Here is a 72,089-nt window from a genome sequence, read left to right on the forward strand (position 1 = left end):
GAAAATCAATACTGTCACTGACAAGCCGATGCTGTCATTGGCCGTTGCCCGGCCACTGACGTCAATAGCTGCTGATTTTGGGTGATGTTGTTTTCTTAACATAAATGTAAAGTACTTCGGACATTAACCGGCCATTATCAACAATTCCCAGGGAATCTTTGGTAATGTGTGTAACCATGCCGATCTGTAGCAAATACCTGGTAACGTGGGCCAATAATCGTTCCACCTACTGTCTGTTATTTTTAGCAGCAGTAAGTCTGGCCAGGCAACACTTTTTTTTTTTTTTTTAAGAAAAAGGTACACCGCCACCGTTGTTGAATGACTCTGTCGGTGGCTTCCGAGTTACACCTTTCAGCCACACTGCTCCAGATCTCTTGCCTTCAAGGGAAAGCCATAGGCTGCAGCCTGGCAAGCCCGGTGAAGGCTCGCAGACAGCTATGACAGTCAAAGGTGAGGGTCCCAGACGCAGATAAAATGGCGTTGTTGGATGCGCCGATATCCCCAGGATATACCATTGGGCCAGCAGTGGAGGATATCCAGCAGCCTGAAAAATGAAAAAGAATTGGTGCTACATTCAAATATTAAACTAAACATTTTGTAATAGTAGTTTTATGTGTTTATCCATTTGTCATCTTCCCTATCAGGAATAAAGCCTTAGGTAGCAATTTATAAATATATATTTACAAAAAAGCTTCTATACATGAATACCTGCTCCTGAAGAGTTTTCTGCCCCAGTATACTGTATTTACCTATATTACTGGGCACATACCCATGCTCTACATATAAACACACACATTTATAAATATATCCCGTGTGTGTGTGTACTTACCTTCCTTTCTGCCAGTTTTTTTTTTTTCTGTTATAAGCCAAGTTTAACGTAAAGTACTTGCATACCGGTAATCGGAAATGCAGTATTTTACAATTCAAATAATCTAACTCCAAACGTCTCCTGCAAATCACAGGGGTTGTAACATGTTACAAATTCATGATCAAAAATGCGTAGATAGAATAAATAAATGTTCTCCCAAACAAGAACATACAACCTACATGCAGATACTGTATAGTATGTAAAGATACCAGCTCATAATATGATATATTTTTTATCATATGTTTATTTTAAGTCTTATTTTAATACATTTTGATGTTCCTTGCTCTTTATTGTAGTAGAACATAAATAACTTGCGTGGACACCCTGAATCCATATATTAACAAACTAGACGTGAAATGAAGAGCAGGGATCTAAAAATAAAACACGTTGTTTAATATGATATGAACTAGTAATACAGCAAGCTGAATGCATGCATAATCTCTGTGATAATCTCTGTAAATCCACTTCAATTCAATAGACAAAACTGACCTAGGGAGGCTGAATTTCTTCCTCTTTGAAGGATCCTGCGTGTTAATGTTGTCTTTCAAAGGAAGTACAGACGGTATGTGGTCATCTAATTAGTACGCATTTTTATATCAACAATAGAATTGTTGATATCAAAAACAGAATTGCTGATTTCAGAAATACAATTGTTAATATGAGAAATAGAATTTTGATATAAAAAATACACTTGTGGATATCAACAGTTCTATTTTTGATATAAAGAATGCATAGGCCTACTAATGAACATCCTGTCTGAATTGTTGATATCAAAAATGCATAGGTCTACTAATGAACATCCGGTCTGAATTGTTGATATAAAAAATGCATACTTATGAACGTCCGGTCAGATTTTGTAATATAAACAAAATGCATACTAATTTGATGACCACTGGTGTGCACTTGTTTTGGTCAGGAAAAAATGTTTCTAAGATATTACATTTGAAGCATGGCCTATATTGGTATTTGAAAATATACACCATTCCCTGTAGCTGCAAGTGAAAATGTGCACCACCATCGTCTGCATTATATTAATTAGAAATGATAAACGACGCTCCCTAAAGGCGTATGTGGCTGGGATGGGCCTCGGTAGACCCGTCTTAAGATGAATGATTGTTGATGTAATTGAACAAATACTGATATACATTATTTTTAGTTTAGTTTTTGTGAGTTCTTTGTAATTTCTGGATTTATTTTAAAACATCATTTTCGTTTTTTATTTTGTATTATTATTTTACAAAATTGTAATTTAAATTGTTCCCACCTGGGGTCAGTGTTGTACACTTTTTAAATGTAGAAAGCATCACTACATCATACTGTACATTGACAGTACAGGCTGCTTTGCTTTGAATATTGATTTCAATTTAAGCTTTATACCAGCAAAATAATAATTGGAGTGTTGGTTGATTCAATGCCCTATTTTGTGTATATTAAGTCACACAAATTGTGATAATTCTAATAAGAAAATAGATTTAAATATATATATATATATATTGGTACCAGTGGCATCAATAGTCTGCGTCATTATCCTCAAAGTTCATATTAATGTGAACACAGCAATTCTGAACGGATTTTTTTTTAGGGCATACGGGTGCCTCTGCAGCGCCGCCTTCAGTTTGTCACAGATGACACTTCATTGCGCACCGGTGCAGGTGTCAGTGTGAGAGGCTGGAGACGCTTTTTAATTGGCTGTGTGGTCCCACAGCTTTCATCCTGGTCTTGCACCGTTTTATAATTCTGCACAGTGCGCGACGGACCTGGCATGCACAGCTTTCGCGTTTGTTTTATTTATATGGATTATTGTTATTATTTAAAATAGACTGTTTCTTTTTTTTAAAAAAACAAGGATATCAAAACACAAAAGGACAGCAAACATGACAATCAAACACTGTGACTATAGCCAGCAGTATCGGCCTCGAATGGCTTTTACTAAAAAGGTAAAAACAAAGACCACGATTCTTAATCCTTTTAGTAGCGTAGCTGTGCACATTTGAACTAGAAGGCATCAGCATTTCCATGTGATAGATGCACAGTATCCGTTTTGTGTTATTACAGTAAATATGCCAAACTAAATGTGACACAGAGTTCATTTTAAAGTACAGTAATTAAGTTTACATAACAAAGATACTTCGTGTGCTGCAAAACACTTTTCCAGTGAATACATTTTTACACATAATGCTGTGTATTTTGCAGCCGCATACGCCGAAACGCATTCTACTTTAAATACACAATTATCGTTATGCAATATATAATAATATGAGTGTACAATATGTAAAATGTTTTCAGAAACTACAATATATAGCATTGTTTTAAATTTACAAGTACTTTATCGGAATCATGAATTAGGATTTGACGTTTCACTTTAAGTGCATAGTTTAAGAACTATTTACTATTTAAACGTGCCTGTTTTAAAAGTACGCAATGGAATACAGCTTACAGTGTTATCTGTTGCTTGGGTAGTGATTAAAGGCTGTTGAAGGAATGTTTCAGAGGCTGTTTATTCAATTTATCAATTTTTAAAACACTTATCAATTATTTCCGAAAAAAAAACCCAAACATTCCCCAAGCATCCCTTAAAACCGTCATTAAAGCTGTAAAAAACTGTTTTAAAAAACATTTTTACATAAAAAAAAGAAAAGTTACCTAATCATGTATTAAAAATACTATCCCAGTTTGCATTTTAACGCGATGGACTGGCGTCAAGTCCAAGGTGCAGCCCGTCCTCGCGTCCTGAGTATGCTGGGTTAGCCTCCGGCTCACCGCTACCCTGTAAAGGATTAAGCGGTTAATGATAATGGATGGATGAATGAGTTCACATTTTCTCTAAAATATTTGTCTAGTACACATACACATATACAACAAAGCTTAAAAATACACAATTGTCATTTATACTCTATCACTGCTGCAGGGAAGGGAGTCGCTTATTTAATGCCCGCTCTTCCAGTGGGTACATTTTAAAGGAGATCATAGATGGTTTCACAGCAGTAAATCAATTTGAAAATAAACAAACCGGACTGCTTTCTGACACTGTAAACACTTAATTGTTTACAGTTTTTAATTATTTATTTAATAGATATTGTAACAAAAGTGAGTTTTTCCCTGTTGTTAATTTTTCTGTAAAACTGTTACCGCAGCGTTAAATGTAAAAGTTGACCGTTTAACAGAACCTATTTAAAGGAATCAGTTTTTCTTTATATATATAAATATAATGGAAAGATAAGAAAACAAAAGCATTGAAAATTAGACACATGCTGTGTTAAACTCCCTCTGCTATGAGCTTGGGGTTGTAGGAGAATCTGATAAATGTGCGTCAGGCGCTCACTTTGTATTGATGAGGACAACACAGGGACACCCAGAGTCTCGCTTCAATCCAAGCAAGACGATTTATAGAGCTGAACCCAACTAGAATATTTATAAGGCAGATCAGTTCATAGTTCATAGTTCAGTTTTCAAAGTTTTTTTTTTTTTTTTTTTTTTTTTTTTTTAAATTACAGAATTAAAATTGCAGAATAGCACTTTTTCCAGAACTAGCTGCAAATGAAAGCAAATCATTTTGTGATATATATTTATACGCATGTATTTAAGAACATATTTTAAATATTGTGTACTGTATGGTGTAAAAAGTACCAGAATATACAAAATGTATAATAATGGAGATAGATAAATAGATGCATGCATATTTCTACATTTCATTGACAATCAAGTAGTGATAATCAGAGTCAAACCAGTCTTGTAAGTCAGTGTATGGGCAGGTTGATGAAATCAATCAGTCGATTCAGGACTGGATACATTTAAATTGCATGCATTAACACAAACACAGTCACATGCATGGAGATAGATAGTTCATGGTAAATGCTTTTTTAGGTAATGGGCATTTCATTGGTTATCTTAGTCTTATACCAAAGCAGAAAGTAATCTTAGGGAAATTCAAAGCGTACCCAGGTATACCCTTAAACATCTCCACAGTGTAATTTGAACACAGAATGATACTTGAATGGGTTTTTACATTTTTAAGAAAGTTGGAAGATGAAAACCCCAGCAGTAGACAAGCACATTCTAATAAGGCAGCAAGCAAACCAAAATAAATCTTCTAGATGGCAGAGTGGAAGACATCATTACAAAGATAACAAGCTCTTTTATTATAAGGTGATTGCTTTAATTTCCATAACAAAGGGGCACCGCTGAACAGAGGGTACTGTTTGTATTTCATATGCAGTCAAAGAGAAGGGGTGGGGATTGTGTTTTAGTTATCTGTCAGGAATGTCTATTACATTACATAGGGTGGGGTTGCCTAGACTAGTTAGATGACTGAAATCTCTAATTTGAAGTATTTGCTAACTGGAAATTAAAAAGAAAAGCTAATTAAAGAAAAAAGAGAGACGCATGGTTTTTGTTTTGGGTGTGTGAGCGAAGAACGCTGAAGTGGTTGTTCAGAACAGAGTCCACTAATGATGAAACACAATTTGTCAAGAGAACCATCTGACATATTGATATACAAACTACAAATTGAACCCACTCGATGTGGAGGTTTGCTGTATTAGAAATCAAATCACTGTTAGAAAAATACAGCAAAACCTCAAATTAATTCCACTTCATTATAAAGATTCACAATTAAGGCTTTTTTTTTTTGCCCTATGGTCTCAATTTTCTTCTTGCTGCATTAAGGTCACCCCTCTATTCAGTATTAAGGACACCTTTTGCACTCTGAAACATATCAAACCTCTGTTAAATTACCTCTTAATTAAGACCAACATGCTGTAAAACCCTTTGAAAATGTAGGTACATCATGCTGTTAATCACAAAAACGAAACCTGTTAGAATCCAAAACTGATAACCAACAGTAAATTACATAAGAAAACTAACAATAAAGTGTTAATCAATGTAAGTAAATTGGCTAAACGAATAACTTTTTTTTATAGTCAGTGTAACAGGGCAGAGGCTGGGTGTGAACAGGTGACCCTGTGCACCGCCAGTCAGCATGTTAACCACAATACAGGAGTCTGGCTTGTTTGAATTTGTTGTTTTAGAGCGTTTAACCTCATCTCATCTCACCAACTGGACAGGATAAAATTCTGTAACAGCGCAGCATCACATGACACTGCCCTTTGCATGTATGCTTGCTATGTATCTTGCAAAGTCATTTTGACAGTGTGATGTTCTTCGCTTGCCTTTGCAGTGATATATCAGTAAATATATCAATGTCTTTTGATGGTTTCTATGATTTTGTACTTAACATTAACAGTGTCACGGCAATGGCAGATGTTTCTGATTTTCTGACTTTGGAATTTCCTAATTAGATGTCCTGTATATTAAATGCCCTGAATTTTTAGGTTAATAAAATAACCTGGCTATTGCTAAACATTTTAAAAATGACTTATTTGATGTGCTTTGTTTTTTTTAAATCTGAAGTGTATTTCTGGCATGACTCTAAGCCACAAGGAGGGTTGTTTCTCTTTTAAGTTGAAATGTATTCACCAGGAACACAGCAAACACTGCATCAGAGTGCAGTTAACCTGATTACAGTTTAACGACTTCTTCCTTTCTGTTTTAAAAGCCTGAGGAGACCAGAGCTCTTGAAAAGGAGGATACAACGTCAGGGACATGTTCTGTAATTGAATTCTATCTGCGTGCTTCTTTCAAGCGCTTGTGCCAGTGCCCCATATTTAATGACAAGCAAAACATCTGCATTCTTTTCTGTTCTTCTCATCTGTGAGTCTGAGAATTGTGATATGTAAAGCTAGATAGCATAGATTTAAAGTTTTATACTAAAGGTTTATAATAGCTCCTTGAAACTGGTGGAGCTAGATTTATGAGTCTGTGCTTTGGTGTGCAATTTGTGTTATAAAATTAACCTTGTTGTTTTAACAAATATCACACTGTATAGTTTAAGATTAACAAGAGGTTGAAATGTCAGGGATGGATTATCACTCTGATGGAAGCAAGGGGATGTACAGTCCAACAGCAATATGACACCTCAATCTGGGGTTATTTGTAGTTTTGGACAAGGTCCTATTTCTTTTCTGGGCTGATAGCAGTGGCCAAGGATATTGAATCACTATCAGTGTCATCACTCCCAGAGCCAGAGATACAGTAAATATCCCCTACAATCACTGCATGTGTAATTGTATCCTGTTAAGTATCTTGTATATATACTATAGTGTTTTTTTAAAGTCTTGTCAGGGCGACTTCTCATGCCCCATAGACTTTACATTAAATGGAAAGAATTTGGCAGAAGGGAACATAAATTGGGGTACAAAATGAGAGGTCAGTTGCCTAGATATTTGAAATATGTTTTTGCTTCCTGATTCACCCAGTCAGCCAGAGACATTGCCAAAGAAGTGTCAGCCAAATGAAGACTCCCTGAAGCAGTATTTTCAAATATATTTAGCTGTGGATTAAAACAAGTAATCAAGCTTATTATGGGTAATGATGTTTTGTTTTACTATTATGCACCATAATTCTATGTGATTTACCATGATTTACTACACTTCAGGTTGAAGCACTGGTTTTGGAAATGCAGGATCCTGACACAGGAGTGAAGACACAGACTCAGAGGCTGGTTATCACCACAATTCCTCATGCCATGACTGGTAAGAGTTCTGCAGCCCAGCTGGGGCTTCATTTCAGGGAGTGGATATCTGTGTCTTTTCAGGGGGATGTCAAAAGTCAGGACAATGCCAGGGATGTTCTCATATGGGGACAGATAAAAAAAAAAATATATATACTCTCTTCTAGTCTTGATATGGGGACATATGAAAGACGCAAATCCATCATGGAAAAATATTTCAATATTTCATGCATGAAAAGGTTAATAAGAGTCTAAACAACTGATTTTAGTCCTTTCTTGATTATATGGTACTATAATACTGATAAGGCAATATTATCTTGTGTTCACATAACCTACCATTGATCAATATGGTAATGTAATAAATACTGATTCCCCTTTGTTTATCGCAGTAAACTCTTCATTTACCCAGATGCTTTCCCCCAGCCATGTAATTTAATGAGACCCGTAAGCCTATTCATTTATACTGCTCCCTTCAGGGTCGTTTGTGTTATTGCAGACAGAGAGAGTAATATTCATATTGACAGCCTAACAATAGTTGAGTTTCATTGAAACGTCTGTGTTCTGAATGGAGTCACTGACAGAAGCTATTGAGTCGGGAAGCTAGTCCATTACTGCAAATCACAGGTTTCGCTCATCTGAAATAAATCTAACATGCAGGCCTTGGATGTGTCTGGCGAAACTGCTATTATGGCAACTACTGAGTTGTGACTAGGTCTAGTTACTTTGTATGGTTGAGTGGACACTTCCTGGGACAATATTAGATAAAGTGTGACTGTGCTGTGTGTAAGGCTTGGAGCAGTTAGTGAGGGAAAGTGAGGATTAAAGGTGAATTATTTATTTCCACTGCAGGTCCATAGGGATTTTTTTTTTTTTTTTCCCTGCACGGCTTCTTGCTGAAAGTGGGCATTCACACTCAGTGGTCGATGAATCCAGGTTGCTGTCTTACACTGTGTGCTGTAAACATTACACTCAGGGTTTTATCCATCTCTGACAGTTCCTGTCTGGTGCAATAGCTCATCACAGGCTTTCCCTGAGAGTAGGGTTACCAGATTTCCAGAGTGAAAAACTGGGGCATTTTTAGATCAGCTGTTTAAGTATGTGATATATATGTTACGGTAAAAGTCAGACTCTAGTAAATCTTTTACAGGAAAATGTCATCATTTACTAAATAAGGTGGTAAATGTCTGAATTATGAAGAAACATATTTATTTTTGGAAATTTACCGGTTAATGATTTCTCTCCGAAAGTAAAAAAAAAAGGTCTTAAAGGCTGACTTGATTGTTGGCACTAGCAAGGTAACATTTTAAAAAAGTAGACGTGGCCCAGGACATTAAACAGAATATGACTATGGACTATGGATATTACACATAATCCATAAGTTTGTTTATTTTATTTTTGAATGGCACTAACACAACCTAATTAAGTACTGTTAACTTGCTGAGCACACTGCTACAGAGTTGTACTTTAAAATGCGAATACAATAAAAAAAACTGGGGTAATTTAACTATTTTACTGTTTTTTCTGACCGGGACAAAAAATGAAGGCTGAAAACTGGGATAGTCCCAGTTTTTCCTGTGCATCTGGTATCCCTACCTGAGAGAAGAAATCCCAGTTACTAATAATTCTTACTAATGGGGGGGAAAAATTATTACAGATCGTAAGCTCAATAATTCTGTCACATTCTGCAAGATCATTACAAAAAAAAAGAATGACATCCACGCCTTTATGCAAGATCTTGAATCCATGGCCTTGGTTCCTACATTTCCATCAAAGTGTCCTAGCTTACCTTCTTTTATGCTAAATTTTAACAGTACGGAGAGCTGGAAACCAACAAAGATTTGTATGGTAAAAATAGACCATTCAAGCCAATTCCAGATTGGCAATTTAAAATACAGGACTCCAATTAAACAAGCACACGTATGAACTGAGTGCACTTTGAACTCATTGGCACCAACAGCTGGCAAATCCAGGGAAAAGGTCACTGTTGAAGGCTAGACCGGAGGCATAGCCATGTGAGTGTCAAGAGAGAGGGCCTTTTCGATAAGCCATTCAGAGTCTACAGTAGAGAAGTCTCAGCCTGCTAATAAGGGCTGTGGACCTCTATACTTCTGATTCATTGTGTTTGCCTAAGCTTGACCATGTTTGTACTGTGCAGTTTATGTTGTTAACGTACAATAAGGCCATACTAGAGATTCACTGAATCATGTTTGTTCTGCCCGCAGGCCACGATGTACTGGAATGGATTATAAATCGGTTACAGATTTTGGATGAAGGTAAGAAGTGTGTCAAGCTGCTATTATTCCCCTATAATTCTAATGGGACATTTACCTAGTGTATTATCTGATTGGTAAATATTGTAATTTCAATATACATTTTTTATAATGCTATTATTCAGGGGCTAATTTGTGCGGCATTGCTTCGGATCCCAGATCCAGTACCTTTTTATTTGACAGACGAGAATGATGAGCTGTATGAAAAAAAAACAAAAAAAAAAAAACACCTCTATATACTTGACATGTACAATGTTATGTATATAGAGTTTGAATGGAATTTGAATTTCTTCCCATCTTATTTGATTTCAGAGGCTCAGAATATTGGTAATTTGGTGGTCCAGTATGGTTACATCTATCCCCTACAGGAACCAAAGAACCTCACTCTCAGACCGGATGGCAGCTTGTACCGTTTCCAGGTGAGTTAATGATCTTCACCTGTATCATAAAAGTATTCAATACATCCAGTGGCTGGGGTATAGTTGGGGTATGACCTACTTGTGTCTTTTCCTTTTCATCCAGACACCTTACTTTTGGCCCACCCAGCAGTGGCCAGCAGAAGAGACAGATTATGGTAAGAATCCTTGAGCCAAATGTGTGTACAGATAGATAGATAGATAGATAGATGGATGGATGGATGGATGGATGGATGGATGGATGGATGGATGATGGATGGATGGATAGATGGATGGATGGATGGATGGATAGATAGATGGAAGGATAGATGAATGGATGGATGGATGGATAGATAGATAGATAGATAGATAGATAGATAGATAGATAGATGGATGGATGGATGGATGGATGGATAGATAGATAGATAAATAGATGGATGTAAGTCAAGTTGGTACAACCAGTATACCACACATTTTCATTGGAATTTCTTTTCAGCAATTTACCTTGCAAAGAAAAACATACGAAAAAAGGGGGTGCTGGAAGACTATGAAAAGGTAAATAATATATTCCCAGCTGACACAATTAATACTTACCAAATGCATGTATATAAATACATTTACATTCGCTTGCTTTTTTGTTTTGGAAAGACAAATGTTTCGCCACGTGTCTTTTTCCAGTGGCAATATTTCTTACAATGCCAGGGTACTGTATCTTCTTCCCACCAGGAACGATTCATAATTGAAATAAAGAAATAGGAAAAAGATCAGAAGGTGTAAAGGATGATTCCAACACATATCAGCGGGCCGTTTTTTCAAACTGCCGATTCATTGAAAACCAGTTAGGAGCTTGCTGTTGTGTACTGACAACACTGTGAGGGTGACGGCAGGGAAACAGACAGGCTTGCTTTCTTTTGAATGGCAGTAGGCATAATGGGAGGCATGACCAGAGGAGGAGGCGACCCTTAAGAATATGAGAAGATGCCCTTTCAAAATGAGTGATGGGCAGTTTGCATGAAAAGTGAGCATCAGAAAATGTCAATAGATACTCTTGAGCAAATAAACTTGGATGTGACAGATATGCAAGACTCTTACTGCTCTTACGGGAGTTTCTGGGGTGAAAAATGAAGCGTCTTTTTAGAATTTTTTTTTTGTTTTAAAAGGAATTGCCATTATGGTCATTATTTTCATTGTAAAAATAACTGAAAACATCTTTTAAAAAAAGTAAAATGTTGTAGATAATAATAATAATAATAATAATAATAATAATAATAATAATAATAATAATAATAATAATAATAATAATAATAATACTTTTCTGTCTTGCAGGAAAACTACAATATACTTAATATAAGAATAAATTACAAGTGGGATTTTGTCATAATGCAGGCTAAAGAGCAACACAGGTGAGTGGGAGCACACAGTCTGTATTGGAGCCCTGCATTCCACAGTATTTCAGGAGTACATAATGTATGGCTTGGTTCAATCAAACAATACCAAGCTTCATAGGTATGTTTTCACATACTTGAAGCAAAACTGGATTATATAGAACAGGTTTAACCTGTTCTAGAAGCATATGTCGGGGTTAAGATGGGAATTGTCTATGTCCTGAATGGTGGCAAGGGGCTTCATTCTGCTGATTTGTCCCCCTCCTGGTGTGTCAGGTTGAGATGGACTTTGATCTTTACTTTCTTGCTTGCCTCGGACATATTTTATAGCATTATTTTTTAGTCTGAGGTTTATTGTGTAACTGTGGCATTAAATCTGCCATGTCATCATTTCCTGTGTTTGAAGCTCTTCTGATCTTTTTCTCTCCAGGGCAGGAAAGGAGCGGAAGAAGGCTGACAGAGTGGTCTTTGAGTTTCAGGAGAGAGCCTATTGGCTAGTCCACAGACCACCAGTATGTTCTGCAGCATCGTAATATGATCCATAATCCTTTATAGGCATGATGTAAAATGAGCATCTAAACAAGATGTCTGACAATGTTTTTTTTGAGATATATTTCAGTAAAATGTAGTCAAGCGGGTTGTTAAATCACAGCAGTGTTTTTTTTTTCATAGACTTTGAGCTATTCCCTTTCACACTACCACTCAGTATTCAATCACTCAGCTACCTGTGTCTCAGTGAAATGTAAAAGTGGTGCGTGGGCATATGACCTATTCAGTGACTCATCTCTGAATGCGCTCCGGCTATCAGTTTAATTGCCTCCTTTGCTTGCTGGTCACAGACTCCCGAAATTATTTTTTATGTAGGCAAGGCAGAGTATACAAACCATTTATTATGCAGCAGGCACAGACCTTTCAAACCTGGGTATGCAGTTTTCACATACAATGGATTTCTTTAGAATTTGTCTAGTAATTGGAATCTGCACAATTGAAAATACAAATGGGGATAACTATCAGACTTCAATAATAAGAGACAGTACTCTTGAACAGTTTATAAGTCCTTGCTAATAGAGCAGTCAGTATTTGATGAAATCCTGAATAACTCCCTGTGCACTGTCCTGGTCTTCACCTGCAGTTGGGTTTTTTGTAGTATTGCCTGATACCTTTCAAATATCCCAATAACCCAATAGCCATAACTCAAGGTGTTTCACTGACAGCTTCAGTTTTGACAACCCTACTCTTAGTTTAGATGCTATTCACGTTTTTCCAACCGTGATAATATTTGAATCAATAAATAATATAAGTGTGGCGTGTTGGAGCAAAGAAGCAGCCCCTGGTATTCACAGCAGGGTTGACTCAATTTGCAGTAACGATCTCAGACACTGTGCAAAAAACAAAGGTCATCAGGATGAGTAAATGAAAGCAGTCTCTACAGTAGACTTCCTCAGCCTCACTTTTGCAATGCATTTTTAATAAACTCCCGCACATTCGCTCTTGGCTGTGGTGCTAAATTTCCTAGACAATGCTAATTTGGCCCATAGAGATTAGAGCTTGCTTCCAGCCTCTTTCTCTCTCCCACACAGGCACTCTTAAGTTGCCCACAAGTTCTCAGATATACAGGTATGTCACACATCAACTGCTTCATTTTAATAGGGTTATTAATGCCTCATTTCCACTGCCTTTTCCCAGGTATAGCTGAGCTGGCCGGTCTGGGCAAGGTGTAGTTAAAGATGGCTGTCTGCGTTCCAGTGTAATTTTGTCAGATATACCTGACCGAGGAAGTAGTAGTGCAACAGTAAAAGGTCAAGTTGTTATTTTCTTTAATCTTATCATATTGACACTCAATAGCAGTGTGATCGATCCCCTACTGCCGCAGTATTTCCGCAAATTTGTCAAACACTTAAATTTTTAACTGTATCTGACAACTGCTCTTAGGTGTGGTTTTCTGCTCAAATGTTGAAGACAGCTTCAGGGTCACATGAAGCAACAACGGTGTCGGTTAGTTTTGAATGCAGCCTTTGCTTACAGCCACCACTGCTCCAAACGATTTGTCTCTTTTAGCGCACTCCTTTCAATGACCTACTTCCGCATAGCACAGTTTGACCCCATTGGGTATGGGAGTACGAAACTGTACTGTCTGAGGGATCTGCTCTAGTTTAGGACTCTGCTGTGGTTCAGGACTCTGCACATTAATAAAATTAATGTTGAATATCTGCACTTGCAGTAATAAAAACAGATTTACTCTTGACCCTACATTGACACAGTCTTACTTAACCTAATCCTAAGCCTCATCTTGTTTTAGGCCTCCCTAGTTCTGAGAGCCTCTTCATGTTTTGTTGAGCTGGTGGCTCACACGACATGTCATGTGATTACATCAATCTGCTTACATTGCCGACTTAAGGGAGTTTGTAACTGTATTGACAGTCCCTAATTCCTTTGGCCAGCCAGTGTACAAACCCACAGCTCAGCTGTTTGACACAAAGCACAGCTCCCAGCAAGCATATCTCTGGGAGTGGTCTGCTCCAAGTGACAGTAATGAGGAAATAATGGAGACATCAATCTTTATTAACTGTGTCTGTGACTTTGACCAGGCCTGTGCACTGTGACAAATATCTTGAAAGGAAAAAAATTTGACGAGATTGCATTGTTTGCTGTGTAGACCGTTGATGTCCGTATTAGCGCAGTAACAGTGCTTATAACATTGGGCCTGAAAGCCAGCTTCAAAATCCCATACTTGCAAACATAGATAGATAGATGTTTGTGCTGTGGGATTCGTAGCGTTGTGTTCGATGCCAGGATTATCTTACAAATCATTTGAGGAAAACCTCTGTGATATTGGCTTCATATTTGGTCCACAAATGTATTCTAGGCTCACTGACCAGTTTGATCAGGGACATCATACAAGACAACTCTTTAGTGGCAGTAATTTAACAAAGACAGTGTTAAAGCCTCATATATTTATTAAGTTATAGTGTGGTTGTTATTCTGTACAGTTACATCTACAATTGTGCACTTGGGGTTGGGGTAAGGTGGGGGGAGGCATGTGAGTTGTTCTAAAACATAGATAAATCCCCTAATAAGGCCAATTTTTCTTTTCTGTGTTCATTTACAGCCGGGAGCTCCAAATATCATCGATTACGGCCTGGACCGCTTCTCAGATCCCAATGAAAGTCAGGTAACACAGGTAAGAGAGCAGGTAGTACTGCTGACTGCAACGCTTTATATCCTTTGAGTGTGGTTAAAAACATGCCATTTACCTGAGGTTGGGTTGTTGAGTGGAAAAGGTCATTATCACCATGTTTCTTTGAGAAAGCAAAAACCCACCCAAACAATTTACCAGAAATGAACAACTCATTCGTTTATTTGAGTGATTTGTAAGCTTAAATTGTTTTCAAATGTGAATTGATGTGTTTTCCTTTATGGAAAATAAATTGTGCTAATAACCGTTTGGAAGAAAGCACAAAAATAACTTGTCTCAAAGTGGTTGGATTTCTAAGAGTATTATATGTGTGTGTGTGTGTGTGTGTGTGTGTGTGTGTGTGTGTGTATTCACAGGTGCAACAGTCAAACACGTGTTTATTAGGGATTTCTCAGGCAGCCAGTTTCTTTTCTAGAATGTCCCTTGCATTCATGCAGGTGAAGGATACATCTTGGATCCCCCTGCATCAATCTCTTAATAGGATTCTAGCCCTATAATCATCACCACCTCGCATTGCTGTCAAGTGACAATTTTGTGAATTTAATCAACGTTAACATACTGAATTACATACCGCTTTGTACTTTTTCATATACTTAATGAAAACTTTTGTGATACAATTTTGTAGTTACATGATATATATATATATATATATATATATATATATATATATATATATATATATATATATATATATATATATATATATATATATATAAATTTTAAATTTTTAATCATGTTAATCCGAAAATTCTAGGTGATGCACAACTTTTGAGCATAGCTTTAGCTCGGCCCTCTCCACTTTGAAATTAATACCCAGAGAAGAGACTCTATTGTCTCTTAAACTTGGCCTCTTGGTCATCTACTAGGAAATATTTATCTTTTCCACTGTCAACAGTCTGTGCACAGCAACATATAATAGTTGCCATGGAGACTGAAAAGAAAAGGAATCTGCTCTGTATCATTTGGTCCCACGAAAGGGGCTTTCTGAAATATCGTGCAGTGCAAGAGATTAATCGAGTGATTATTTATCTGACACGCTGTCGGACATTTGGAATGGTAGTGGCAGAATATTAGAGAATGATCTATAGTGCTGTACAGCACACATTTCTGGAGGAAATCAAGAGGAGTGGCATTTAACAGAAGGAATTATATTTGTTTCAGTGTGGTTTGTTTCTAAGAGCATTTGTAATGGTTGTACATGACTTTGTGGCAACACTGTGGCGCACAATTTTAAATAATATACTGGGCAGTCATTGAAATTTGAAACAGAACTAGAATTAAATGTATGAGAATTGTAGTCTTTTGTGTTACATAAAAAAAAAAAAAAAACAACAAAAAAAAAAAACAACAATATATATATATTTGAGGTCGGGACGGGTACCCGAAAATCTGTGTACCTGAAAACCCGGGTATCTGTCGGGTTTTAAATGACCCAACACTACCCAGGTCTCTTTTTACAACCCAGGTATCGATTTACTCATTTGAGAATTTAAAGAAAATATGACAATACAATTGTAAACTGGCGTAATAAAGACAACGTTAAAACAAGCTTTGCCCGATTAAGCCTTCTCTTAACTGACAGGATATCTTTATTGAAAACAGTAACATACAGCGAGCAACAAGTACACCTCAATAATAATAACAGCGGCGACTGTTCTTCTCAGGAACTAAATCGGAAAGAAAACAACACAACAACATCCTGTTGGTTTATGTCAGTGATCAATTCTCTGTGATCCATTAATAACAGCCATGTGGCTTCCAATACGGAATGCTTTATCTACAGTTATTGCACAGATATGTATCTTACCAAAAAGATAAAATAAGCAGCCTTTATTTAAAAATAAATAAGCAAATAAATAAAGTAAAAATAAACTAATGTGCAGCACATTAAGTAAGTTTGCTTCCTTCATTGAATGAAATATTTCCTTGGCAGAGTTTGCAAATTCCGTTTTCTCCTGCTTGGTAATGAAATTCCACACAATGCTTTGCTTGGATGCCATTGTTATGTATTCACGAGACAGAATTTAGTGATCAGGAACGGCACTTTATTGTTACAACCAAACACAGACGCACATGCTCCACTAACTCTTTTGCGACTGCCGTCAAAACACAGCTTTGGTAGCAATTGCAATTGTCCATAACGTAATAGCAGTGCTGTACTACTGCATTTGTTTTAAAACCGAGCATAACAGCCATGTTAACAACAACAACAGCGGAATATATATTTTATATATATATATATATATATATATATATATATATATATATATATATATATATATATATATACACACACACACATATATACATCATCATCATCTATAAAGGTCAGTACTGAAAAAGGTGCAAAAAAAAAAAAAATTAATCATTACCTGAAAAAGGTCAGGGTACCAGGGTATTTTTCGTGCCAGGTACCTGGTTCCGGATCTTATACTCGTGCCAACCTCTAATAGATATATAGTTGAGCTATTTAAGCACTAGGGATAAAAGTCTTGGTGAATCAGTCCCTAAATCTATTAAAATACAGACATTCTAAGCTTTTTCTGAGACACAAGCTAAAGTGGTTTACGGAAGCACACATATGTGTCCATTCTCCTGGTTTCACATTAAAATTGAAACACTCCATGCAGGAGCCTTACTTTCTTCCCTTGTGAAGTGCAAAGCACCTTTCTGCCCTACTCAAATTCTGCCTTTTGTCTTTGTTCTGTATCTTCTAAAGATATATAAAAAAAGAATAATGATTGTGCTTATTCATTTTGAACAGCTTCAGGCCACAACTGCATGTTTCAAAGTACAATAGCTGTAGTACAGTACTCCAGTCCTTCAAACAGAAAGAAAATATATTGTTGCTTGGTTATGACTTATTCATAAGAAATTGTCTGGTTCTTATTAGTGATCAAATGGTTTGAGAGCTTCTCGTAGCTTTTCTCTCGCTTGACAGTTGCAGGCTTAAAATCCTGTTTTGTACCTTTCCGACACTGCAGATTTTCCGGCCTTAGTACTAGCGTGAAAGAACACCTCGGGACACAATTATCAGGGGGTCACTTTCTGCCAAAATTCAATTTGCACTCAAAAGAGATACGATTCAAGGGGTTTTGTAGCATGACCATTTAATTTTCCCTTCCACAAATATCACGATCATTCCAGCCCATTGATTGCTATGCAAGGGTTAGCTTGTGGCATCATTATGTTGGACTGACACTCTACAAGTACTTTCATAATCAGTGGAATACTGATTGCATTTATAGCTCATTCAGGCCCCATGCTGCAAACACGGTCGTGTTGCTCAAGGGCTTTCACTGTGGAGTTTCTCTTTGTATCATGTTGAAGAGCAATATAATCAGAAAGCATTGAATAGAATATTCTACTTCTTGCTTGTGTCTGGAAAGGGTCCCATCAATATACATTTTTGCTCGTGCTGCAGTAGACAGCTGTGTAGTCATTATTTTAGTACTTAACTGAAGTGGTAAGTCGCTTAACCATTGAAAAGTTTTAACCAGTTTCGTGTTTTTTTCCTTTTTACAGAAAAAAACGTTTGACGTGTACAGAAGAGAGGTAACTATAGTTTTTTTTAAATAAAAGGAAGAAATGGATTGTTGTAGTTCATGTACCTATTAACGTGATTAACGTTGCAGAATGAGCTGCTTATAACGTGGTCAGTCCTTACCAATAGAATTAACATGCTTCTAGAATATCCCTACTAGAATACTATCTACTAGAATAGAACTCACCAGTTGAAATATTCAAGTTATCTTAAAACTAGTATTATATTATTGAAGACTATGGTTATCTTAAAAGAACATACTTGCCACCTAAATTGTTTATTCCTAGCTGTGAAAAAGGAGCAATATTTAAATTTCACTAAACAATCAACACAGCCTTTGTGTGGTTTGTCTGTCTAAAAACTGTTGCCAGGTTTCAGGTTGTACATATTTTAGTTTCTTTGTTCTGTCAATAGATTATCTTCAACCAGCACTCACTGATGAAGTCAAGGGTCAAGTCTTCGGTCTCCCTAGGAGGGTAGGCCACAGTTGTTTTCGATCATATATCTTGTGGTTTCTTACTGGTATATTAAAATCCATTAAATATTAAACAGAACTAAACTCATAATAGTATCTGTGTGCAGTTTATTTGTGAGTAGCAGCTAATTGGTCCAATGTTGTGTTCCTGAAGGATTGTCAAGTACTGTGAACAGTATTTCAACCACGACCCCATCATGACAGGCTGTTTACCTAGCAACCCTTGGCTTACTGATGACACACAGTTCTGGGACTTGAATGCTCCCTTGTAAGTCTTAAACAATCAATATACAGAATGCCTCATTACTTTATGTCATTTATTGTATAGTACACAGTGCTGTACTATATTATATGCCTTTTTTACAGTATGGAAACTGTACAATACATTCCACTGTGTTGTAGTGATAAGGCATGAAGAAGTGTAATTTAAAAAAAAAAATGTTATAATTGCACTTGTGTCCCTTAAAATACAACCCTTACTTATTTAACGAGCTTGCTTTATATGTGTGCTGTTATGATTTTTTTTACAAATATATGGAGCATTTAAATGTGTTAAATGTGAAAGGCACACTTCTTTTAGAATGTATGGTGTAACTGTGTTTGCATTGAAAGCTCTGGTCCAGTTGAGATGAATAAGGGCAGTTTTCTGAAACCTGCAGGTCGGAGGTCCCCACGAAACTGCGTGTGGAGCGCTGGACCTTCAGCTTCAGGGAGCTGCTCAGCGACCCCCGAGGCCGGCAGGACTTCCAGCTCTTCTTGCGGAAGGAATTCAGCGGTGGGCATAAGTGGAGGGACAGCAACAGGACCCGGCAACTGGACCAGGGCTCAATTACAATTGCGCAATTCAGAATTGATTTCAATTACAATGCAATTGTAACTGGAGTTGAATCTTGGCACACCTGTGTAATTGTAATGGTGATTGTACTGTATAATTGATTTACAGTTCAGTTACATATTTATTTCATCGGTGTTTTTGCATTTTCAACCACTTTTGATGACTCTGTTTGCTTTCATTTATATATATATATATATATATATATATATATATATATATATATATATATATATATATATATATATATGCTTCTGCTTCTGTATTCATACCTCTGATTATTGCTGGGTTATTTGAAATAAATAGAGTAAAAATGTTAATTTATGTTATTGGAATTGTAATAGCATTGGAATTGTAATTTCAGCAAACAATTCTGCTGTAATTGTAATTGTAATTAGAATTTACCCCAGGTCTGCTACTCATACAGCCAGCAGTGCCTGCTTCTGGAAGCAAAGCGCTACGATAGTCTTTGAATGAAACCACATCAAGGTCCCTTTATCTTTTTTTTCATTGAAGGTGAGAATTTGGCATTCTGGGAAGCCTGTGAAGATTTAAAGTACGGCGACCAGTCAAAGGTGAAAGAAAAAGCCGAAGAAGTGTACAAGTAAGCTCTCTGTTGACTCGCTCACAGCTGCTCATAGCCCAGTCTTACTCCGAAACCAAGATATTGCTCTTTAAACAGATCTGCATCATCACCAGTCGATGTGACCAGCGTATTCCTGGTATTTTCTTTCAGGACCTTTCTGGCTCCTGGGGCCAGGCGTTGGATTAACATCGATGGGAAGACCATGGACATCACAGTGAAGGGTCTCAAGCATCCTCACCGCTACGTGCTAGACGCCGCCCAGTCGCACATCTACATGCTCATGAAGAAGGTTTCAGTTTATATCTGTTACTGTGTAGCTTTACCGTCACTACGTTTACTTGACGCTATGTGGGGGCTAAACAAGAATCCCTGCTTCTGTATTTACTTGACAGTGAAATACCGAGTCCAGTTTCCACAGATACGGATTGAAAAGATTCTAGCATTTGTGACACTGCTTTCGTTCATTCAGTCTGATGCTTTTCCAGGAAATCAACACAGAGTCCCCAATGCTAGACTGAAAATATTCTGTATTTTATTGCAATGATAAAATACTTTTGGTATGCAGCAGTGGTTTCAGGAAAAGGGAAACCCTTTTAAGTCAGTGAGAGGAGTTGGATTTTTGTGTTAGTAACGCTCTGTAGATATCACAGTGTTTCTGTTGTTTCTTGATTACAGGATTCCTTCGGTCGTTATTTGAAGTCCCCTATATTTAAAGAAATCTTGAATAAGGCCATCCTTCCTGAGCCGACCAAGATCAGGTAAGACAGACAAGCACCAGAAGTGGGGAGCTCATAGGATACAATGAAGCAATCACTACAGAGCACATCAATGATGTTTCTCAATGGGGGACTGTAAGCAACTTGAGGTCCAAAGCAAACATAAGGAGGTGGTGTAACTGGCATATTTTATATAAAACCATGATCGTGAAGGTTGCTACACACCAGACATAAGGCGACAAAGTTAATAGAACCTTCCCTCTAAGTTTTATTTATCGGATTGTGCAATGAGTGTCGCGGGTCTGCGGGTTATAGTATAAATTTGTGGGTCACTTGAGTGGCCTGTATTTTAAATCGCTGCTGACGTTTGTCCCCCCCCCCCCATCCTCCATCCCCTCTGCATAGTGAGAGCAAGTTCCCATTCCACAAACGGCACCGCAGGTCCAGTCCGAGCCCGGTCATCCTGAGACAGCTGGAACAGGAGGCCAGAGCCAAGGCAGCCGCCACAGGACCAGTCGACATCACCCAGGTCATGAGCAAACTCGACCGCCGCAATCAGGTCAAACAGGAGCCTGTTAAAAAATAGAGCTCCTGGTCTAGGGACAGGCCTCCAGGGTGGGGTGGGAGGAGACTGTATATAAATATATTTACAGAATATATTTTTCTAAAGGTTGCATTGCTGTAAATCATCTAGAGAAATGGCAGGTGATACACAGGTACAGACACTGCCTTTCACAAGCCGGTACCTTAACTACACTGCATTTGCATGTTTGTTGTGTTATTGAGCACGTGTACTTAAATGATATCACAGAGCTGCGTGTGAAGTACATGCAGTAAATATTGGTAAATGGTAACTACAGTGTAACTACATGCAGGAGAAATCTGTATGTCGATTAAGTGTATTTATTTATATATTTATAGCTAGCACTTGATTATCCAAAAATCCAAATCATAACACATTTTAATGGCGTCTAATAAATGATTACAGCTAGTGTTAGTATTCTTACAATATTTCTTAAGGTTTTGCTTCTTTTAGTTACTGTTGACATTTCAAGTTTGAATGTTATTCATGGGCTCCAGACTATACTGTACCGGGGATTTAAAGGGGCAGTATTCTACTTCTCATATGCAGTTAAGATCTGGAGGCTGTAGGGGGTGCGGCTTTCTACAGAAACAAGCAAAGGTGATCGCTGCAGTTTTCCCCATGAGGAACAGCACTGTCCAGCCACAAAAATGTAACTTGTCTAATAATTTTAGTGCTGTAAGATATGTGTCATAGTTCACAAAAAGATATGCAGTATTACTAATGTACAGTATATTTAGAAAAACAAAAACAAAAAAAACTAAGCAAACTGACCTTCTCAGTTATTTAGAAGCTAAACCACAGGGTTTCATTTAATTAATGCAATGTTTATTTTCCAGTCTTTGTATTTAAAATGCTTAAATAATAAAACTATTTAAATGAAAGGGTTTTATGACTATTGAAGCACAGTCATCCAATCATTTACATGTATACAATCGTTTTAATTAATGTATTAATGAATTAATTAAACACTGTAATTCCCATTCAGATGGGGTTTGTTTTTGATGCATTTTAACAGGATCACTTTTTATTTCATATCAATTTAATTCAGGGCTTCCAAATGTTAACCTATCTTAGAAAACATCTTCTGGGTGCAGGCTGAGACAGACTTTGATTTACTTCAGCCTTGTTTTGTTTTGTCTTTTTCATCTGCATGCAATTTGTTCCAGTCATAATTGAACATCTGACTGAACTCTCACTTACCAGAAAGGCTTCTGTTGAATGTCTTTATTGACCATGATCCTCACCAGACATGTTTCTCTTGTATGCTGTCTTTCTGTAAGTACACTGTGTATTCATTGTGTAACACTGTGTGTCGTACACCCATCCATCAAATAAAGTCCATGTTGTAAAAGCAGTCCTCTGGTGTTGTGTTTTTGTGCCATTTTATTTCTGTGTCTCCATGCTGTATCTGTGTTTTTACCTCTGACGCAAATTATTTTAATTACTTCGAAATGTAATCTAGTTTGTAGGTATGCAAGACTGGAGGTGGAACATTTATTGCCCATTCATCTCAAATTGAAACTGATCCCTCTTCCTCAATCCCAGAAAATAGATAACACTGTTCTTGGGAGACAACTTTCTTATTAAACCCTTTTGCATATAATTTAATCTACAATCGATGCCTCCAGCACCCCAAATCAGCAAGCTAGAGCAGGATACATATTATTAAGTCTTTTTTAAAGCACAAATTCTAAACGGTCCAGCACAAAACTGTTCCATCATCCTTTCTACTCCCTGTGTATCCTGACTAGACCCTTTCCTCTCCCCTGTAGCTGTGCAAGTTCACCGCCCCTATTCCTCATCTTACCGTGTATACTGGTTTCTGTGAGCCGACTTCCCCGACTGGCACCACTTTGTGTGACTTCCCTCCCCCATCTCCTGGCCTCATGACCCTGCCAAACAGCACCGCCTGCCCCTCGCCCATCTGCATGGCCATCGAAAGCACCCCTGCCTCGGAGAGGAAGTTTGAACCTAGCTCCATCTCGACTCAGTTCCTCTCCATCGCCGAGAGCACAGAGGTATCGGTCAGCTCGGATTCCAGCTCGGCTGCGGTGGAGGAAACGAAGCAGCCCTCGCACAAATCGCGCGTGGCTCTCTCCTTTAACCGTTTCCTGAAACGCAGCTGTTCCAACTCTCCCATCTTCGCCACACTCTCAACCAAGTGCCCAGTAGTCAACAGCGGCAGAGTGCAGTCTCTGAATGGTCAGCCACATCACCAGCCTCAACATCATCAAGGGCAACTAAAACCAAAGAAGACTAACAAGTAAGTCCTCCTAGATGGTGAGGGTATGGAATGTGTCAGCTAGTCAGGTTGCTGAGTAGAGTTTCTGGGCTACTGTAAGACCCAGCCACTAGGAACCAAATGAGGACCAAATAGCCTCCTCATTCGAAATTGTTCTTAGGTTCTAAACTTCGCACCACCAGGGTTTTTTTTTTCTGGGGTGGCACAGTGGTAGTAGACCGCCTAATTATTGATTGCCAAGTTTGATCAGCCCAATTTTTTTTGGGCTACTAAAGTCTGCTTGTTATTGGTCACAGCTTCTTTCAGATCAAAGTGGACATCCCGTCCGAGTGCAGAATCTACCCCATTGACTCTGGGAACGAGGAGGAAGAGGACTGCCCCAATTCTGTGAAGAACAACACTGTGAAAGAGGTGATCTGTCCCTGGGAGACCATCGCAGAGGAAGGCAAGGCTGACTGATACACAACACAATGGGGATCCATACCACATTGAAGGCCTTATTCCTAATAAAGACCATTAAAGAACATAAATAGAAATAAAACAGCTAAATAAAGTCCAGTAAGTTCATGTATGTTCCGTTCATAAGTGTTTTCATACTGATGTACTGAAGACTACTGTGAAATTCCTCATTTTCCCACATTTAAGGAATTTGAAACATCTGGTTTGTGCAAGTGCCTAAATAAAAATATACTTTGAAGACTGCTTTGTTGGTGACAAATTATGGTCTCTACCAGGAGTGGGGTCAATTACTGTTTTTCAATTCCAATGCCCTTTTTATCAATTCCAACACGTCATTGGTCAAAATTGTAATTAGCAGTATTCTGTTAAAATTAGCTTCTTACAGGGAAGAATTTACTTCATGAAGTCGCCGTTAGTCAATTAAATTGGCTTCAAAATGAAAGCAGTCGAACAATCACAACAATTCTTATTGTCTCCAAGGAACTGGAATTTAGAACTTGTTTTAAAAAGGAATTGGAATTGAAAAACAGGAAATCGACCCCAACCCTGATCTCTGCACTTACACAATATTTAGAACGTTGTTGCATCAGCATCTAGTGCTGAACAATGAATGAAACATGACAGAAATGTGGTAATAGGAAACGTAATTGGTTGAGAGCACCAAAGACACCTAGGAGGGCGTGTCTGATAAGGAAAGCAAAGCATTGGTAATCATAGATAGGAACGATGCTACACACAAGAAGACAAGGTAAACCTATGTAATTAATATATACATTTTATAAGAAACTTTGTATATTCATTAAAACCTTTGTGGTGGGCAGGAAACGCGTCATGCTGGAGAGCCAGCCCATTTTAAAGAGGGAGGGTGTGGCCAGCTCTTCTTCCTGACATGCAAGCTGGCGGAACAGGTTTCCGGGTTAGAACATTTCTTCGACTTGGTGAAGAGACACCAGGTTGGAGGAAGAACGTTGTTACTTAATTCTCAAGTAGCGCTGCTCAAAATCAAAGGGACGTGCATGATGAGGTCATTAGAGCAAGACTTGTGAGTTAAGTATTAGGATTCGTTGCAGTTTACAGTCAGCATGAATTTCATAAGACTTTGTGGAAGGCTGAGCTACAGCATCACTAGACAGAAGAATCACACAGCTCAGAAGCAGCAAGGTCAAGTCTGACTCTATGCTTTATATACCCCAGTTAAAATTAGGATTTTCAGTCTGTGTTTTACGACAAACTTGAACCAAGCAACTTTATAGCGCTAAACATCCACAGAGACTTACTATAAATCCTGTAATGAAAGGGTCCCAATCGTGTTTTTTTTTTCCCTCCACCTTCTCACCACTCCCTTGTAACAATTTGCAATTATGATGTTTTTGGGCACCAGCTTTGCAAAGCTGCCCACCAATTTATGATAAGCGACTTTTTGTACGCAAGGACCACCTTTTTGTTTTTACTTTCCTGATATAGTGAGCATAGCAGAGTTGGAACTGAAAACCACAATCTTTTCTTCTTGTAACAGATTTAAATCAAACAAACTAAAATCTTGAAGTGCTTTCATAACGCTTCCCAAGTCTACTGTCTTTACTGATCTCTCAAGTAATTCCTCAAGTTGTTTTGTTTCCATAGCTGTAGCTCCATCAGCTGTTAACAAAATGCTACTGCACTCACTACTTTAGAATGGCATCTATCAGCATCTAAAAGACTCAGCATAACTTTTAAAAGGAAAGAAACCAGACCGTGTAGTGCAACAAAACGCAGCTTCATGCAGAGAAGCACACTGCACACAGAGCTCATCATACTAACATGAGAATCCAGGGCAGATCATAAGGAGGCATCTTAATAGAGCTGCAATCAGACATGTAACAGAGCAAAGGAAAACAGCAGCATTGAATACATACATCTCTTTCACACACTGACAGACTTAGATTTCACATGGTACATGTTCTCTTAGATCAGGCTACAGGACACAGAAGGCACAAATAGAATACAGAGAGCAGAGTCATAAATCGATCAAACTTATTTCACTGACAGAATACACACGACCGTAACTTGAAAATGGTAAATTGAAAATGGTAAATTGAAAGGTCACACCATGTGACTTTGATCACGTTACATTGTGCTCTTTCTTATCTGAACTGACACATTATTATCTTGAATCCAAAAACATCTGGTGTTGTGTAATGAAACCTCCTCAACTCTCTGTAGTGATTCACACAAACACATTGCTAGCTGCTCTTAACTGGTACCAACCTGGGACTTCTTGACCTCTGAACTCCTGGTGGCTGATTTGGCTCTGTGGGAGCTGGACATGCTCAGAGGCAAGAGCCCGAATCTGGGAATGAAATCATTTTAGTGCCTTCACCCAGTACCTCAGAGGTCAGTGGTCCAGCAAGCTTTTTAGCCACAGGCACATTTTGTGTATTTGACATTTAAACTAACTACTTAATCCGAAATGTGAAAAAAGAACATTAAATACAGATTAAACCAAACAGGAAAAAGCTGAAATATCCTTTTTCCATTTGGAGTTGGTACATAAATGCAGGTATTATATGTAACTAGTATAAATTCCACTTTTACTAGTTATAAATAATACCTGCTTTCATATACCAATTCTAGCAGCTGTTACAGCTGCATGCAGTAGCTGGTTCCCCACTCACCGGATCTGGTGAGAGGAGAGGGGCAGGATGTTGTACGGTTCCTGGGAGTTGATGTTGGTGCTCTGGCTGGTGAACATCTTCTCTGTGCCTGTGAGCAGCCCCAGAAGAACCTGCCCAAAAGACAGGAACACAAACTCACTGTTCAGTCTGGGTGCACAAACTTAGCTGTATGCTCTTTGCGTGTTAATTTTTGGCGAGAAATTAGAACCTGCTTGAACTGGTACCACCTACTGTTTCTGTTCTGCATGTGCTACTGAAAAGATTGCAAATGTATTCTAGTTATGCTTTAATAGTGAATAGTGACTCTATAACCAGAACTAATGGTCCAAAAGCAAGTGCAAAAACATTTTCAGAAAGGAAAATAGATATCTGAATGGTATATAACAACAAGCAATAATGGAACAGCTCCTTTAAAGGCTAGTTCTTTGAAAATGTGTCTTTACACTTAAAAACATGTCCCTAAATATAGTAAAATGGCATTTTTATGGAGTGCAATGCTTAGGAATAGAAGAACAGTTCCTATTTAAATCTTTTTCAAGCAGGAATCTGCTGCCTACTGAATGCAACCCGCTTCCGGTTACACTTTGCTGTATATTTTATAAGGCAGTATCAGGCAGAGCTGTGAAGTGAGGGAGGTGCTGTGAAGTAAGGGAGGTGCTGGCTGGTGGGAGAACTCACCGAGGTTCTCCGAGAGAGGCGGTTAAGGTTGCTGTTGAGGGGAGGAGTGAAAACATTCAGATCGAAGGGGTCAATGTGGCTCTCCAAGGCGTCAATGACCTGCTAGATTCTGACACAGAGCAGACATAGAGGTTAGGCTACACAATGCTGAGTGAGGAGCTGCCTGAATTGCGAGGGCAGAGCGGTACCTGGGGTCCTGCTGTGTGCGAGAGGTCTTTCCCTCCTCCTGCCGTGCGCTCAGGACCATGGCGAGGTAGCGCAGGTCAAACAGGAGCTGCAGGGAGCGGTTCTGTGTATTTGGGAAGGCACTGTCCTGCTGGGTACAGGAGAGAAACTTGCAATTCAAATCAGACAGCTAGGTGGTGCAGTGGGTTCATCTCCAGGGTCCTGTTTCCAAATTTGTAATCTGAATTACAGTGATCTAGATTTTGCAATCCTAGATTTTGTGATCGGACTACTTTTATCTGGCTCGATTCGATTTTCCAGATTACAAATAATTCCGATTAAGAAATCTGTTTTTTTAAAAAAGTAATTTTGATCACAAAAATATAGGATTACAAAATTCTGATCATTGTTATCCAGATTACAAGTTTTCAAAAACCACCCCCAGCTGAAAGGATGGGTGATACAGTATAAACAGCCTTAGAGAACAAAGTGTAAATGTAAGGTCATAAAACAGACCCACAATCAGCTTCTTGTTTAAGTACAGCTTTATCTCACCAATGAGTGTCTTCAGTATCTCAATCTCTACTGACCACCTTTTGTATCTTTGTAACATCAATGCTATACTCCTAATTCATCCAGTGTAGTACGAATTCACCAACCTTGTTGTGTTTGTCTGAAGTCAGTTCTTGGTATGCTGGGATCAGCTCACCCAGGAAGCCCTTGAGCAGTTCTGCAGGGTCACCGTTGGCAGGGTGTGACCTCCGACCCTGTTCACCTCTTGGCACAAATGAAAGAGCAGGGGCTGTACATACCATAATGGCTGGGGGGGAAAAAAAAAAAAACTGTGTATAAATAAAACAAAAAAGAGAGCCAAGGAAACTGGTTGTATCTGAAGAATGCAAATGCATTTCTATTTGTCGAGCTGTTGTCACAGCATAAACTTTAACAGAGTCCTGCTACTCCTCACCTGCACAGGCAGACGGATCTTTGAAGAGACACTGTTCCCTGTCTCTGTCTCCTCTTGGATCTCTAACTCCTCCTAGTTCGTGGCTGTAGCCAGGATGGAGCCTGCAGTGTCTGAGTGGAGTGTCAGTGTGAAGCGATGAACCAGAGCCTGCAGGGAGAGAGAGTGAGAGAAAACACAACTTCAACATGCAAAGCTGTTACAGTACCTGCAAGGGATTCTTCTGCATCAAATACAAGCAGCTGGACTGGGTGACATGCACATACTCCCCATATACTCTGCACACCGCTCTGTATCACATGCAAACAGTGTACACTTTAGCAGGAAAACCATTGTGATTTTCACCTAAGTTATGGACGCAAGTATGACAAATCAGACTAGATGTGGTTTATTTATGCATGATATGCACTTTTCATTATTCAGCCTGATAGTGTACATGGGGACATTGTATAGCAGGAGATTGACAGTTTCATATACTTACAGCACACTTTATAAAGAAACACTGATGCACCCCTAACTACAGATGCCCATACTGAACTGACCTTGAACACAGTGATGCTCCAGATGCGATAGGCCTCCATGCTGTGTTTAAGAAGCTCCTCCCTCACCTCCTGCCACCTGGCCTGGGCAGGGTTCACCTCGGGGGCTTTGCTGCTGCCCTTCCCCAGCTTCTTCCCCACACCAAAAGTCTCCCTGGTCACATGACTGCTTGCTTTCCCCAAGATGCATTGCTTGAGGTTGGGACAGAGTTCTTCCATGGACTGACAAAGCCAGACCATGAAGAGGACCGAATTGAGGCTGCTGTCTGTGGGTGAGGACCTGCTGGAGCTCTGCAGCCTATCCCGGGCAGCTTTGAGCTCCGACGGGACACAGGAGAGGATGTAGCGCACACAGTAGAAGCAGTTCTCCCGGAGAGACTCCGACAGTACTGGCATCCGCGTAGCGGTCGAAGGAAGAGTTTCTCAGCTGGGAGCTGGTAGGCGGATCGGCGGATTCTTTCAGATTTTTTTCAGGAGGCAAGTAGGACAGGAGGTCGTCCAGTTTGATTTTGAGTTTGGAGTCGAGGGAGACGCAGAAGCTCTGGATGCAGGGCGTCAGGGCCTGGGCCTTCATTAGACAGACCGCTCTGGAGAAGGTGGCTGCGGTTGGAGACGCTCACCCTGCATACACCAGCAGGCTTGAGATCCCCGACTTGATATCCTCTTTACACCTGCAGACACAAGAGGGCAGTGTTACTTAAGTTTTTACACAGCTGGCATTTCCATACATTTACTGTGTCTGCTTTAAAAGTGATACAATATGTAACCATTTGTTAGAAGGAATTTATTAGAGGAAAAACCTCAGAATGGAGTGTGGTAACCAGTGGTGTGCCACAGGGATCAGCATTAGGTCCGCTGCTATTCCTAATCTACATTAATGATTTAGATGCTGGTATAGTAAGCAAACTTGTTAAATTTGCAGACAACACAAAAGAAGGAGGAGTGACAAACACTGTTGCATTAGCAAAGGTCATTCAAAATGATCTAGACAAGATTCAGAACTGGGCAGACACATGGCAAATGACATTTAATAGAGAAAAGTGTAAGGTACTGCACGCAGGAAATAAAAATGTATATTATAAATATCATATGGGAGATACTGAAATTGCAGAAGGAATCTATGAAAAAGACCTAGGAGTGTTGACTCAGAAATGTCTTCATCTAGACAATGTGGGGAAGCTATAAAAAAAAGGCTAACAAGATGCTCGGATACATTGTGAAAAGTGTTGAATTTAAATCAAGGGAAGTAATGTTAAAACTGTACAATGCACTAGTAAGACCTCATCTTGAATATTGTGTGCAGTTCTGGTCACCTCGCTATAAAAAAGATATTGCTGCTCTAGAAAGAGTGCAAAGAAGAGCGACCAGAATTATTCCGGGCTTAAAAGGCATGTCATATGCAGACAGGCTAAAATAATTGAATCTGTTCAGTCTTGAACAAAGAAGACTACGTGGTGACCTAATTCAAGCATTCAAAATTCTAAAAGGTATTGACGGTGTCGACCCAAGGGACTTTTTCAGCCTGAAAAAAGAAACAAGGACCAGGGGTCACAAATGGAGATTAAACAAAGGGGCATTCAGAACAGAAAATAGGAGGCACTTTTTTTTTTTTACACAGAGAATTGAGGGTCTGGAATCAACTCCCCAGTAATGTTGTTGAAGCTGACACCCTGGGATCCTTCAAGAAGCTGCTTGATGAGATTTTGGGATCAATAAGCTACTAACAACCAAACGAGCAAGATGGGCCGAATGGCCTCCTCTCGTTTGTAAACTTTATGTTCTTATGTTTATGAATAAACAAGGTGTACATGAAGGAGCAATGATATGTGCATGAATGGGTTACAGTCTGTGTTAAAGTAACAGATTACACAGTATAACAATTTTTTTTTTGTTCCTGGGCAGTAAGTGTTATTTCCTAATTGCTTATGCCTCAAAAGTATAGAAAATGGCTATTATTCCCCACAAACTTTGCTTTTGTGACCAGGACAGTGATATTTCAAAATATCACTATTTCCAATGGGAAAACGGGCAAATGTGTGTCTTTTCGTTCACATAAAGTCAGAAAAAAACAACATATGACTCCAAATTAACATGTATTTATACTAAAGTAATACAAAAGTGACTACAAAAGATTTAGAAGTAAGTGAGTGAGTAAATACAGTAATCGTAAATCTCGAAAAACTACTCGCTTCTAAATCTTTTGTAGTCACTTTTGTATTACTTTAGTATAAATACATGTTAATTTGGAGTCATATGTTGTTTTTTTCTGACTTTATGTGAACGAAAAGACACACATTTGCCCGTTTTCCCATTGGAAATAGTGATATTTTGAAATATCACTGTCCTGGTCACAAAAGCAAAGTTTGTGGGGAATAATAGCCATTTTCTATACTTTTGAGGCATAAGCAATTAGGAAATAAAGCTTACTACCCATGAACAAAAATTGTGTTACATAGTGTTATTAAACTTTGTGGTAGCCCCATTTCTTTCTCAGTGATCACAACAGGCCCTCTGTGTGCGGTCAAGGTTCCACTCACATGTTGATCCACTGCAGCAGGGTTCTAATCAGGTGGTCCTTGTTGATGGGGCGAGCGACGGTCCACAGCACTGGCTGGAAGTCAGTGACAGAGGACGGCAGATATTTAAACCAGCTGCCAGACTTCATCTCATTGTGCAGGATCTTTACTCCTTTACCTGGGGATTGGGGGAGGGAGCAGTGGCTTATACAAACACCATCTATCTGAATCTCAAATACTGCCGGTGATAAACGGCTACACCAATTCAGAAATGCTGACCACTTCTACCTGCTGGAGCGGTGCCGGTCTCCAGTGTGGTGAAGAGAAGGCCGCAGCTCAGGGCAGGGTCTGGCAGCTGGCCCTCAGAAGGGGTGTAGAACACGGCGTAGGCCTGATAAAGGGTGGTTGCTAAGAGCTCCACCAGAGAGCAAACCTGGGCCTTGATACCAGAGCCTGGGGGTGAGAAGAGAGTCAGACCCATGTCAATTTTGTACTTCCTTGAGTTTGTAACATTCCTCATTCCTGGACAGGGACTGTACTACCCCGGAGCATCAGCGTGCAGGTCCTCTAAGGTTATTTATTAAAAACAAGCGTTAGATGAAGATTGCTGGTTGTCTGCAGTTCAGATGCAAGAGGCAGAAAGCCTTCTGGACAAACATAAATACAACCATGCCCTGGAGCTGCCTTTTATAAAGCTAATTAAAAGACTTAATTGTAGGTCAGGTTTTGTCTCCAACCAGGTGGTGTTAACCCTTTCAGTCCTTAATTATTTTTGTTGAGCTGAAGAAAAAACTCCTTTATTGAGTATACATGAGAACAGGACCATTTATTTTTTTTTACATACATTTATAGGCATAATTTCTAATAAAATTACAGTTTAAAACATTGGCAGAGTGTGTCTGGTTATACCGTCTTGACAGGTTTGAAATTGCTGGCTGTGAGCACCCAAGACTGCGAGCCACAGTATGCAGCCCTAGTCCAGCCTCCAACATGCAGATTGCACAGAGGCGGTGTTCTCTTGACAGAAGTGGCATTTTGGTTTTTTTCTGTTTTTATTCAAGCTTGCAATTCAACAGCTGAAATCACTCTATAACCAGTGTGCATTCAACGGTCTCACTAATTAGGTGATTAAGTGCATATGATTCAGTGATTGTCACTCAAGCATGCCATGGTCAAGGATTATTGATCGAGTGATTAAAAAGAAACCAAAAACATTTTATTAATGTCCATCATTTACATACCTTATTTTTTTTCAAAAATACATGTGTTACAATAGTGCTAAGTGTTTTTTGATGCCCGGTATGTGTGTATATAATATATATATATATATATATATATATATATATATATATATATATATATATATATATATATATATATATATATATATATATATATATAGTGTAGCGTGTATTGGGGGGAAGGCAACAGCAAGGCTGTTGTCGTGACGTACACTGCATCATGTGTACTTTATGGACCGCGAGCTCGGGGAGCGGAGACGTACCTGGATTGAGCGGGACACCTGTGTGAGGTGCCGGACCTGCGTTAACCTAAGATTGATAATAATTATATTATAAATTAGATATAATTATATATACACATATTTTTTTTTACATTACTGCAGTGTACCATAACAGATGCCACCTATTGGTATATCGATGTAATACATCTATTTGTGAAACTGTTCACCCAATATTAACACAGATCCTATATTACAGGCGGTTTTTGTATTTGTCAGTTACAGAAGATGTTTCTCTGTACTTGCTAATTACGCTTGTTGGTATCACGATCTTGGACGCAATCGAGGTGGATCTAAGCTATTTCATTCTCACAATGTTTTTCAACTTAGCACCTGCAAGTCAAGGTTGTTATAATAGAAAACACTAGTGGGGGCTTTGAGTAAATTGCTGATGCTCATAATGCAACACGTCTAAGACTTTTGTACAGCAGTGCACTTAAATTGGAAAAGCACTAAATTCAGTTGGCTAAAATAAAATGGCTATAATAAAAAAGGAAAACAAATGGTTAGACAGGGAAGAATACATAAGGATCACGTACACGGCTTCCACTGGATATCTACTTTGAAATACTGCATCAAACCCCAGTGCCAACTTGCCATCTGTGCCATGTTTGCCTGCTGTTTTTGTAACAAAATCCGTTTTGAGCCGGGATAAATACACATGGGAGGTGTAGAGAGATTCCCCCTCTGTGAGAATCAACTTTGCAATAAGTGGCCCACAGCGATTTAACCCTTATTCAATTCGTGCTACAAAATGTGCGGGACGCGAATAAGAAGCTGGTGAATAAGAAGCCAACTCCAGTCCAGCATCGTCTCACAAATGATATTTGCGAAACATGGGTCAGAGTTCACCTTAAAGCAGGTAACATTCACGTTACATGTGAAAATATGTGGTATCTCCTTACCTGCACTTTGTTGGTAGAGGCAGGTCCGGTTTTATTCTGTTTCAGTTTGTGGCAGTACCGGTACATATCCTGGACCGACTGCACCACACTCTCCGAACACTGGCTCATCTCCCCTATAGTATCCGCCGCCTCGATCAGGTCCCGGTACCGCTCCCTGACCATCTGCCGCAGCTCTTCTTTCTTCTGCTCGATCTCCCCCCGCACCTTGCGCTCGAACCCGCGGATCTCATTGGTGCTGCACCTCTCAAAAAGTGCAGTCAGGTCCTTGATCTCCGACACCCGGAGCAACTGAACTGGCACCGCTGCCACCATTTAACAACCTGGAACTGGAAACAGGAAGCAGGATTTTGAAGCTGTAGAGAAGGCGAGAAATTCCCTAATCACATGACAAGAGAGCTTTTTTTTTTTTTTTGTTAATTACTATCTGTATCCAGCAGATGGGGTTGTTGCTTTGTAGTTTTGGCATTGTTTGATGAAAGTTTCCTAAGAAATTCCCTCTCGAGTTAACGTTAGTTAAAACAGCAGCAAGCTAACATGCAAGCTCCAATAAAACGTCTGAAAAACGTTTTTTTCTTTTCAGTAAATCCATCGTTGTCATAGAGACTTGCGTCAGAGGGAATTGTGGGGCTAAAGCAGAATACACAGGTTTTTGGTTAAAAAAAAGGAATCTAGGGAAACTTTTCTGCTTTTTTATTTGAATAATCCTTTTCTTACTAAATAAAAAAGTACTAACAACCCACAGTACTTCGTTTTCTTTGGCAGTACTAGACTGTAGAGTTTGGGATAGGAACACACGTTTACCGGTTTCTTATTGATAAGCCAGGAGGTATATAAAACAGGTGCAACTAAACTTACTCATTTCACTTTGCCATGCTTTCAATGTGCTTTTTTACACATTGCTTTGCGGTCACTATGGGAAACTTTTAAGGGGCCCAGCCTTGGTACTCCATAAAATAATTTATCCTGCCAAATACGAAAACGATATCTTTTACAAATAATGGATGAATATAATTTCAGGCTTGCTGTGAAATTAACATGAAAGCAGATGTCAACAGCCCAGGTCACAAGTTGAGTAAGATCAAAGGGTAGCTGCAAATACTCTAGAATTCGTACAGTAATCGAATAGGCACTGCTAATATTACTATTATAGTACTGGAAACTAATTAATACTGTGCTTCTGTGTAGTAATGTTATCTTGCTTTATTTAAAAAAAAAAAAAAGTACCTTTTCGTGTCCTGGGAAGGCATATTGAAATCCCGGGACACCTTACTCAAAACCAGGACAATCCAGGGAAAACAGGAACAGGAGGCAACCCTAGCTAGGACAGTTGAGTCAACGCACAAAGTCACAATTACCTCGCTGGTCCAGGAAATCCAATACCAGTGGCCCCTTTTTTATATAACTGAACTTTTTGTTGCCTGTACTGTAAGTATTTCAGTTTCTCTAACAACAAGTGCCTAAACCAATATTTTTTCCCATAGCTTTCAGTCGCAATCTAACAGACATAAATTGTGTTATTGCCTTAAGTGAAGTGCGTCAGGCCATGAAGGAATAATAAACACCGAAATGAAAGGTAAAACTAAACAACTCATCTTTTTGCAGCCTGTCCTACTTGCTTATTAAAGAGGTTCTATTTGCACAGCCTAAGCTTCGAATTAATAACAGAGTTTGTAAATTAAATATTTATATATTATCCATGCAGAATCATCATTGATTTTTATGCCAGTGGAGTATGCAAATCTCTAGGTGGCGATATAACTTGTGTTTGTAGAATAATTCAGTAAAACAGAACCAGTCTATGTGAAAAAATCTAATAACTTATAAGAATAATACATTTCTTGAATCCACCCCCGAAAAATATTATTTTAATACCTTGGATCTTGTGAATTACACCACTGTAGCAGAACACCCACATAAATATGATACAGGCATGGACTAATAACTAAAAAGTAATGGCAAATTAACCCAATCAACACCAATTACACATACATTCCTGAGCTGCGTTATTTTCTGCCTCCACCATCACCATAGGAACCAAACACCTGGGAAACCATTTAAATAAATGACACTGAATTTATTCAAAGAATGATTTCAAAGTCTGTTTTTTTTTTTTTTTTTTTTTGCATGAAGTAAAATTTGATATTCATGATACTGTTAAATTAGTCAGCATTCGAGTTTCATGATCACCATACCATATGTTTATGAATAAAATCAGTCTTTATCTCATGATGGAGATAAATACAAGCTTGATTAGCCATTGTGTATAAGTAACAAGCTCAGGTGTGTCTTATTAAACTCATAGTAAAACCAGAAATGGCTCAAACTGTTCTGCAGTTGGAGTCTTATTTACATCCCTGTTTAGATTAGGTTGTTTTATGATTTTTTTGCACAAAATGTTGGAATACCTTTCCGTTTTGCAAGGTACCTTGCTTTGAATATCATGCCAAGAGAGCTTTTGGTATGATGGGGTTGCGGTCATTCTTGAAAAATATGGAAGAAGAACAGCAGAGCTGCTTCACTGTGCATGATGGGGTAATTATCTATAATAACATGTATTCTAGGGCTTGGTTTCCTTGATTTTAAAACTGAGATGCCGCAATATCATAATCATACTGTGCTTCGTATTTGCTCTTATTAGGACTGAAGTCATTATGTTTTATATCTTGCTCTTAATTGTACTGTAATTCTTAAGTAAAACTGTAAGTCACCCTGGGTAAGGGAGTCTGTGAAGAAATACATAATAATAATAATACAACTGTAATTATAATTGCTGCTGTTAAAACTCAAATGTTTTAGCAGCAATCTTTTAAAATAGGAATGCTCTGACTCCTTTGAAGGTCCTTCATGTGTAATTTGTATTGCAATTCTTCAAAGCATGGTTGAGGAGATGCAAATCATCTAGACCGCAATGTGGAAGGGGGTACCTTTGGAATGTAATAGGCTTGCTCTGGTTCTTTATCCACAGTACCTATAATAACACAATGTGATTAAAACCCCTTGACTGCAGTTCACTTCATACACAATCACATGATGATTGTATATCATTTAGCTTATGTGAATAGGGTGTCAGAGTTGTGGATTTGAGAATCGCAAATCTATTGACAAACTAATTTTGATTTTGGAAGTTTCTAGATTTTAGAGCTGCACAAATCCATTATTTGTTGTTTTTGATACGCTCACCGCAGCAGACAGGCACTAACACCCAGGTTAGGGTTACACAAATGACCTTATTTACCAATCCAATTAAAACATTGCACTGTTTACTGCTATCTGTCTGCTTTTCTGAATGGAGAGCGAGTTCAAGCAGCTGTGTCCTCAATTATTTCAATTGGAATGGGAAATCAGCCTAATCAATAGCATGGGGCCTCGCGTGGATGTTAGGGTCTGTGGGGGGCGCTAAATCAGAATAATCCAATAGCCTTTTTGGCATCTCTTAATACCTACATTGTGATCCACCTTCTATGAAGCACGAGATAGCTGGAAGTTCATTACACTCCATTGCCTTCCAACCACAATGAAGAACAAGGAAGCCAATAACAATGATTGAGGAGCTTTGCTGGTTTATTGGTTCTAATTGCCAGCAGGGGGTATTCAATCTAACAAATGGCTGCAAAAAAAGGCATTATACACCTGGGTGCTGTGTTTCCCTTAGAAAGGAGTTGATTGTTCACTCTCGCAATGGGAAGCCCTCACTGGTGTTTTCTTGCCCAATGTTTTTCCCTTATAGTCTGCCTCTGATGTTCCTGAGTCTCTCTGTTATTCCACCTGTGTGGTTACAGGTACAGTAGGATTGTCAATTGATATCAAACCGAAGCAATTGGAAGCTTTTCTGTGTTTAATTGTTATTATAGAAGGCTCAGGATCTTTTCAGCCAATCAGAGCGCAATAAAACAAATATAGCTGGATTTGTAACTTGTGTATTAATAATAAAGCAGTATATAATAGTTATAGGACCGTGAACGTCTGTGTGTGGGTATATCGAGACCTGTAGGGGTTAAACGGACCTCAGCTTTCAACCTTGATCCATTCACTTCAACCTATTTTATCGCCATACACAGACGTTCACCGTCCTATAACCCTAAAATATGTTGTTTCATTTATCATAAACTTTTTTTAAAATTAGTAAATATATCATAATGTTTCTGTTTATTCCTTTTCCCCTGTTTAGGAATGCATTTTTGGATATCTCTGTATTTCATGTTTGGTCATCATAAGAGCGGGTTTCCCGATTGGCAGGGAATTATGTGGCGTAGTTTGATGGTGTGCTGGTCTTTACTCATCAATGTGTTCTTGGAGATAATTGTGAACTGGTTTGGGTTTTATTTTCAGTAAGAAAAATAGGATCTACAGAATTTGAATATTAGCTCATAGGTAAAATGTATTACAGAATGTATTCTGCTGTTAGACAGTTATCGAAAGCTTACACCAAACAAACTATCTAAACCATGCAATACAGACTGTTTGATTCAAACTGTAGCAGCTACAAAATACAGTAGAAACATACTGAATAATTACATTGGCACCCCTAGTCTAAATCTAGCCATAGCTCGGACAGGACAGCCAAATACTGTAAAAGCAAATAAAACCACTTGCATATAAAGAAGAATACATTCAATGTCAACAGAGTAACGAGGGAGACAGGCACCGGCACGCTTTTACATTCATCACATCACATTTAAAAATAACTTGAATAGAGACATCAATTATCAACAGTCACAGGGCTAAAAGCAAAACACTATACAACAGTGTTTATCCACGGTGCAGCTAGTGTGGATGATCCACAGTGACTTCAATATCGTTCTCAAATACAATTACAAACAGGAATGCATTCAGTCCCTAAGACAGAATTTGCTTAATTTTAAAACAGCATGTCATTTTACCACACGCAGATTCCTTTCTCTGTAATATAGTTGCACTCGCAAAATAAATACTATAGATATATATATAAAAACATTTTCTACTTTTTTTTTTTTTAAAGGATGCAGGATACAAGTTGTATGGTATTATTAAATATTTTTGTGCAAATCATTTAAGAAGAATTTCAATTTTACAGATTGCTTCACCAAGAACTGTACAACTATGTATTATGCACTCATTTTTAATACATAAGAGGAGTACATACTATTTATATGCAAGCTTTTTGGTGGCACTGTGTTCATTACAAACATCCTTTCACAAATGAATAAAACTACCCTGTTAAAATATTAAAGGGGAATATACATAAGTCATAATATTCTGTTCCCTTCTACATATTACCGTTGTTTAACCAAACCATATTTCTTCATTAGTTCTCTATGAGGATATTGTATTACCCCATGGAAAAGCAACACCTCCGATTCTCAGTGAAAAACACTTTATTTCAGTTACAAGATGTCTACTCTTCAGAGAATATGAACACAATTCCAAAAAACTATACAGCACAGTCAAATCAATTTTTTTATTTATTTTTGTGGTGGGTAGCACAATACAGTTTTACTTTATTGTACAAGTGTATTACTCATGTAATATAATTGACTTGATCCTGCACCTCTGAAAAAAAAACAAAAAACCTTTTCATTTAAAGCTACAGTATCCCCAGCCATTCTGATTGTTGGATAAATGGTCTTACTAATTATTCAAAAGAGTGAAGATACAACACAGCATCACAGCAGAAATCGGAGACACGGCACAAAAGGACAGTTTTCTTCACTTATTCTAAGATTCCGTGACAGTAAGGGGGGTGGCTAAAGCTGGATCCAGAACCTTACACAGTGAGTGGAATCTAGAACCTTACACACAGCGAGTGGAATTCAGAACTTTACACAGTGAGTGGAATCTAGAACCTTACACACAGCGAGTGGAATTCCGAACTTTACACAGTGAGTGGAATCTAGAACCTTACACACAGCGAGTGGAATTCAGAACTTTACACAGTGAGTGGAATCTAGAACCTTACACACAGCGAATGGAATTCAGAACTTTACACAGTGAGTGGAATCTAGAACCTTACACACAACGAGTGGAATTCCGAACTTTACAGTGAGTGGAATCTAGAACCTTACACACAACGAGTGGAATTCCGAACTTTACAGTGAGTGGAATCTAGAACCTTACACACAGCGAATGGAATTCAGAACTTTACACAGTGAGTGGAATCTAGAACCTTACACACAGCGAGTGGAATTCAGAACTTTACACAGTGAGTGGAATCTAGAACCTTACACACAGCGAGTGGAATTCAGAACTTTACACAGTGAGTGGAATGCTCTATTATAAAAACTTCTAAGACATCAAAGGTAGCGACTAGCATACTTGATGGAATTCATGATGTTTGTCGATAAATCCACTACTATGCTGCTTCATTATAAATTTTACAAACTCCAACTTAATTGCAAAAAACATACACAATATATCTATATACTATACCCAGTCCAATCTTGAATTTCCAAATAGTGTCACATAGGGTTTTTAATATACAGTAAGCAAGTCACTGAGAATGATTATTTTCAGTCTGTATATACTACATCTGAGCAAAGTGGGCAAATAGATTATAAACTTTCTTATAAATATGTTAAACTACTGTATAATAACTTAGAATTCTGAAGAACTGTGTATTTAAGACATTAATTGTATCTATGCAATTGCCTGTCAAGGACCAAGCAAAAACAACAAAACGGCATCAATCTCCATCTATCACACCAACTTTTGTCCAGATTTGTGGAGGCTTGCACTAGTTGAAGTGATTTTAAATGAGTCAGTATAGTTCAATATCAGAAACAGATCATCCATGAGGCAGGGGCACTCAGTGGAGGTAATGGAAATAGATCTCCATAGATGAAGGGGTAAAGACTTCTTGATTTGGACTGAAACACATCTTTTACATCTGTTTCAAATGCTGGTCTGGAGATCTCCGTTAAGCAGCGTGCTTTGGGTCTCTGTAGCTTCATTCATCATCCTGGTCTTGTCCTGTCTGCTGTCGCTCCTGTCTATATCATCCAGCCCCCCCACCCTCTTCAGGCACAGCACATTCTGAAAGCTCTTCTTGAAGTTCTCAGACAGGAAAGCGTACAGGATGGGGTTGGCGCAGCTGTTGGCATAGCTCAGGACCACCACAAAGTCAAACATGCTCTTGAAGGCAGGGCTGGTGATAATGGTGCCCGTCACAGACGTGACATTGAAAACGTAGAAGGGCAGCCAACAGAAGACAAAAACTGCCACCACAATGGAGATCATCCTGGTCACCTTCCTTTCTGACTTCTTCCTTTTGGAAGAGCCCACTCGGATGCCGGAGGACTTCACCTTGATGATGATCAGCAGGTAGCAAAGGCAGATGACTATCAGGGGAATGAAGAATCCCAGTAAGAACGTGTAGAACATGAACCCTGTGTAATATGCCTCTGGAGGGTCTGGCCAGATGATGGTGCAGCTGTTCCCTTTGTGACTTCTCCTCTCACCACTGTAGATTATGATGGGCAGGTTGACCAACAGCGAGAGAGCCCATACTGCCCCATTGATCATCTTGGCCATTCTTGGTTTCCTCCATTTGGTGGACTTGATGGGGTGGACTACAGCCAGGTACCTGTCAATGCTCATCACCGTCAGGCAGAAGATGCTTGTGAACTGGTTCAGTCCATCAACGGTCATTACTACCCTACAAAGGGCTTGGCCAAAAGGCCAGTTGACTAGGGCCAACTGTATCGCGATAAAGGGTAGCCCAAGCATGAACAGTTCATCCGCGATGGCCAAGTTCAGGATGTAAATGTTGGTCACAGTTTTCATCTTGGCATAACGCAGGATCACATAGATGACTAATGTGTTTCCACATAGTCCCACAGCGCACACCACACAATACAAGAAGGTGATGACCACGCTGCTGGTCTTGTCAAAGTCAGTGCTGTTCATAGATGCAATAGTAGTAAGTTCATAGGAGTCATTTTCATTGAAAATACCGGAGTAATTCCAGGGATCTGTCACGTTGGCGACTGAAGAAGTAGTTCCAAGCTCCATTTTGTTTTGTCTCAGTCAAGTGTTTACCTTAAATGTGACATCAAACCTGGGAATTCAGTTAAGAGAAAAAAAAAAAACATTAGTATTAATTACACATGCAGTGCCGAGGTGACCAGCTTTATAAAGCTTTATTAATAAACTATTAAATGGAAGGACCCTGGATAGAATCATTTCACTTTAGAACTGTAATAGCTGTTTATTCTTTCTAATGGAGATACTGTAGTTGAAAAGAGCTTTGTGAATTCAGCTCAGAGTCTAAATATGATCACAAGGTGTTAAAGTAGCCACTACAGGTGAAGTTTTCTGACACAACCAAGTGTTAAACATATATTCTACATCTCTACTGCATGATGCTTGTAAAAGTCAGTTCTCACAGTCTCTGAGACTTTAGGCAGTCTGTGGAATGTATGCCAGGTGTGTGAACCTGTCAATAAAGGCGCTGCACAAAATCAAGATTGTTGTTGTTTCTGTATGCGACATCTCATCCGTTTTATAGCTCTTAACAGTTGCTCCACCATCCCCATTAAAGTAGCAAGGAAACAGAGCCAACCAGCGGCAATAACCTGGAAACTCATCACACACCCCCAGGCACCGTTTGAAAAGGGCAGAGCAGCAAGCCAGGGTCACGCTATTTATCGAGCCAGATCAGCACATTGCATGCAGCTTCTTTTAGGTTTCTGAGTTTATTGATTTAGTTCTATAGAACTGTTTGGTTGAATTTTGGTCGGAATGCAAAATTGTAATGCAAATAAAATGAGTGGGCAACTTTATTAAATCATTAGTGGCGATTATTTTCTTAGCATTTAATCCAGCCTTTTTATTAACTCTTTTTGAAAGGGACACTAAACAACTAAGGGATATAAAATTAAAAGGCAAGCTCTTTCAAGTTGTTATTTTTGTTTTGTAACATTTAAGATATAACCTTCTTCTTTAAAACATAGTGCTTGTGTCCCTAGATCTCAAAATATATCCCTTATACTGTAACGATAGGAAAGAAAATACACAGCCATTATTTTTTTATCATTATTAATATTTGAAGACTGATCCACTCTGATAGAAGATTTCCCCATCCCATGTCAATGTATCTCCAGTCTTGCCGGATCTTTTAGGTGTACGATCTGTAGATTTACTCAATCAAGTGCCAATGTAATGGAGAATTTTTTCTTATATTCTTTTCTGGAATGCTGCCGAACCCCTGCTTTTTGGAAAGGCGCGCCATGAGATTTCACCACAGAGTAGATAGGGCTTTAGCACTGTGCCTAGCATTATATAACATAATATGTTTAATCAGCTGTAGTACAGTTGCTTTACCCTTTAAAAAAACAAACACAATAAACGTTATATTTTATTTTAGATGCTATTATTTTATGTCACAGCATACAATTTCACTCTGTGAGAGAAAAAAACAAAACTGTTTACTGCAACCCTAATAAAACACACATGCTCTGAGTCTATTTTTCAATATGGTACCAATATTACCAGGTATAGCCAAAGAATTGCAAAAAGAATACATACTATATAATTCAAATAAATTGATTTGTACATGTATGTTTACAGACACTGACATGATGATTCGGAAAAAAATAAAATAAAAACCTATAATATTAGGCTACGTGATTATAGTCAGTAAAGGGTTAAGTGATTACTATTTGCCTCCTTTTATTGGGCTACTTTGGCAAACCATGCCACATAGCAGCTCCGTTGTGTAATGTAACCTGTGGTAAAAAAAAAAAAAAAAAAGTGAACAAAAGTTCAAATTTTTTTTCTTATGCATTTTTTTAAATGAAAAATTCCATGAGGTACAAATGTGCATGTTTATGGTTATACCAATGTTATGGAAAATGCACCCTATTTGCCAGGGCGCATTATGAATTGTTAGCCCTTTCCGTGCCTACCTTGCAGTTAAGTGGTTTACCTTGCCAATGCGATATGCGATTAATAATTTAATAATGCATACGTGGTATATAGATAGATAGATAGATATATAGATAGATGCAAGTAGCTTATAGCCGACAAACTGCAAAAAAACTGCACCCCCCCCCCTCCAAAAAATAAAAAATAAAATGGGATAATGCATTTGCCAGTTGATGTTTTTTTCTTCAAAAGGCAACTAATAAATGATTCACTCCATAATATACAATACACCATCCTCAACGGTAAATCGTTAAGAGCATGCATTAAAACCAAATAGAGAAATCAAAGAAATATGCACACGTAGTCACACTTCATTTACAACATTGACTTTTAGCATGCGACAGAAAAGTGTAACCAACCAAACAAAATAAATAAATCAACAAATAAATATACATAGTTTGCAACATTACCTTAGTTATAAAGATCCTTCAGTATTTTCTTTTCAGAATTTGAGAAATTGAGAAATTCTCGTCGATTAACGTCCCAGAAAACACATCCAAAAGTTACTAACATTTAGCTGGATACCTCAGCGTTTCTTCCACATTAAACAAAGCATGCACCTGTAGCAGAAAATATTTCAAAAGTGCGCTTCCAACTATGAAAACACGTGTAACAAGCAGAAAAGACAACAGGTGATCTGTTTGGATTTTCTCTGTTTTTAGAAAATCCTTTAGTTCAGTAAAGTTCAGTTAAATTATATCAGGGTAGAAGAAAGGGAGTCCGGTCGTGTTGCACGACTCGGGGTCAAGTCTAAATCTGGTATCAGGATAGCACAAGCACAGGCGCTTTGAACAGAGGAGGCTCTCTGGTGCTGACAACTGGAACTGGAAACGGCTCCCTTCGTCGCGGTAGATTCCAGTTTTAAACGCAGATGGAGCCACCGACCGCGGGAGGAGGGGAGTGATGCCCCCCCCCCCCCCCCCCCCCCCCCCCGCTCTCCTATCAGAAGATAGGAATTGAAGCTGTGCAATCACCCCTCTGCAACATAAATCAATTTACTGTCCATTTAAGCTGTAGACCGATTCGACTTAATAGCCAGGGTACTGACGAGCTATACCCCTACACATTCGGCGATTCCCTCCAGAACAATTGTATTTCTATGCCTTTGAGCAATCGAGTTGAGAAGACGAATCATACATTGCACAGATCAAGGCTAAAATACAGTACTACAGTTAAAATTCAAAATTACCCCCTTGATTTTTGGCATTTTCCAATTTGTTAAAATAAACTTTATCGTCTCATACCATAGAAAACCATATCAGGATCGTTAGCTGTTATTTGATAATATGGGGTTAGGGGCATGCTGTTGTATACCAGTGTGGTGGTGTTCTGTGGTAGACATTAAAACGTGGCACACTGTCTGTTGATCTTGCCCGGGTATGCGCAAATGATTTTAGGCCAGAAAAGTAAATGGCCATCTGAAAGGTTGGCCTTTTAAAGTTATTTTTTTATATATATATATTTTTTTACAATTTTATACAATTCAGCAAATCTATATGACTTTAACTAATGAGCAACAAATTGGGTTATCTAATATTGTAAACATAAACGATTTTGTGGGTGAACTACAGTTTGTCTTGTTCCTAGTGATTTGTGCACTAGTCAATCACAGCATTGACAGCGTACCGTTTTCTGCAGTCAAACGGGTACAAGTACCACATTCTGACGCTGTACCACTTTCTGACCTTACACCTATAATTTCTTTAGTAATTGACATATTTCTTTTGGCAGCTACAGAGCATTCTGTAAAATTAAATCTATAGTCTGCTATAAGAAAATGGATCAAAAATCGTATTTAATGTAGGATTTTGGTCAGGTTTAAAACATATGACAGCTATTACAACATAAGACAGGTTCTCCATTATACTTAAAATATTTATTTATCTGTGTAGCACACCAAATTCTCTGCCCACATGCCATCAACTTTTAAATGTGATATACCTATGGTAGTTTAGCACATCATAGTGAAATATGATTAAACAGAAACAAGGTGCTATACAGTTGCCCATGTATGGGGAAAAAAACTTTGTGAAGTGCTATCCCACTTCAAATAAAAATTTTAAAAAAGTGTTGGAGAGGCTGATGTTTATGAGAAGGATATAAGTGTGTGTCCTACCGAACTGGGAAAGTAAACTTCTGCATTTTCTGCTCAAGGACCCCCTTTCTGTATTTATTCTAATAGCCTGGAGAGCTGTGTGATTTATGCCCTGTGGTTTTTCTTAGCACGTCAATAGGCACAGCATATGATATAGACACATGCATATACCAGTAAATCATAGAGTAGAACCGTACTGTTTAGAAAATAAAGTGAAATCTTATGTGTTGCAAAACAAAAATCTTACAACTAAATTGACCATTGAACTAACCCATTTCTGCATATACTGTACGGTGCTAAACTTTTTTTTCATATATAGTTTATCTGCAAAGAAAAGAAGTGTGTGTATTATTCATCCTTATATATTTGTATACAACTACACCTAATAGAAGCAGCTAGTATGTTATAACATTGGAGGATCATAGTTACAAAATACATATCCAGAAATGGGCAGCAAACAGCTTGAATTGAAGAAGATCAACATCGCCCAGTTACCTCTGCCTCACATCACATGTACTATCATTCCCAGAATTTAGATCTGAACTGAAATTTCTCTGACAAAACCGATTGACTAAACCCAGCAAACTAAATAGCCTGCTGAGGCCACAATGTGTAAAGTAAACACATATATTGGCTCAGGAAGAGAAAATATAACATGGAGATACCATTGCTTGCACATAGATTACAGTGTTTAGTGTACACTACAATATACAATAACATGTTTTTTATTATTCAATCTTCCATTTCCTATCTTGTTAGACATGACTCAGGCTACCAGGCAGCACACTGTTTCCCAAACACAATGGTATCCAATTAGAACTTAGAAGTTACGAATGGAATCTTAGACTTGCAGACCAAAAGTACTGAGCGAGACAGAATGAAATGAAAAGTTAACCAATCACAAGCAACAAGAGTAGGTAAGTGTATTAGAGTGCAAGCCAATTCTTTAAAATGAATTTGATTCCCTCTTATTAGCTTTAGTAACATTATTAGGCACACTTTACACTGTGCATCTAACCACTGTGCATGTGGATAGTAGTTACTTAGTAATTACCTGTGTACTTAAACATAGTTACAATGTTATTATGCATTGTTACAACGCACTTAATGTCGAAATCTATTTGCACTATAAATGTACAGTAAGTGCATGACTGTATCAGAAAAGTAGTAGGGATAAACTGTGTAAAGGGATTAACACATTCAGTACATTGTAACTATGGATAATAACATTGTAATTATGTGGAAACGAGGTATGATGTATTTAATAGGAACACACACGCGCACACATACACACACACACACACACATACACACACATATATTAAATATAATTATATTTGAATTCCTTCTACGTATGAAAATAGTAATCCTAAAACATGAGTTGAGCAGCCCTGTTTTCTGCAGTTTCCTCAAACACAGAAACTCGCTTTTTGTTCATTTTTCATTTAATCAGTAAAGTAAAAGGGCAAGCTAGTATGATCTGTTGACCAGGGCTGTACCAAGGGGGATGTGAGCAGTGCGGCCGCACATGGAGCTGACCTGAGGGGGGAGAAGATTGGCTGACGAATAAGTAAAACAAATTTGTGCAATAACGATTTAAAAAAAAAAAAAAATGTTCCCGACGCACGTTTTCCTTGTACTGTGTCTGCGTGTGCTCTCTGGTTAAACAGTAGCCTACTGAAATTGACAAGCGGTATCGGGAACTGAATTTGACTTGGCAAGTGGTTTTTAAAAGGGCAATTGCATTAATTATTATTATTATTATTTTTAAAAGAATGCTATCACAGAACATGTGTTGATTCAGTTATGACATTTCGAAAATAAACTAAGTAAAAATTAGTACAATAGCTGACCTTGTTTTGTTTTCCTTCCAAAACTGACAAACTAAACAACTGCACACAACAGGAACTGCCTTCGTCATCGATCATGCGTTCCAAGCAAGATCTCTCGATTTGCCATCAATTATCAGAACAGCTCTGCTGTTGACTGAAATATATGACACCCAGCTAATACTTTCAATCATTGTTATTTAACCAATATCACAACACAGTCTATTGACTGTTTTATAAACTATTCAGTAAATTATTAATGGAAAAATACATAGGCCAAGACAAGAAATTTACAACTTTATCATTCTTTTACCAGAATCTACTTGTATTGTATCTTTGACAATGAAAAGTCACAGTTGGAGGTCTTTAATCATGAAACATCTTTAAAATCTTCATTCCCTACTTCTAATCCACCCAGTATTGATAATAAAGACTGGTCGTTTCTTTTAAGTTACCAACAGGCTGTCAGGGGCTGTGCTGACTTGTAAACCTGTTTTATTGATGCATTTGCATTGTTGTTGAATTAATGCTATTCCCATCAGATGGATGCTACTGTCTGTCTACCGGGTTCCACTTTGAATGTTCAGGTTCACCACTAACAGCTGAGTATTACTGACAGGTGTCACAAAACTGAAGTGTTTCTAAATACATCCTTCTTCAGTGAGAGACCTGCATGCTTATGAAATAACTTCCATTTTCGTTCGTGCGTACAGCTGTAGCCAAAAGTTTTGCATTACCCTATAGAATTAACTTATTTTGCTTCATAAAGTCGAATGAAACTTGCTAAATAATGTTACTTTTACATATTGAATTACATGCCGCTTTGTAGTTCTAGGAGATATAAAACAGTTGGCCATGGCTGTACATCAGATTTTGTTACCATTTTCTTCCACATACAATGCTGTCAATGTAGAATTGATATCCTGCGCCTTAAGATATCGATCAGTCAGTCAAGTTGTTACCATTTAATTAGATAAATTACTAGATTCAAAGATTCAAACTTTCAATCACTATATATTTTTCACCACTAACAAAAAATAACAGTTTGATCATAACACACTAATCGCAAGTAATGATTAATATTGGGTATGCTTCTTTGACAATGTTTGACTTTTAAAATCCCATTTATGTATTTATTATTGCTTCCATTTGATGCCATGTTGCTAGTTCAGCTATGTATCGAACCAGCTATCTACTGTTTGTGCTGTGTTGATTAATGATGCAATTTTAAAACATTTTAACCCTATCTTCCAGGACTCTGCTTGGGTCCTTCTCTCTTGCCTGCAGTCATGATCTCCACACATTTCATAAGCATGTATGGTTTTATCGCTGTGGCTTTAGACCCCTATAGCTGATGTGTGACCGTGCATTCATTCAGTGCATTCAACAGTGATGCCCCATCACATTCCTACACTCTGTATTCCCATTATCCACCGACATTATCCAGGAGCCTGGGCAACAGAGCTTAAAAAACCAGAGCAGAATAAAAATAACACAAGCCATAAAAAAGACATTGAAATAGATTGGAATGGCACCTCCAAAAGTTAATATTATTCCACTGCTAGAAAAAAAGAACAAACAAAAAAAAACAGACCTAATTGTATTCAACTTCTTAGACTTGACTTGGGGGTATGGAATGATAGATTACAGTGATATTAGCAAAAAAGAGAGATTGAAACAGATGTATATGGTGATTACTTTTCAGTATTGTTATTATTTGAGTGTTCAGGGAACATATTTCAAATTAATTGGTTTCTTTATTGTTGTTTTTTTTATAAATGTTTTTTTTTGCTAGTAAGGTGGATGTTTTTTTTTTTTTGCCAGAGAATGAAATGGAATTATAAAGTATGTGAACCCATAACAATATCTAATAAGCTTTTTCATGCAAGTCTTCAGAACTTAACGGTTCGGCTCTAGCTAGTATTATACCCCATGCCTAAATAATATGGAGGCATTAATACAAACAAAAATAAAATAGCTATGGTCCAGGAAATAAAACAGAATATTAATTATTAAACACATAACCAGAATTTTTAAACAAGTAATCCATACGTTTATTTTATTTTTGTATAATAAATTACTGTGCTGTCAAGTTGCTGAGCACACCGCTACAGTTTTGTACTTATAAAAAACGTGAATTAGCAAAACTGGGACGATTTGACAATTTTACTATTTCTGACTGGGACAAAAAACTAAGACTGAATCTGGGACAATCCCAATTTTTCAGGAAGTCTGGTAACCATAGCCATGCAGAACTACAACATGTTCTTCTTCTTCTTCTCGAAAAACATATTTCTGCTTAAGCATGTACCACTTGTTTGTTATACAGCTGTGGTCTTCACTTTGCTAAGCATGCCTCACGTGCAGTTTTTTTTACATTTTTTAAAAAATTTGGAATCTTAATTTTTATTTTTATTATTTTCTCCACAATTTGGTAAGCCCAATTATTATTATTTATTTCAACCCTGTTCACCGCTGCCACCCCCGCGCTGACTTGGGAGTGACGAAGAGCGACCAATCTGCTTCTACCCCTAATAACTGGCATGTTTGGCAGCCTGTCTGAAAAGCAATTTGAAAGAATAACGACAGTACACAATACTGTATATACAGTACACCACCCTGAAATCAGAGGCTATAACTGTAGCATTCTTGGAAATCTGACATTACATCAAAGCATCTGCTAGTAACAGCTTTCAGGGGACTTAAGAAAAATTGCTGCTGGTTTTCAGTAAAAGTTTATCTCCAATGACAAGTGCAAATCCTATCCTCTGAGGATTATGCTAAGGATCATTAGTTACCCAGCATCTTCTCTATTATCCCCAGAAGCAGCAGGCTGAAGTGTTGGAGAGGTCAGAGAGAAGACAGTCACGCTCTGTATCCCCTCTTACAATGATCTCCAGAGAGCTTGAGGATCAGGGATATTAGATCATGTCACCCTTGATAACTCCTCTGGCTGTGATAACAGGAGTCAATGTGGGCTGGGAGACAGGGTCAGGAAAATCCTGGAAAACAAAGAAGCAACCCAGATCATTAACAACCACATAAAATCAGCAAGTTATCCGTATATATCTGTATATATTTTTCTATTGTAACAACTCTATATATTATTTTTAATAGGAAATTAATACTACATTAGTGATACACCAGTGTTCTTTCGATTTTATGATCAAACCTGCGCTCAGTAGTTCAAGCATTTTCATTCTGACTGCTGAATGTTAATTCATTTTGGTGTAACAGGGTCAAGAATACTCCGTTCACATTGATTTTGCATTTGTATGTTATTATTTTTATAATCATATTTATTGATTTGATTAGTGCATGCTTTATGTTGTCTGATGCTTTATAATTGATCTGTCTCTCGTTATGTTGGCTTCTCCACTCGTTTCCCTTTATCTGCCTTATTGGGCACCGACTAATTGAATTATTGATCAATTTACGAACCTGAATATAAATAGCCCATGTTTTCACATACAGGATGGCCATCCTGGGGTTTGTGTTTGTCTGTGCAGGAGTGGGAATGCAATATTTGGTGCTTGGAACAATGAGTAAGAGAGAGTGAAACGGCCCAGTAAATGGAGCATCTCGACTAAGTATTGGGCTGATTGTATGCCAGTGTTGAATATTGAATGTGAAGCGGCTTGAGTGTTTTTAGCCTGTCGGTAGCCGACAGGAATTTAGGAAATGAAACAGAATAGACTATTAGAGAATAGTTTCTCTCTCTCTGTTCCCTCCCCTACACAGACATTGTGTGTGTTTAGATGAGGTTTTTACTATTACTGTTTTATTGTGTTCTGTAAAAATGTATATCCCCTCTATTCGCTGGGTAGCAGCGTTGTTACATTTGCAACTTACAAAGTCAATGGTTCCCATTAATGTGAACCTTGTTTAACCTTTTGCAATTTTGCTGCTTATTTATAGATGAATGATTGGCTTAAGCAAGTAGGCCTACCTTGTAAACAATGTGTTGCTATTTTAGGATTTTTACAATAAACAAACGTAATTGTAATAATGTATTTGGGTGATTTTCTTGGCGACCTTGTTTCTGCTTTTTAATCTGTTTTCTGAATAAAAAGAAACTGAAGGTATCCTACAATCTGTTCTATGCCTTGTCGCACTGAACTAGCCTAGACGCCCTACACTTTGATATTTTGCAATCTAAGGCCTGTGTGCTGTATGTGTACACTCATGTAACGGTGAGGTGTTTCATTTATATAAAGACCAATTGTCTACAAATACTTTTTTGCCTTGAGTAGCCATTACAAGAGGATATTTTTATCCACTATCCTACCTGGTTCCTGGTAGCACTGTACATCATATTTGCCTGCAAATGTTTCTTGAAGTAAATATGACAATGGATGAATGCTAGAGAAACACGTGCCTTATACATTCCTCAGTCAGAAGAAAAGTCATAAAATCCAACACCCCACCAGCAAGCTTTTTTTTTTTTATCTGTAGTTATAATAAATACAAATAAAATAGCAAAATATTCCAAATCTATTCAAATATAATACCAATGCAACTAATTAATTGTCTTGGTTTTGATATAGAACAACTCTTTTATGTACTTTGTATACGCGGTAGGTTTGAATGTGTATGTATGCATTATTTCCATATTAGTTGAAGAAAGACTGGTGAGACCTCTTGCATGAAGGAAAATTTCTCATGAGATCACCTGCCAAGTTCGACTAATAGCTGCCTGCTCTTCAGTCCAGAATTACAACTTCATCTACTTTAACGTTTTTAAATACTCTTCCTTATTTAGTATAAAGAAATGTATCTCCTTCACACACACAAGAATAAGATATGACATTTACTGCAAGGTATTCTCAACGCACTTCAGCCATCTCAATTTACAAGTCACATAGTAACATAAAAAAAAAAAAAAAAATCTATATATCTACAGCATTGGAATTAACCCAGATATATAACTTACAATGTTATCTGTTTTCAAACAATTCAATGAAACGCATGTTTTGAACAATTACCATGGTGTAATCAGATTGCTTCCACTAGTCAATCAGAAATCTCAGCTACCACTTAACACCAAATACTGGATCAATCAGAATTTGAATATTTGTAGCTCGGCACAAACTCACAGTCCCAAGCTGCCAAACCATTGTACAGAAGTCGGGTCTATGATCTCTGATGGATATAGAGCTTACATAATCTCACCTGCAGGGGTAGTATTATCTGTAACCAAAATGTCATCATCAAATGTGACCTAAAATACTCTAGCCTCTTAAGACCATCTAGAATATCAATGTAATGAAACAGTAAGATGCTTTGACTGATAAGACACTGCTGAAGAGAAATGACCTTGATAATTGATAATTACATACCGTGCAGAGAAAAAGTTTGATCTTAATTTTTATCCTAATAGATAAAGATAACCTGATTAAACAAATGACACAAAACATGATACTTTTTCAACATTTATTTATCCACAAATGATTCCACATTCAATATCCATGTGTGAAAAAGTATGTGAACCTTTAGATTCAGTAACTGGTGGCACATCGGTTTTGAGGAATTTTGTCCCATTCCTCCTTACGGAACTGCTTCTACTCGGTGACATTTGAGGGCTTCCTTGTATGGAGAGCTCGCTTCAGGTCCTGCCACAACATTTCGATGGGGTTTAGAGCTGAACTTTGACTAGGCCATTCTAAAATGCGAAATTTCTTCTGCAGCCATTCTTTTGTAGATCTGCTTGTATGTTTAGGATTATTGTTTTGCTGCATGACCCACTTTTGGTTCAGCTTCAGCTCATGGACGGATGTCGTGACATTCTCCTCTAGAATCTTCTGATATAATGCAGAATTCATGGCTGTGTCAATGATGGCAAGCCGTTTAGGTCCTGAAGCAGCAAAGCAGCCCTAAACCATCACACTCCTAAACTAAACCACCACCATGCTTGACGGTTGGGATGAGGTTCTTCTGCTCGAACGCAGTGTTTGGTTTTTGCCAAACATAATGTTTCTCATTGAGGCCAAAAAGTTCTACCTTTGACTCGTCTGTCCATAGAACATTATTCCAGAAGTCTTGTGGATCATTTATGTGCTCTTAGGCGAACTTCAGACGGACAGCAATGTTCTTTTTAGAGAACAGTGGTTTCCTCCTGGCTATCCTTCCATGGACACCGTTCTTGTTCGGTATTTTTCTGACAGTTGAGTCATGAACACTCACATTAGCCAAAGCGAGAGTGGCCTGCAGATACTTGGATGTTACTCTGGGGTTCTTTGTGACTTCCTTGATGATTTTCCGGTTTGTTCTTGGAGCGATTTTGGTAGGACGACTGCTCCTGGGTAGAGTGACTATGGTCTTGAACTTTTTTTTCATTTGTAGACTCTGTCTGACAGTGGATTGGTGGAGCCCCAAATCTTTAGAAATGGTTTCGTAACCCTTTCTAGACTGATGAGCATCAATAACTGTTTCTCTGAGGTCCTCAGAGATTTGTGTCATGATGTGTTTCCATACACCTGTATAGTGAAGACCAAACTCACAAAGTTTCTGATCTTTATGTAGGGTGGGGCCTCCCAAACTCACCCCTGAAGATCTACCTAATTATTTAAACACCTGATTCTAATTATCCCCTTAATTGAGCTGATAAAACCAGGGGTTCACTTACTTTTTCACATACCCTGAATCTTAATTACTCATTGTTTGTCTAATTCATACATCATTTTGTTTCAAAAAACATGGAATTGGTTAATATAAACCGTATTGGATATTTAAGAAAAGACTGGTTTTGATTCAAGAAGGCTATCATGGTAAAATTATGGAATTTCCATAATTCATTTGGGTTCACAAACTTTTTCTCGGCACTGTAGCTCTTAGCTGTCGTGCACGTCCATTTACTATATAGGTCTAAAAGGAGCAATTATGAAATAAACGTGTTATAGAAAACATCAATCTTTCTTTTACATGCTATTTGGCAGTACACTAGGTTAAGAAGCTCTGTTTGCTTCTTATTTCCAGGAAACCTGTTATAGCAGCAGTGACAAAGTTAAATGTCGATTCTCAAAAACTTTAAAATGCCATTTTATTTGAGACATATGAATGGTCTGCTTTTTGTATGGTAGCTGCTAGTGCTGTGCAGTGAATGGAAGTTTTTATCATCAGTTAGGCTATTCAGCAACTCAAGGAAATTGTAAAGATTAAAAAAAAGGTATTGACCTATATTGCTTGGCTTTGTTCTCTACAGTGTTTTTCCAATTAGTTTTAATGTGCTTTTATTATATTCACATTCATAATGTATTGTGCCATTTTTAAAATGTTTAAGTGCATAGAGATATATGTTGTGTAATAATAAATGAATGTCGTAATAAAGTCTGTAATGATTCCCATTAAACTCTGAGTTAAGAAGGTCTTTCATTTCAGGATTCGATTTCCAAGATTTAAAACAAGTACATGTCAGTTAAGCTGGAAGGGATTCTCCTTCAGTCAGTAGGTTATTATATGATTCTTCTGTGTCTACTTGCTGCCTTTTTGTAGCTTAGCTTTACCTTGTGAGCACTTTGCTTTATCAGAAAGAGTGTGAGATAAGGACACAAAACCTTTAGAAATCAAACCTGCAAATGGTCTCCTGTTTTTTCTGATCATAGCAAAACATCCTTTAACCGACCCGATTCTTAAATATTAAGGACTGTTTAAGGAGTGTTTTTTTAATGTTTAAGACAGATCAAACAGAACAATGAGAACGAACTTTAATCAAATAATTAAAATGGGCTTTAAAAACATTCCTTAACAGAACATGCCTTAAAACAGTCCTAGCAGTTTTGTGAGCCCAATGTAGCAAAACTAGAAAAACAACCATTGCAGCTTTCAAAAAAACTTGTTCTAATGACACTTTGGAGTGCCACTGTGATCCTTCTGATACAGAAGAACCCATAATTAATCTTAAAACCCCCATGCTTATTCATTAATAAACTACTCCACTGAACATCTTTAAATTGCTCAAGCAAGAGTAAGAGAAAAAAAGGACAATTATGAATGGTTAATTTTATTTGTCTATACATTTCTCATTTAATACAATAGAGCTATTTGTTCCAGATATACATATATACTATTACATCATGTTAAACATTGAATGATGTATAATATATAAAGGCAATCAGGGTGTATTATGCGGTGAAGAGCACATATTTTCTAAAGGAATGACTAATACAGTTTCAGATAGTTCTTGCTTCTGGCACACAACATTTCAAGAAGTGTATTATGTACTGCTGTTAATTAATTTTCCAGATAATAAGATTTTTTTTTATTTGTCTTCATCTGATACAGGAAGCTTGTGTCATAAATGAACAATGTTCTTATTAAGGGTTAACAATGAATACTGAGACTGATTAGTACAGCATTGGACTGCTTCTTTGTTTGAAAAAAAAAAAGTATTAAAAGATTCATGCCGGTTTCTTCTCCGTTTTATGATTATTTTTTTAATACACATGTACCCTTTTACAAATATTGGGAGAATTAATGTGTGCTATAATTGTCTTGTGAGTTATATAGAATGTGTGCATTCTGGTAATAACATTTTATGTAGTATACTATATTATTTTAATAGGACATTAAGCAGGGGGTGCATATTAGACAAGGTAACACAAGGTTATTATACACAAAGAGCGTGTTATTTTAATTTAAAAAAAATTTAAGAAAAAAACTGGTTTCAAATTTTAATATCCATACAAAATATATTTTCCCTCCCTGCACAGTGCTTGTCGCTTCATATGCCATTAAAGAACAGACATCAATATGGTTTGTGTGCTGCCAAATCAATGCATTGGATATAACACAAAAATACATCATTGCTGCCTGATCAGAGGGGCAGTAAATAAAGTCTCTTGGCAGCTTTTGATGATTGAAAGCATGGCCAAGGCATTACCCTAGAGAGTTTTTGTGACCTTAAAAGCCCTTGACCTTTTTATTTTCAATTAGAAAAAATTACAAACTTGAGTTCTTCAAATTTAATTTAGTCTAAAACCACATGGAAAATAACAATGGCACTTTCTTCAGATGTGTATCAAATCTTACTGCAGATAGTTACCAAGCCTTTATCTATTGAAGTCCATTTTAATGTTTGCTGTGAATACAATCGATGTCTAAGGTCTCTTTCTCTTATTCCCTGCTGGATAAGGTCACTCGAGATTCAGGCAGGTCATTGAGCTGGTAGTTTTCCAAACTGGATTCCTCCCGGACACTCCTCTTCATGGGACACAGAATCTTCTGGGCGCTCCTCCTGAAGTTTGTTGAGAGGCATGCGTACAATATGGGGTTGGCGCAGCTGTTTGAGTAAGAGAGAAGAACCACGAATTCAAAGACCCTGGTAAGGGACAGAGTGGTAGCCAGTGGCATCAGGAGAAAACAGAAATTCATGATGTAAAATGGCAGCCAACAAATGGCAAAAACCAACACTACCATGACCACCATCTTGGTGACCCTTTTCTCTGAGACTTCTGCCTTCCTGGTGTAAGGGTTTATGTGGGCAGTCCTCAATCTGACCACCAGTAACATGTAGCACAGAGAGATTACAATGAAGGGCAGGGCAAATCCAAGCACAAAGGTGTAGATCATAAAGGCAGTAGACCAGGTCTCGTAGGGTGGAGCAAAAACGCACAGACTGAACTCCACTCTGGAATAGATGCCCATGGGAATCACCGACAGAAAGGAGAAGAACCACAGGAGGATGCTGACTATCTTGGCCACGTTTGGAGAGCGCCATTTGGAGAATCTGATGGGATGGACCACGGCCAAGTACCTATCAACACTCATGACAGTCAAGCAGAACACACTTGTGAACTGGTTGATACCATCCAGGATCATGACCAGTTTGCACATGAAACTGCCGAATATCCAGCGGTTGAGGAACATCTGTAGAGCCAGGAAGGGAAGCCCCAGCATTAACAAGCCGTCGGCCACAGCCAGGTTGAAGATATAAATGTTAGCCACAGTTTTCATCTTGTCCAAGTGGAGAATGATGGCGATAACCAATGAGTTTCCAGCAAGTCCAAACACGCAAACCATGCAGTAGAGTCCAGCCATAAGGATTTTGGAGATGCTTGTAGGAACGTCATCCTCATAGTCTAGGGTGTCATTTAAGAAACCAAATGAGATATTCTGAACAGGATCTGTGACAGACAAGTCCAGTGATTCCATTTTTTTAGCAATATATTGAAGGAAGAAAATATATTTAAAATGACAGTAAAATGTGGAAGTATTGATTTACTGATACAATATTCTCGTTCTTCTTAACTAAAAATACATTGTAAAAAATTAAACTAACTTTTCCAAAATTAATTTTTAAAAAGAATTGACTATCTTTCAAAAGATAAACTGCCCATATGCTGAAATGATTTAAAACCCAGATGCCAAATTAGAACATTAAAACACATAAACATGACCAATAACATAAAACTCAAACAAGAGCTCTCCAAATGAAATTCCTTTAAAAAAAAAAAAATTGTACCAAGAAATTCTAAAAAGTGAATCTGCTTCCAGGAGCACTCTTGCTTGTGCTGTTGGTCCCAGAGATTTGGCTGCTGTTTCCAAGGTGCAGATGACTCCATCTGTTGCAGATCTTTTGTTTTCATAATTAAACATTCTCCCTGAAATAGTTTCCAACTTTTTTTTTTTTGTCCTGAGGTCTTTAGTTACGTTGTCAGTGGAAAGAAAGCTCAGAGTGACTGCTGCTGCATGCTTCAGTGGCAGCTACTGAAACAACAGTAGGAACTCATAGAAAGTTTATGTCTTCTTCCACAAGTAACGGTCACATTTTATTAAAATGGACGATCAATTCGTTGTGCCTTTTTTTCAACCTTAATATGAAACATGGTTCACCTCTGTTGTTTCAACCAGAAAACAGAATTCTTGGCATTTATAAATGCATGAAACAGGTCAATGTAATTTAAACACAACACAGTTCATTTTTAACAGATTAGGTGACAAACAGGAGGAGCTAGCTAGACTTGAGATAGCCTGTGCAATTATAAGGAAGGGGTGAAACCAACAAAAAAAAAAAAGAATCTTGAATCAATTTGTTTCAAGGTATGCTGGGAATGACTTTATTTGGAAGAGTGGCATTTTACAGAGTTTATTGGCCAAACATTCCTCGCAATTTATTAACTCTTTCCTGTTGAACCGGGTTTTACAGGCTCTTGTAAACTGTGCTGTGCAATCCATGTAGACTAAGGGGCCTCGCCGGGTTCCAAAGTAAACCGGCATCTTTGTTATTGCAGATCCATCAAGAAGTCCATCAGGACCATGTGAAAATAAAAGATCCTGCCGGACTGAACGTACGTCAGTAGCCCTCGGGATGGGAGCTCCATCAGCAGGGAACTATTCGTCTGACAACCTCACACACACACATTCCATCCTCCTTACTGGATTTCCTCTCTCTGAATTAGTATTATTTTTTTTTTGACGCTTCTGAAACTGACTTGGGTTTGAGCTGGACTTCAATATTAGCCTTGAGTTTCAGAGCCATGGTGAACTCTTCAACTCCTTTTAGTTGATACATTGCAGATGAACTGACAAAGGTCACCACCTCTCAGAGTTCACAGGATCACAGAATTCTTTAAAGGCTGACTATACTAGAGCCCACCATTTTCTTACCACCTACAGCAACGTTATCACCCATTTCTCGTGCTCGAACTGTTATAGCATCAGGTAGCCAAAGTGGTTGTAGATCTTAAGAATTGTACAAATTAAATCTATACTGATAAGGTGTTTTTTGCAAAGATGTCAGTGTTTTAGTGTTTTTTGTTACACATCAATGCATGAAGATAATAAATACAAGAAACAAATCATTATATTTCAACATATGCTGTTGCACCTTTCGGCACTGGCATCATGACACACCAGGGGCACAGCAACACTGCAGGCAGCCCACCACTCCCTGTCAGGTCTGGTCCAGATTAAAGAAAGAGGTTAATGTAAGAGTTTGGAACTGCACAGCAAAATGACATTGTTCTTAAAGAGGTTATAACAAAAAATAAGAATTGCATAAAGCTGGAAGCTCTCTATTCTCTTGCTTTACTTTAAGATATTCTGTTACGCTTGCATTGCTGAGGTCATGGCATGGACCTGAAACACATTGTTGATATACATTTTAAAATGAAAATACATGTCGGCTTATTTAATTTCTTAAGCAATACTAAAAGAAACTTGCATTTAACGACAAATGTTTGTCTTTGAATTTAAGTTTCTTTTAGCAATTCTAAATTCAGCATTATTGAGTGTGTACTAGTTTATTAGTTATAAGTGTTTTGTTATATTTTTTGATTGAGTGTTTTGAAGAATGTATTATGGATGGTTTTTTTTAGCAGTTTAGCAGTCCCTTCAAAGGCGGTATGATTTAAGAACAGGTGTCCGCTATTGCTAAATTAATATACTGTTAATAAACACTCTTCAAAGACAAAACAAAACCAAAAAAGTCCTTAAAACATTTATTTGTGTTTTGTGAATTGTGTTCACCTGTTCACACATCTTACTGAGTTTAATTAATTTAATTAATCTATTAACAGCCGCTCTCTGTCTAAATAAGATATTAAAAGGTGTACACAATATTGAGACGCAGGCATGCTTTGTATTGCTCATTTGTTTTGCTTGAAACAAGCGTATTTATTTCAACTTATCCAGCTTTTAACATAGTTCAATATTTAGCATCTTTATTTTAGCCCACAGTGAGAAAACATAAAATAACAACATACTCAAAACCGTCAAAAATAGTAAAATTACAAAATGTATGTGGTGGGTGGAACTATTCAGCAACAATCATTAGAAATCAAAAAAAATATCAATGATTCATGAGGGGCATCCCTCAATGCAATGGCTATAGTCGCTCAAAACACAGAAACCTTAAACACTGGAGAACTATTCCTATCTGCTATTTAAAAAAAAAAAAAAAATTTTGAGTGTCCAAATATTTTATCCCCAGTTTAGAGTGTCCAGTTATTTTGTTTTTTGCAGCAATACCCAACACGGGTTAGGAGAACTGAAGGTTCAGTCGGCATCCTCCGATCCCAAGAAACACCCAGGAACTCAAGAGCACATGTAAGCTAGCTACCTACCGGCCGCTGGAGGACGAAGGTCAACTCTTCAGGTGTCTGCCCGAGCTCACTAGGCACCTGGCTAGGAGGGTTTGCTGTAACGTGATGAGGAGAAACGGTTCCTGCCGGAGTGCCAGAGCCAGTGCAATGCTCCATCAGGAATCCCCTTCTTGCTATACAACTAAGCTAGAATGTTCCAGCAGCTTCTTGGAGCAGACAATGGAGCAGACAACTATCTCTGATAGTTTGTTATTATTATTACTGTTATTATTATAAACAATATAATGAACAACTGAAGTACGCTTAGGAGCTGAGAACCTCCGAGTCTGAACTAATTTTGTTCTAGGAAAAATGGTCGTTAGTAAAACTAGCCCTGTACAAGATGCTTATTTTTAAAAATGTTCTAATTGGCAATAAAAGTGCACTTGTTAAAAACTATTAAAGTAATTTACTACCTGTTATGAGCAATAGTTGTCTGGCTGTTTTGTTGTTTCTTCTTTTGTGCACATATGCTATGCTGTGCCTCTGAATCATTAGTTTTTTTATTTTTGTAAAAATATCTTTATTACATTTTTAAATAACATATATGCAATCTTATAAGGCAAATATATTCCCAAATATGTAACTTTAACATCCATACATGTATAAATATAAACCCATCTAAATATGTTATAAAATATAATTTTACCTAGAAAGTGAAACCTTTTCAGGGATATACAGTATACTGTCCTAGGTAAAGTCACATTAAGCATGTTGAAGTCCAAATCTGCCTCTTGCTGTGTAACAGCTTTCAGATTAAAAGCTTCAATGTTTATTGGATTTTCTTTCGCAAATGGGCTGGCACAGTTTATGTAACATGGAAATAGACAGGGTTTCATTTTCCACTCTGTCTACAGAAGCAGATTTGTCGTTCCTAAAGGAGTGCTAACCAAGGCATCAGGATTCAGTTTCTTCCCTCTTATTATTATCAGCAGGGTTGTCACTGGTTTTCTTTAATTGGGGGTATCCAGATTTTTTTAGAGGTTAACATTTACACTTCCTTCTTTTGAGTACAGTATCACTTCCTGTGGTAAAGGTGGCAGTGGAATCAAGCATTCTTATTGGCTCAGGCACCTTTTTTTTCCTGACAGGGTTGTTTGATGTTTAACATCTTTGTGATAAAATACAGAATGGGGTTCACTTCATGAAATGTGGTTGCTTTTACTCATCTGTGTAAAACATGTATTTGTTTAGAGCTCTATGTAGGCCCACCTGTGAAAATGTGTAAACTGATGAGAACAGTAACAGAAATTTTATTTTCTCTTTGAAGGAGAAGCATTTGAAAAATGCAATTCGAGTACCTGGAGATCAGTAGCCAATTAAGAGTTAACCATCTGGTCTGTTTATGTAATTTTTTGTAGCACTTTTACGACTGACTGTGTCAGTCAGTTTATCACACTGTAATACATATACAGTGCTGAAGCATTTTACACATTTTTCACAAAATGCATTTTGTTATTACACTCCACGACTACATGTTAACATTTATAAAACCATTGTGATTTATCAGCAGGAAACAAATTCCAGTGGTAGATAGTTTGCAACCACAAGAAACTCTTTGGACTACTACCGATACGCATATATATATATATATATATATATATATATATATATATATATATATATATATATATATATATATTATACTATAATAGGATGGAAAAAAAAAAAAAAATCGTGCATCGTTTTAATTATCACTGGCTTCCCCACTTTTCCTTTTTACATGCTAATAATAAAGAGCTCTTGGTTCTAATTTATATTACATTCTTTTTTGCTTTACATTTCTTGAATATATTTTTGCTTTATTCCGAGATCTCGTTGGAAAAAAAAAAAAAAATCAACAGTGTATTTGTTTGCAAATGTTACTGACGTCTGTTGCAAGTGTGGCATTTGCTAATGACAGATGTAAAGTCAAATTTCACTTATCCTTTTTCCCCATGCGTATGCTGAAGCCTAATAGCTGTTGTATTCTCTAGTTAATTATTATTTACTTTACTGTCTCTGGGCTGTTATGGGAAAGATGTATTGAAATTAATCCTGTCTATATTTGCATGTCACCTAGCAGAGGTCAGAATTGTTCCTTTTGTTGACTGATATTAATATCTGCCAACTTAGGTCAGGATGTTCTAGTGTTTCTGTTACAATTTTTATCAGTTACAAGAACTTTTAAAGCAGTGCAAATCAAGGTTTACCATTTGCTTGCAGTACTTTTACTGACATGCCTTTTATTTTATTGAAGATCTTTGCTTTAAAAAAAAAAGAACAAAGTTTCTCAGTTGAACATAGAAGGGCAGTAATAATGGTAAGAAAGCTAATAAGATGCCAATAAATTTTTTAATTTATTAATTTTAAGGCAGGGGTTCACACTTCTTTATAGGACAGAAATAAAATAAATCATTTTAAAAAACTGTACATAAATTTGGTTTTATTTGCAAATGCTTGTTCTTAAAAGAAACCTACGTTTATATAATGAAAGTAGCACATTTAGTGTAATTAAATTTTTAAAATCTCACAGTAGATTCAGGAACCTCAAGCAAATGTTTTGTCACCTGTGACTCATATGATCACACAGACTTCCTCTGGGCATTCAACCAGGGAAACCACTGGGTATGCTGAAAGCAGTTCCCCATCTGTTACTAACAGTATAAAATATTAATATCACTTTCTAATGAAACGGCAACAGAATATCAGCCTTTATATTTATTCTTTATTCTGCTTTACAAATGTATTGGTGTGACCTTTCAGAATGTAATACAGTCTGAGTAGTACATGGTAATACAAAGCAGATCATGTTTATTTCTTGCAGTAATGCTCAACATCTGTTTCTGTGTTCACAGCGTACTAAAAGAAAATGTGCATGTGTTTTAAGCCATTTTCCTACCCTTGTGTGTCATTTATGAGACACAGACTGAAGGACAGACAGAAAGTGTCATTGTAATCCCTCACTTCTGCTGGTTAGAATGTGAAAATAATACATTTCCTAGCAACTACAGAGCTGAAAACTAGAGAATGGCTAGAACTCCACTGACCATGACTGTGAAAGACAGCAGTAAGTAGTTCAATAAGCTAACCAGGGCTGACACAAAAACCTTTGTGTGCAATGAATGAAGGCTTTTTATTTTCATTCCGAGGACTGTTCAGAAAGGGATTTACAGCATTTGGTATTTGTAGAGTAACGGTTTCATGAGCTTTCTCTCTCTCTCTCTCTCTCTCTCTCTCTCTCTCTCTCTCTCTCTCTCTCTCTCTCTCTCTCTCTCTCTCTCTCTTATCTTGCTGGTTACCCTCTTTCGCTTTTTGGAAAACAGGAATCGTCACAAAAATGGCACACACAGCATGAAGTGCCTCACACTAAACTCAAGGACTTGTTTCTTGTTTTCTGCCCACGTTGCTTTACAGTAAAATTGCAGTTAATTGAAAAAAATCTCAATTGCCAACTAGCAGCTTTACTTCAGTCAGAAATAGAAAATGTTTTTTGCACTAAAACTGCAAATATGAATCAACCTTACAATGGCTATTGCAAAAGCAGCAGTTTCTCAGTGTTTGGTTTTTTCAGAGCTGAATTTGTGGAACAAACAACAGATAGTGTGATTCAGTGGCAGAGGTGGTATAGTGGGTCACTCCACTTGTCTTTTTAAATAAATTTTCTGTTACACACATTTTGTCATAAACCACTACAATCTTCTACTCTCTCTGCTGAGCTGTTGAATAGTCATTTTATTGTTAATGCTTTTGTGTTGTTAATGTATTGGGTACAAAGTCCAGCACCCTTTTAGACAGTTAGTAAAACATTTTTCTTCAACCCACAAAACTTGGCTATACATGGGCATGTTTATTCTGTCTGTGACATTTCATGTTATGCAAAATGTTCATGTGTTTGCTTCAGGGTTGAAAATATCTTGAGGACAGACAATCAAGTCATGAGCATAATCAAAAAACCTATTAGAAAGTACACTAAATTTGGCCCTAAATAGCCTAACAAAAGACTACATATTTATAGTATACGCTTTTAAAGATACTTTACCTGTAACCTGTAATGCAAGAGGCTTTTCCAGTTAACGTCTTTTTATTTTTTTGAGTGATCAGGCTAAATTTGTCAAAACTGGATGGGTAGATGTTAAGGGGTTAACTTTCGTAACTAGCACATCAGTGAGAGATACAAGACTATTAGCACATCAATATAGACTTTGTATATGTTCCCTCATTTGAAACAATCCACCAGAGATCAAACATTTATTTTTCAAGTGTCCTTAAGACAGCAACAAGATCGACAGGCCTGCACCTAGTTTCGAAATTATGCACACAATGAAGAGCTTCACTTAAGAAAGTAAGAGTGCTTTCGGTGTTCACACAGCTGGGCTTTAAAAGCAGGCTGGTGGATTTGTTGATGTATGTTGGGAAAAGCGTTTTAATGATTTGGATGCTCTCCTGACTCCATTTTCTTTTGGGGTAATGAGACGGCGTTTGCAATCACCTCCAATGTTCAGTGGTAATTGCAAAGAATGGCTCTACAAGTAGTGACACAAATTGTCAAACGCTTGATTTGCAATGGATTGTTAGATGATTATAAGCAAGGATGCAGCTATACAGCTAAATTAAATCTGGAGTTTGTATTCACAGCTAAATTTGCAAAAGGCCTCACTTGTACTGCTGTAATCCTACTCAGTTTTCTTAAGACAGCAGGATATTTTTGTTCCTTCGTTTGTATCTCCCACTGGTAAATGTGGATGACCAGAGCCAACCTGTCAGTAAATTTGAAACCTGTTTCGTGCACGTCATTGCAAATATAAGAAAGTTAGCATCATTTTTATTTGTGGAGCATATATATATCTTACCAGACTAAGCCCTTTTATTCACAGTTGCTTTTTCCTCTTTTTATTTACAAGAAACAACTCAAAACATCAATTTATTTTATCTCTGTCCTAGTCTCTTTTCTTGGAATTGTGAGCGAATTTCATTTTCTAAGAAGATTTAGTCACATATGAGGAATGAAAGCCCAGTTGTAATCTTGGGTTCCAAACCTGGGGTCCACTAGATGCTGTATGATTGTATCTCTGTATGCTGAACCCTCGTTCATTATAATTGCATGTAGCATTTCAAGAGATAGTGTATGTCTGCACATATTTATTTCCTGGAATTGTGTGTCTCCATGTTTGGGTGCATTGTTACTGTACTGTGGAAATTTGTCCACATTACTTCAAAGGTGACATCAAAGGGTGTGATCTAGTCTTAAATGACCCTTGTTTGATCACTGTGAGGCTGAGTAATGTAAACCAGGTCCCCCTTTCAATTATTAGAATGTATTCTTATTGCAAGCCTTCTGATTATACAATGTTATTCTAAGGTAAATATAGGGCACATGTGAAATTACTCTGGCATCAAGCTTGGTTTGTATTTTTTGAGACAAGCAAGGGGTTTCCCATTCTAACCTACTAGTGATTCTTCTTCGACAGGAGTTACAGCAGTTTTTTTTTTTTTTTTTTTTTTTTTGATCATTTGCAGTACATCAGATTAACTGTAACCCAAGTTTTACATGTATATCAGGGTTGGGGCTGGGCGCGAACCGGCGACTTTGCACACTTCAAACGAGTGTCTTAGCCACAATGCAAAAAAACAGGGCTTGTCTGCATTCATAGTTATTTAACCTCAACTCATCTCACCAACAGGGGATGGAATTCGTAACAGCAGTGCATCAGTATCACCCATACCAGGTTTTATTATTAGCCACAGTAGAGGTAACAAGCTCAGGGTTGAGTTATTACACAGAGCAAAGCCTCGAATTGATCAAGCTGCTATGTAATAGTTATTGGTCTTGTTGCCATCCCTGTTGTGCTATGGTAAACTCCTATAAGGGTAACCTAGGTTCACATGCAGTTGTCAACAGTAACTACAAGATTATGTTTCGATAATTTGTTTCAAGAACTGTCTGATCAATATTATTTTCGTCTCGTTTGTTTTCATTGTTCTGTCTTTGGATTTGAATTTGTCCTATGCTATTGTACATCGCTTTTGGATGGTACTCCATTATTCAGTGCTGCTGTAGATCCCTGTGCACCTGTTGTATAACTTGCTTTGTTGTGCATGGTTTTGCTCACTCTGGTAGCTGGAAACTTGCACTGTAGGAGTGCAGGGCACAGAGAACACGTCTGCCAAATAAACAAACTAATTATCTTTTAATGAACTACAAACTTACAAGACAGTACATCAAGCTTGCTCAGCATGTTGATAAGTTAAGAAATATATAGAAATATATTATCTGACAGCTAATCTCCTTTATTATTCTGACATTTTGCTGACAAATGCCATCGACTCATGTTGCAGACTGAAACAATGATGTATCACTGGCAAGAGACCGTAAACCAAGTATTAATCTTGGATGATTCACAGTTTTTCAGCACTACATATTGGGGTGGAATCCAAAACGTTATTAATAAGTGTTTTATTTATTTTTATTATTAATTTATTTAAAATTAAGTGTGCCACATTATTTTACCCCTGATTTAAAAATAAATAAATAAATAAAAATACAGCTGAAGATTTGAGGTCGAAATACAGATAATTATTCTGCAGCTAATAATAACTCTACACTGTCACTTTGCAATTAGTCAAGAAAGCCTTATTTACGGAACCTGATGGATGGATTGGAAATGCTGCCGATTGAGTTGAGATTGATGTACATCCAAGTGGAGGAAAGTTGCATAAGCTCTTGAAAATAGCTACGGGTGTTTCCTTAGCATTAGTTATTGACAAAACAGCGTCTATGATAAACAAGGTAAATGTAAGCATTAATCTAAACTGTTTTAAAGCCGTACTCCCACAGAAAATCACTGCCTGTTATGATGCAGCATTTTGTTTTCTAAATTCACCATTTACACACAACAATATTGCTGGTTCAATGTCAGCTGTTTGGCAGCTACCCCCATTTACACAGAAGGCGGATGTTCTCGCGTTAATATAATTTACTAGTGTTCAGCCCCATGATCAAAATGCCTTTGGTACCTTTCGTGGTATGCGTGATATATTTCTCTATACTTTCTGAATATCACAACTGACTAATGAAAAGACTGGAAGACATACAAGAGGATTTAGCAATCACTTGGTTTTTGTTATTCACAACACGCGTGTCATTAACTTTTCTACTATTGTGGAATACACATCAGCATCTCGCACAGTTCCATCAAGCTGTGCCGTTATCTCTTCTGCTCTGATGGTCAAAAGCTCCCTTACTTCTTTTAGGACCAATTACTGCCATTTTGATGGATTTATTTCTTCAATCAGCACGTGGTGGAACAGGAAATTGCATTTACCTGGAAAAAAAAATCCACCTTGAACTCAGCTTGCAATGTCATTGGGTCATTGCAGTTTACACTGAGAAAAAGCTGTTTCAGTACCGGCACAGAGCCATCTCTGAACCACCTCAAAAGTGAACGTGATACCTCATCAGTGCCAGCACAGACACAGCAATTTGCTTCTGTGTAAACATGCCTTCAGATATCTTATATCTTGTAAAAGCTGGTCCTTAGAACTAGTATGCTAGTGATATGCTGCTGTACAGTTCTCTTTTGGGATCAATGTGTTTGTTGTGATTCGTAAAGTCCAGTGCCATCGACTGCCCTGAGCAAACAGAATAACTCCCAATATTTGGTTTGGTCAGGTTTCTTCATCATTATGAGCTTGTTTTTGATTGTTGTGTACGTTTCTGGAAATGGGCAATAAACAGTACAAGAGGTCACAAGTAGTGACCTCCTCCTGTAGACTGTCATCACAGGTAATGTGCTTGTTGGACAACTGCAATCAAATGACCCTTCATCAATAGTTCGGGATGCACAAGCAGTAGCCATTGTGAATTGTTTAATTAAGATAGCTGTAAGTCATCTACAGCAGCAGTTCAACTTCCACCAGAGTGAGAGAAAACCATTAAAAAAAAAAGTTTAGTCCATAATAGTGCTATTTGAGGTCAGAACCTGAAGGGATCAGAAGCACCAATCACAGAGCGCAAACTGTTACCTGATCAGTTATCTAATAGTTTCCCTGGATAAGCTGTGCCGGCTGGCCTCGGCTGCAGTCTGATGTCATCTGTAGCAGGGAGCAGAGCAACTAGCTTACTGTACCGGTGTGTTACGTAGTAAACATCGTTCTTGCACTAGCAGAAAAAACAAATGCGATTCATTCAATGTTGATTCCATTGGAGTGCTGAGATTTGCTGTGGTCACGTGACCAAGGGCTTTGGTTTTGCCAGAAAAGGGATCTACCAAACAAACTATCCTTAATAGCAGAACTTTCATGTCCAGAAAGAACGAACCCATAAAACTAAGAACAATAAGAAAAACATTCAATTATGATATCCAGAGAGATTAGAATGCTTGGCAGTGTCAGCTCTGACTTCATGTTGCACATCCTTGTTGCTATGTACATGTTGCATTATTTAATAATTTCTACTGTGTGAGTTGTACCAATATTTTTTTTTTAATTTTTTTTTTTTTTTACTTCATTTATTTGCTGTGCTGTTGTTTGGTTCGCTTAATATGCTAATCATTTTTCACAGAGAAAATCGTTCAAATGGAAATACAGCTGGTTAAGTATTCAGTTATCTTGCAATTGAGCCTGTTCTGCCTTTGCAGTCTCTGATCTCCATTTGAAAGTGGGTGGGTAGCTGTTTGCGTTACAAAAAATAACTTAAGCTGTAATTTATTAATTTTCTGTGGTGCATTTGTTAACTGTCCAAATCTCCTCTGTTTTTCATAGATTATCTAAAAAACATTAACTACAGCTATGGCCAAAAGTTTTGCATCACTTTTAGGAGACATAATAAAAAATAAATTATATGAGCAGAACTTAGATATTTTGTTTAACATCATGTAATCAAAGAGTCTGCAAAATTATGTCACAAAAGACTAGTGGAAGCCATAACAGTAGTACAGTATTTCATGTTAGATTTCGAAATGTCATATTTTTTAATTAGTCAATTTTTTCATTAAGCATGTGGAAAGCTACAAGCGTCATGTAATTCAGTATGTTAAAATAACATTATTTTCAGCACGGTTCATTCAACTTTTATAAAGCAAAATGAGTTCATTCTATAGGATTAATTGTTGGCCATAATTGTAATCCTTGCGATTTATGTGCCTGGGATTATACACTATGTCACTGAACTCATTTTAGGTACCCATGCCTTTGCATGGCTTCTTTAAGGTTGCAACAACATGCCGTGCTTCCTCCTTATAAGGTTACCCCACAAAAACCAGTTCTAAAGATATGCAGACATGGTTCCTGTTTGCCCCACAATACCATTCCAATAGCACTTGCAGTCTTAAAAACCTTGTGAATAGAATCTATATTTAAGTAAAAAACCTTTAACAAACCATCAAGGTTATCTCTGCTTTGCTTTAGTGAAGAACAAGCGGTTATTACACAATATGTGGTGCCATGACCAAATTTTGAAATTGCAGCTCCCTGTTGGAACATAATAAATACACAAATGAGTCTTTTTTACTTTGATTTCAAATTCTGCTTCAGGGAACTGAGCTTAAAGAGTCAAATATAAACTCCTGTAAAACTGTTTAATTTACAGTAATAGTTTACTCCCTGCTGCATTGTGAATTTAATATACCACTTGTAATATGCCGCTTCCATTCATTTCAATGAAGATGTGAAACAGACCAAGGGTATCCGAATCTGTTACGTTAACTGGAATTTTTCTTGATCACTATTACTTTGTGCAGAGACTTACAATTATAAGTCTGTAAATCCTGGAATCCTGACCATGCCAGATTTGTTTGAGTGTCCCTAAATATGTATTCATGTATTACATGGCTTCATTTATTACATACAGTACTACAAAAAAAAAGACGTGTATATAACAGCTGGTTGTGTTTTGATCACTGCAGGTAATTTGCTAGTTATTTGAGAAATAATAAATGCATGAAAATGTTACTGAAGTGAATGAAAAGGAAATGCAAGCAGCATGTATGTGGCAAGGTTAACCAGGATGAATGTCTCAGGTTTTGTTAATTTTAAAAGCTCAGAGTGGGTGCAGCATTCTTTTTAACTGCACTCTGTTTATGCTGATGGGCATACAGTTATCCTGAGTCATTTTGGATTGCCAAGTCAAGAGGTTTTCTAAGACGTGATTATATACTTTGAAAGTATCCAGATAATTACCTTCGCTTTTAAGTCTGAAGTGATTCCTTTTCCACTGTTTATTATTTAAAGGTTTTGCACATTGTGCAACCTTCACTTTTACAGGGATTGAAATAACTCCTATTGCATAGCTGTGTCATCCATTCCAAATTTTATTGCAAGCTTGATTAGCCAGAGTGTAGAAAGGATCAAGCGGCTATGCAATGGAAATGCTAATTCCATCCCTGTTTTACACACTGGTTTTCTGCGGTACAAAAGGAACTTTTAACTATGGGTTAATCTGCTACAGCTGACAATGCCACTGTAGCAGGATAGCGTCAGGAATGAGACTCAGAGGATTGGACAGCTGCAGTAGAAGCACTGTTGCATGTTTATTTAACAAACAAACAGGAAGGCAAAATAAATACGGCACGAAGGCCAAAATAAAGGTGCAAACAGAAGAACAAAACACTTGTCGGCTTGACATTAGCTTTCACTACCAAGTTACAAAACATTTACAAAATCACACAGTGGTTTTGTACCAAGTTACAAAACTATTTTTAAAAACAAACTGTCCAACCAGAATGACCTCTGGGGGTAGAAATCTTCAGCAAAGTCTCTTCTCCAGAAAGGACAATGAAGTGCTTGTCACAGTTTTTAGTGATGTATATTTGCCATTTTGCTGCCTAAGTAATTCAGTTGTCATTGATGTAAAAAAACTTTATAGAGGCTAACATTTTTTTTAAAGGCAGAAAAAAGTGAATTGCAAAGAACGGAACTAATTGTACTTTAATCATTATTTCAAAAGACGGATGTCTGCCTGTCTAATGGCTTAAAACACTCATTAGAAACTTAGAAACTGGAGTGTTTGAGATCTGCTGAGCCCTGAATGCAGAATAGACTCAATGAAGACTTAAAGCTATGTAAATGAATTCATTGTTTTTCTTAAAAATAAACACATCTTTGCATTCTGCGCTTAATTGTTAGGTAAAAGCGAGTGCTTGAATT

General features: G+C 37.6%; 3 protein-coding genes and 1 pseudogene across 3 annotated transcripts; 1 reads left to right on the top strand and 3 right to left on the bottom strand.

The window, feature by feature from the left end:
- The first annotated feature begins 2,619 nt into the window (after nt 1–2,619).
- Nucleotides 2,620–24,122, top strand: LOC121296556 (regulator of G-protein signaling 9-like). The gene is made up of 19 exons (XM_041222255.1): nt 2,620–2,805; nt 7,362–7,458; nt 9,659–9,709; nt 10,019–10,125; nt 10,229–10,280; nt 10,598–10,656; nt 11,428–11,504; nt 11,917–11,998; nt 14,596–14,667; nt 18,208–18,237; nt 18,641–18,702; nt 18,856–18,969; nt 19,361–19,476; nt 20,050–20,137; nt 20,270–20,408; nt 20,795–20,877; nt 21,241–21,364; nt 23,194–23,684; nt 23,960–24,122. The coding sequence occupies exons 1-19, from the start codon at nt 2,743–2,745 to the stop codon at nt 24,120–24,122; spliced, it is 2,070 nt and encodes a 689-aa protein (XP_041078189.1). The 5' UTR covers nt 2,620–2,742.
- Nucleotides 24,123–26,354: 2,232 nt separating this feature from the next.
- LOC121296252 lies at nt 26,355–34,374 on the bottom strand (annotated as a pseudogene).
- A 5,760-nt stretch (nt 34,375–40,134) lies between these two features.
- Nucleotides 40,135–44,767, bottom strand: LOC121296174 (somatostatin receptor type 2-like). The gene is made up of 2 exons (XM_041221446.1): nt 44,373–44,767; nt 40,135–42,094 (listed from the first exon to the last, which is right to left on the bottom strand). Exon 2 carries the CDS (start codon nt 42,046–42,048, stop codon nt 40,930–40,932), a length of 1,119 nt encoding a protein of 372 aa, XP_041077380.1. The 5' UTR covers nt 42,049–42,094; nt 44,373–44,767; the 3' UTR covers nt 40,135–40,929.
- A 12,207-nt stretch (nt 44,768–56,974) lies between these two features.
- Nucleotides 56,975–57,946, bottom strand: LOC121296605 (somatostatin receptor type 2-like). The gene has a single exon (XM_041222322.1). It carries the CDS (start codon nt 57,919–57,921, stop codon nt 56,998–57,000), a length of 924 nt encoding a protein of 307 aa, XP_041078256.1. The 5' UTR covers nt 57,922–57,946; the 3' UTR covers nt 56,975–56,997.
- Between the last annotated feature and the right edge of the window lie 14,143 nt (nt 57,947–72,089).

Source organism: Polyodon spathula, chromosome 21 (assembly GCF_017654505.1).
Source record: "Polyodon spathula isolate WHYD16114869_AA chromosome 21, ASM1765450v1, whole genome shotgun sequence".
Taxonomy (NCBI): Eukaryota; Metazoa; Chordata; class Actinopteri; order Acipenseriformes; family Polyodontidae; genus Polyodon; species Polyodon spathula.

Excerpts from the sequence above, each read along its gene's own strand:
- LOC121296556 (XM_041222255.1), top strand. The coding sequence starts at position 2,743 with ATGACAATCAAACACTGTGACTATAGCCAGCAGTATCGGCCTCGAATG. Across the intron at positions 10,126-10,228 it reads GCAGCTTGTACCGTTTCCAG|ACACCTTACTTTTGGCCCAC; the intron begins GTGAGTTAATGA and ends CTTTTCATCCAG. Across the intron at positions 20,138-20,269 it reads AAAGCCGAAGAAGTGTACAA|GACCTTTCTGGCTCCTGGGG; the intron begins GTAAGCTCTCTG and ends ATTTTCTTTCAG.
- LOC121296174 (XM_041221446.1), bottom strand. The coding sequence starts at position 42,048 with ATGGAGCTTGGAACTACTTCTTCAGTCGCCAACGTGACAGATCCCTGG.
- LOC121296605 (XM_041222322.1), bottom strand. The coding sequence starts at position 57,921 with ATGGCTGGACTCTACTGCATGGTTTGCGTGTTTGGACTTGCTGGAAAC.